The 71,862-nt window shown below is 36.3% G+C and overlaps 6 protein-coding genes across 7 annotated transcripts in view; 2 read left to right on the top strand and 4 right to left on the bottom strand.

Annotated features, from left to right (window-relative positions):
* LOC117932076 (chromo domain-containing protein LHP1) overlaps positions 1 to 2,139 on the bottom strand; it is an 8,374-nt gene extending 6,235 nt beyond the window's left edge. Inside the window, exons 1-2 of the mRNA XM_034853112.1 lie at positions 2,088 to 2,139; positions 1,787 to 2,003 (exon numbers count right to left, since the gene is read on the bottom strand). Coding sequence (XP_034709003.1) covers positions 1,787 to 2,003; positions 2,088 to 2,139 — 269 coding nt within the window. The remainder of the gene's footprint in view (positions 1 to 1,786; positions 2,004 to 2,087) is intronic.
* A 16,038-nt stretch (positions 2,140 to 18,177) lies between these two features.
* On the bottom strand, positions 18,178 to 23,973 carry LOC117932639 (RNA polymerase sigma factor sigB). Its single transcript, XM_034853918.1, has 7 exons — positions 23,663 to 23,973; positions 21,995 to 22,185; positions 20,748 to 21,356; positions 19,484 to 19,714; positions 19,190 to 19,330; positions 18,874 to 19,074; positions 18,178 to 18,727 (listed from the first exon to the last, which is right to left on the bottom strand). The coding sequence occupies exons 1-7, from the start codon at positions 23,733 to 23,735 to the stop codon at positions 18,446 to 18,448; spliced, it is 1,728 nt and encodes a 575-aa protein (XP_034709809.1). The 5' UTR covers positions 23,736 to 23,973; the 3' UTR covers positions 18,178 to 18,445.
* A 3,103-nt stretch (positions 23,974 to 27,076) lies between these two features.
* On the top strand, positions 27,077 to 30,219 carry LOC117932303 (upstream activation factor subunit spp27-like). Its single transcript, XM_034853488.1, has 2 exons — positions 27,077 to 27,396; positions 29,636 to 30,219. Exons 1-2 carry the CDS (start codon positions 27,136 to 27,138, stop codon positions 29,759 to 29,761), a joined length of 387 nt encoding a protein of 128 aa, XP_034709379.1. The 5' UTR covers positions 27,077 to 27,135; the 3' UTR covers positions 29,762 to 30,219.
* A 679-nt stretch (positions 30,220 to 30,898) lies between these two features.
* On the bottom strand, positions 30,899 to 37,077 carry LOC117932302. Of its 2 annotated transcripts, XM_034853486.1 has the most exons (7): positions 36,910 to 37,076; positions 36,652 to 36,824; positions 36,113 to 36,165; positions 34,087 to 34,201; positions 33,770 to 33,892; positions 31,480 to 31,651; positions 30,899 to 31,384 (listed from the first exon to the last, which is right to left on the bottom strand). In XM_034853486.1, exons 1-7 carry the CDS (start codon positions 37,018 to 37,020, stop codon positions 31,199 to 31,201), a joined length of 933 nt encoding a protein of 310 aa, XP_034709377.1. In that variant the 5' UTR covers positions 37,021 to 37,076; the 3' UTR covers positions 30,899 to 31,198. The 2 variants fall into 2 exon arrangements, with proteins under 2 accessions (XP_034709377.1, XP_034709378.1); XM_034853487.1 differs by lacking the exons at positions 34,087 to 34,201; positions 36,113 to 36,165 and having other exon boundaries at positions 36,910 to 37,077.
* An 8,412-nt stretch (positions 37,078 to 45,489) lies between these two features.
* LOC117931560 lies at positions 45,490 to 47,077 on the top strand. The gene is made up of 5 exons (XM_034852535.1): positions 45,490 to 45,620; positions 46,214 to 46,413; positions 46,490 to 46,533; positions 46,622 to 46,754; positions 46,843 to 47,077. The coding sequence occupies exons 2-5, from the start codon at positions 46,261 to 46,263 to the stop codon at positions 46,936 to 46,938; spliced, it is 426 nt and encodes a 141-aa protein (XP_034708426.1). The 5' UTR covers positions 45,490 to 45,620; positions 46,214 to 46,260; the 3' UTR covers positions 46,939 to 47,077.
* A 13,698-nt stretch (positions 47,078 to 60,775) lies between these two features.
* LOC117932075 lies at positions 60,776 to 62,254 on the bottom strand. Its single transcript, XM_034853111.1, has 2 exons — positions 61,088 to 62,254; positions 60,776 to 61,033 (listed from the first exon to the last, which is right to left on the bottom strand). Exons 1-2 carry the CDS (start codon positions 62,252 to 62,254, stop codon positions 60,776 to 60,778), a joined length of 1,425 nt encoding a protein of 474 aa, XP_034709002.1.
* Between the last annotated feature and the right edge of the window lie 9,608 nt (positions 62,255 to 71,862).

Below are 71,862 nucleotides of genomic sequence, written 5' to 3'. Positions count from 1 at the left end.
AAAAAAAAAAGGAAAAAAAAAATTAACAGACTTGACCATTTAATCAGTCCAAACTTGAACCTCTAGTTGATTTTTAAAATAGTATTCACACTTCACACTCAACAGAGTTGGAAAAATTCATAATAGTAATCAAGCTTCATATTCTCTACAATCAGACAAATGGAAAAGGCAAGTAATCCTCTCATAGATCCACACTAATCCCCATTTCATTTTCAAAAGAGTATTAGAGCTTCATATTCCATATAGTCACACAGATTCAAATGGCAATCAATTTTTTCTGCAACCAAACACCACAGGGAGAAAAAAAAAAAAAAAAAAGAGGAAGACTATAAACCAATTCAATCAATCCATAAACTAACCCTATTGCTCTTAGATAGCATTCAAGCTTCATGCTCAAAACAATTACACAAAAAAAAAAAAAGACAAAAAAAAAAAAAAACAAAGGAACAAACTTGACCATTTAATCAGTACAAACTAGAACCTCCAGTTGATTTTTAAAATGGAATTCAAGCTTCACACACTCAACAGAGTTGAAAAAATCCATAATAGCAATCAAGCTTCATATTCTCTACAATCAGACAAATGGGAAAGGCAAGCAATCCTCTCAAAGATCCACACTAACCCCCATTTCATTTTCAAAGGGGTATTCAAGCTTCGAATTCTATATAGTCACACAGATTCAAAAGGCAAGCAATTTTCTAGGCAAGCAATTTTCTCTGCAACCAAACAAATGATCCAAAGCTCAGAAAAACAAAACAAAAAAAAACTAAAATAACATGCAAGCCCCATCTTCAAAAGTATCAACAACTTCTGCATAGACTGCAGATTCTAAAATAGCATTCAAATTTCACGGTTAAAGAAAAAAAAAGGAGGGGAGAGAGAGAACCAAGCATGAACAACATACTAGAAATCAAATCAATCTACCCACACTCTAACCCCCATCTGGTTTTTGAAGTGGTACACAAGCTTTATCTCAGCAACCAAACAAACCCACCAGAACACAGAAAAGAAAGCATGAAAAGCATGTACCCATCTTCAAAGAGTGTTCAATTTTATACTCCTTTGCAGTCACAAAAATCCAAAATGCAAGCAATTTTCTCAGCAACCAAACAAACCCTCCAAAACCCAGAAAATAAGAAAATAAAAAAGCAAGCAACACATTCATAAGCATCAACAACATAAGAACCGGAATGCAAACTCTGAAATTCGGTTCAAGCTTCATCCTTTAGACAGTCAGCAAAATAAAACCCAAGCCAGGAAACACACTACAAATCAATTGAATCTATTTGTAGTCTAACCCTACATTTTTATTTTTAAAACAGCATTAAACCATTATACACCTGTACAGTGACTGCAAAGCTCAAGCAAATTTTTTAAGCGACCAAACAACCAAACACCCCCCAGGGGAAAAAATATCCCAGAAAAGAAACAAAAAGTAATGGCAAAGTACCTATTTTCAAAAGCATCAATGAAATCAGAAAAGGACAGCAGATTGTACAACAGTATTCAAGCTTCATACCCTTTACAATTAAAAAAAAAAAATACAAAACAAAACAAAACAAAACCAAGGCAAAAAAAACACACACACATACACACACACACGAAATCAATTGAATCAACCCACACTCCGACCCTCCAATTTATGTTTAAACTAGTAACCAAGCTTCATACTCCTCCACAGTGACACAAAAGCAAAATGCAAGCAATTTTCTCAGCAGCCAAACAAACCCTGAAAACTAGGAAAAGAAAAAAAAACCAAAAGGATGAAAATAAATAAAGCAAGTACCTATCTTCAAAAGCATCAATGACATCCGAACAGGCCTGAAGATTCTCCAAGGGCTCCCAAGTGTTGGCGTTCTCAGGCCAACCCCGCCATTTGATGAGGTACTGAAGCTGACCCTTGCGAACCCTCCTCCTCCTAATGGCCTCGATTTCGTAGAACCCATCGTCCAGCTTCGGCCGCTCAGACTGCTCCCCCCCTTCCCCTTCCCCTTCCCCTTCCCCTTCCCCTCCCCCTCCCCCTCCCCCTCCCCTCCTCCACTTCTTCTTCTTCCTCCTCCTCCTCCTCCTCCACCTCCTCATCTTGCTGAGCCTCCTGATACGGCGTCGTTTCGTCTTCTTCGTGCTGGGCTCCGCCATCGTCATTGTGCTCTGGGTGTGGGTGAGGGTGAAGGTTGGGGCCATGAAACGGCGTCGTTTGGGCTTCGGTTTTCCTCTTGGTCTTCATTGTTGTGTGTAGCGTGGGCTTGGGATTGAAGAAATGGCGTTGAAAAGGGCGGTATAAATGTGGGTCTTACACCTACTCGCTTGCCCTCTTGCCCAGAGGGTTTCAGAGGGGCCACCCTATGCCATTCAGCCTGTCTTCATCAGATTTTGTCCCTTCTGTTTTACTTCTTCACTCAGTTTTCTATTTTTTTCTTTTTCTCTTTCCTGAATTTTTAAATTTAAAGTTTTTATTTCATTTTATCCCAAATTTTCAAACCAATAAAACTGTTTTTTACACAAAATGAGAAGTGATAATAATTTTATACAACGTTTTTTATTTTTTTTAAATTGAAAAAATCTAATCAAAAATAATTATTTTAGATATTAAAAACACTAAAAATATTTCCCAGCTAAAAGCACTTTTTACTTTTTAAACATTTAAAAAATAGAAACTTTTATCAAATATTAAAAATACTAAAAATATTACTGAAAATCATTGTACTTTTTAAACATTTAAAAAATAGAAACTTTTATCAAATATTAAAAATACTAAAAATATTACTGAAAATCATTGTTAAATAAATTATTAATATCATTAAAAAAATATTTTAACAATAATTTTATAAAATAAACCTTTATAACATTTAAAAAAAATTAAAAACACTTTTTAAAATCATCACAAAACAATATCATTTTTTTAATATTATTTTCTCCCATCATCAATTATTAATAAAATATTATTAAATTTGAATAGAATATTATTATTAAAATATTATTAAATGTGAAATAATAACCATAATTTTAATTAAATTAAATTAAATATTTTTTTATATAATTGTTACCGGGACAGCAATTAGGTGCCTCTACAGTTTTATTTTTCAATTTTTGTTTTAAAATTTTAATTATATTAAAAATAAAATTATTTATAAATAAATATGAGATAAAAAAAAGTATAAGATTTCTTCATACCTTGGCTGCCTGTTTTATTTTTTTTATTTTTTTATTTTTATTTAAAATTTTAATTATATTAAAAATAAAATTATTTATGAATAATTTTTTTCTTTTTTTGAGAAGTGATTTTTTAACTTATATTTGTTGGAAAAGGGGAAGAATGAAAAAAATGAATTAAATGATTTTTAATTTAACTATATATAACAAGGGGATTGGATGGATATCTAAAAAAAAACTCGTTTCATTATCATTTTTAATTAAACTTTTTTTTTTTACATTAACCTAAGGATTATAATGAAAGAGCTCACTTTCATCCTATCCAATCTTAATTATTTAGATTAATTATTTTTTTTCATTCCAAAGAACCTTAAATGTGGTAGGGAAGGTTTATTTTATTTATATTTCTAAAAAAAATTATATTAAAATTAATTATATTAAAAATAAGTATATTTTAAAAAATACACAAATATTATAAATTTTATGTTTATATTTATGAGATTCTTTTTATACATGCAAAAAAGTGAAAAAAAATAAATAAATGAAATTATTTTTTATTTTATTCTATAAAAAGTAAAATTTTCAAATCCAAACTTGATATTGGGTTTTAAGAAAAAAATTTCTTGAACTTGCCTATAACCCGTTTATACTTTTCCCAAATCCATCGAGGTGGGTTTGTAAAAAAACTATTTTATTATTATTTCTAGATACCATAAAAACATTTATTTATTTTTTTTATCTTGGGATGTTAAGAAAAAAAAAATCAACCCAAAGAAAATAGTAAATGTAAGGAAAATATCATAAAAGAATTTTTTTTTTTCTCTTAAAAAAATTATTAATGGAAAATATCATAGTGACCACCAAAATATGGAATGGTTGGTTGCACAAAAGTTTCAGAAGTAACTAGACTCCACTAACTGCACTAAGTGACTTCCTACTAACTAGCCAACAACATACCACCTTCTACAAAAGAAAAAAAACAAATGCCTAACGACTATGACAAATAGCAGAAGAATTTTGACTCATTCAGCAATGTTTGGGTAGAAATAATAATATTTTATGTTTGTAAACGGGAGATTAATAAATTATTTTTATACACCTACTCATTGTATTAATTTTCATCTTATATATAAAATTAAATAATTTAAAAATATAAAAAGTTTCTAATTAAGTGGACGTTTAATAAACTAACTTAATAACTTAAAAGTGACTTAATAACTTAATTTAAGTCGTTAATTAAATTATATTTAGTAAAATAACTTTTTTTTTTTTTTTTTTATAGACAAAGAGAACCATTAGATTAAAAAAAATGCCAGAAAACAGGGAGCGCTCCCTAAGTACACAGGTTGTATACAAAGAAGGCCTAAAACAAGGCAACAAGAGAAAAATAAAGTCTAATAAGGATTAGCTAAATAACAACCCTATCACCCAACAAAATCCGAAAAGAGAGATAGTCCAAGTCCAATTCCACAAATTGTTGAGACCATTCAAGTAGGGACCGAAGAAAAAGTTTCCTCAATCTCGTATTTGTCATCTCTTCCTCTAGGAAGGTTTTTCGATTTCGCTCTTCCCAAATACACCAAAACAGACAAATAGGCGCCATTTTCCAAACTACACTCCTTTTCTTCCCCATGCCTTTCATTTTCCACTCAAGAAGCAAATTTCTCACCGAATCCGGAAGCACCCACACCACCCCAAACGAAGAAAACAATAAGTTCCAAAGACCCCTTGTCTTACCACAATGAATTAGGATGTGGTTTGCCGTTTCCTCATTTTCTTTGCACAGGTTGCATCTATTAGCCATAGACCAACCCCTCCTCATTAGCATATCTATAATGGAAATTTTACCCCAAACTGCTTCCCAAGCAAAAAAACGAGTTCTTAAAGGGGCATACGAACCCCAAACCTCCTTTTTTGGAAATAAAGGGCTATTGTCTTCCTTCAAAGACCTATAATAAGAATTTACTTTAAACGTTCCTTTTCTCTCAATTTTCCAAACCAGAAAATCCTCCCCTTCTTGCACCCTTACTGCAGAAATGTAGCCCAAAAAGCGGTTCACCTCCTCTAACTCCCAATCTTGAAAGGGTCTTCTAAAGTGCACCTCCCAACCCCCACCTCCACCTTCTTGTCTTCCCCACAGATCAACCACTATTGCAGAATTATTAGCTACAATTCTAAACAGCAAAGGGAAGAGATCCTTTAGCTTAGAATCTCCTATCCACATGTCCCACCAAAATCTGGTTCGTCTCCCATTTCCAATATGAATCCTAGTTCTGAGAAAGAATTCCTCCCAACCCTTCCTAATGTCTTTCCAAAGGCCCGTCCCATAAGACTCTCTCACCTCTCTAGTGGTCCACCCACCTTGTACCTCCCCAAATTTACCAACAATGACTCTTCTCCAAAAACTCTCCCTTTCTATAGGAAATCTCCATAGCCATTTTCCGAGCAAAGCATGATTGAAATCCTTCAAGTACCTTAACCCCAACCCTCCATGCCTCTTATCTTTACAAATAACCTCCCATCTCACCAAATGGATCTTCCTTCTTTCCTCCATATCTCCCCACAAGAACTCCCTTTAAATTTTTTCCAATCTGAGTCTCACTTTCCTTGGGATAACAAAAAGAGACATGAAGTAGATAGGGAGATTTGAGAGTGTGCTCTTTATGAGGGTAAGACGACCTCCCTTAGAGAGATATTGTTTTTTCCACATAGCCAACTTTCTCTTGAATCTTTCTTCTACCCCATCCCAAACTCTACACGACTTGTGGGATGCTCTAAGAGGTAGGCCTAGATAATTCGTAGGGAGATTCCCCACTTTACACCCGAAAACTACAGCAGCTCTATCCACCTCTTCCACTCCCCCAATTGGAATAATTTCGCTTTTCTGCAAATTAATTTTTAGACCTGAAACTACTTCAAAGCAGATAACAACCCACTTCCAAAAAATCAGCTGATCCCTATCATCCTCACAAAAAAGGAGAGTATCATCAGCAAACAATAGGTGGGAGACTGACACCCCTTCTCCCCGTCTTCCCGATGCCTTGAAGCCCCTAATAAAACCATTCTCTTCAACTCTTGAAATTAAACTACTGAGCGCTTCCATGATTAGCACAAACAAGTAAGGTGAGAGTGGATCACCTTGCCTTAGGCCCCTAAACGTTGAGAAGAAATCTGTGGGAGTACCATTCACTAACACTGCCATTCTCACAGTCGATATGCAACAAAAAATCCATTTACTCCATTTTGGACCAAAACCCATCTTCTCCAAGACTGACATGAGGAACCTCTAGTTTACGTGGTCATAAGCCTTCTCAATGTCCAATTTGCACACTAAGCCTGTCCCAACACTTCTCTTCCTTGAGTCTATCACCTCATTAGCCACCAAAATAGCGTCCAAAATCTACCTCCCTTCTACAAAAGCATTCTGACTATTCGAAACCAATTTTCCCATTACTCCTTTCAATCTATTTGCTAGAACTTTAGCAATAATTTTATAAAGACTCCCCACTAGACTGATTGGTTTATAATCCTACACATCACTAGCCCCCTCTTTCTTCGGGATCAGCACTAAGAAGGTTGCATTATGGCTTCGAAAGATCACATTCTGCGAGTGGAGCTCCTCAAAGACCTGCATCACTTCCCCCCCAACAACAGGCCAGCAGGTCTTCCAAAATAACTTAATGATATGACTTAAAGTGAAAAACAACTTTTAGTAATTGATAAAAATAATTAATTTATTTTTAAGTCTACGTCTTCATTTTATCATTTTATCTTCATTTATCCTAATTATCTCCACGACATCCATTATTACTTGACCTCTTTTATCTTAATTGTACTTTATGAGGATAAATATGTCCATTTAAATATTTAGAATAAATTTTAGGTTAATTTTATTAAACAATTTTAATATTTAAAGAAAAATTAAATAATAAATTTAAATCAACAATTTAAGTATAATTTAACTTAAAATCAACTTAAGTAATTAAGTAATAAATATTAAGTTTTATCAAACACCCCCTAATTCTAATTATATTTAATTCTTTTCTTGTATTCCTCATGATAAACCAAACATGAAAATTTTATTTTTCTATTTTTATTAATACTTTTTTTCACTTTTCAAAATACTTTATTAAAATTAAATAAAAATAATAGAAAATGTTAAAAGATTTCCCTCCATACTTTCCTTAGATCATTTCTTTACCTTCTTCTTTTTTATATATTTTTTTTCTCTTTATTTATATTTTATTTATTTTTACCTTTTTCTTGTCTTGGTATTACAATTAAAATATAAATTTTCTACTGATGCATTTGCTTGATGGATATCTTTCAAGTAATTATTTTATATTTAATATAATATTGTGATATGCATAATTTGAAATTTTTTAATTTTATTAGATATAGGTTCTCCTTAAACTTAAAATAAAAATAAAATAAAATAACTGAGAAATGGAAAATAAAATGAGTGGAACTATTTTTATTAAGGAATGACTACCTTATTTCCAAGTATAAAATAATAATTTTGGAAGTTTTATTTTCCTTAAATATCAAATCTAAATAAAATTGAGAAAATATCTTATTTAATTATCTTATATATTTCATATTTCTATCCTTAGAATAAATAAATAAAAAGAGAGTGGACAACCCATTTCCACTCTCTTTCTTTATTTATAAATGTCATTTTTATAAACACTTGAAATATTTTAAGAGAAACTTTGATTTCTCAAAACTATTTTAAAAATTATTGCCAAAACCCTTGTTTATTTGGGAAGACAAAGATCAACACACAAAATGAAAACCAAACATAGAAAATTTTTATGTGTAAGTGTGGACCACGCATTTCGGCTGATGCGTTTCCCACTCGATGGGGAGCTCAATTATTATCAGAAAAATGATTTTATTAATTAAGAAAAAATGATTTGGAGTCGCCACTTATTTTGTTTTATTTTAAAAAGGTAAACAAAATAAGAAAGAAAACCCTAAGTGTGACTCCTTATTTCGGAAAAGGTGGTCTACGAAAAACCGAATCGGGTTCGGGAGTCAAGTTACTTATTAGGAAGGTACGGCAAAGACCGTAGCACCCCTCTAAGTCCCTAAAGTCAGGTCTCTACTAATAAAACGAAGCTAATGTGGCAATGATGAGGAAATCAATGAATACTCATAACGACCATACAAATATGGGAATCAAAACACTCAATAAAGAACAACTGAAGTGAGAACGGGGCATACCTTGGTGTCAAATGATCAATGCGCTATCAAGAAAGAGAGTTAGTACACAATTAAAGAATGATCTCAAGCATGTCATAGAGCAAAATGAATCAATCATGTGTAATAATCAAATCTATCAATCAATAAATCAATCAATCAGTCACATATGTGGGGCCCCCACCAAAGCCCGTTTATTTTTGCATGAATTAATCCCATAAATTCCATTATTCGGAATTATGGAAAATTCATTCATGCTTATTAAAATCAAGAGGAGCAGAAGATTGTTCAAAAACTGGAATGGAATTAAAACTATTTGAGAGAAAATTGGATTTTTGAAATTTATTTGAAAAATTAGAGTTTCGAAGATTACTTGAAAATTGGAGTCTCGGAGTTTATTTGAAGATCAGACTTTTAGAAATTAAATGTAAGAATGAGAATTTCAAAAATTAAATTTGAAAGAGATTGGAATTTTGAAAATGATTTGAGAGTTCGGGATTTTAAAAAATTAAACTATGAAAATTAAGACCTTGGAAATTAAATTTTGAAAGAAATCAGAATTGAAAGTTATTTGAGAAGCAAAAACTGTGGAAATTGAATTATAAAAATTGGAAATCTTGTAAATCATTCGAAGGCGGAGTTTTTAGAAATAAACGGATAAAATGATAATAATCATGATAATAATAATAATAAGTAACGGAATAAATGCTAGAATTGGCATATTGGAAATTGAAAATTAAGTTCAAAAATTGGAAAATTAGAATTTCAAAGAACTAAATATGGAAATCGGAATTTTGAAAAATTATTTAAAGACGGAATTTTTAAATAAATGAATAAGTGAATAAATAAATGAACGGGATAATATTAATGACAAAATAATAATGATTGGGTAAATAATTGCAGAAGTTAAGGTTTCGGAAATCGGAAATTGGACTTAGGGATTGGAAATTTGATGAATTACTTAGGGATGAAATTTTAAATAAACGAACAATCGAATAAATAAATGAATAAAATACAAAAATATTAACAATTGGATAAATAATCACGAAGATGGAAATTTTGGAAATTGGAGGTTGAATTTAGAGATTTGGAAATTTGAAGAATTATTTAGAGGGGTGTGGACCCCGTATTTCGGCTCATGCATTTTCCACTCGATGGCGAGCTTGATTTTACTTTGAAAATGATTTTATTGTTTAAAAAAATGACTTGGAGTCGCCACTTATTTTTGTTTTATTTTTAAAAAGGGTAAACAAAATAAGAAAGAAAACCCTAAGTGCGACTCCTTATTTTGGAAAAGGTGATCTACGAAAAATCGGGTCGGGTTCAAGGGTCAGGTTGCTTATCGGGAAGGTACGGTGAAGACCATATCACCCCTCTAAGTCCCTAAAGTCGGGTCTCTACTAATAAAATGAAGCTGACGTGGCAATTGATAAGTGAATCGATGAATATCCTGAATGATCATGCACACATATGAATTGAGACATGCATAGACAACGATTAGAGGGAAAATGGGTACATACCTGGGCAACGAGCCACCATGCGCTATCAATAGAGAGGGTTAGTACACCATGTAGAGCACAAAACATATCACATGCATCACTAAACAGGGATTAAAATTGTTCGAAGAAAAACTGGATTTTTGAAATTCATTTGAGAATCGGAATCTTAGAGATTATTTGAAAATTGGATTCTTAGGAGTTAAATGTAAGAATGAGAACTTTTAGAAATTAAATTTGAAAGAAAATTGGGATTTTGAATAATTATTTGAAAGTTCGGGATTTTAAAGAAAAATTAAGTTACGAAAATTGGGATTATGAGAGTTAAATTTTAAAAGGGATCAGAATCGTAAGTTATTTGAGAAGTAGAAATTATGAAAGTTGATGTATAAAAATTGGAAATCTTAGAAATCATTCGAAGGCAAAATTTATAAAAATAATGAATAAGATGATAGTGATAATGATAATAATAAGTAGCGGGATAAATACAAGAATTGGAGCATGGGAAACTGAGAATTGAGTTCGGAGATAGGACAATTGGAATTTCAAATAGCTAGATTTAGAAATCGGAATCTTGAAGAATTGGACTTTAATGATTGGGATTTTTAAGAGTTATAAGTGGCTAAGCATGGAATAATGCTACTAATTAATCAAAACGATATTAGAACGGATGAAAGTGAAGAGTGAGATTTGTGAGATTAAAAATTAAATTAGGAAGTCAGATTTTTGAAGAATTGGACTTTGAATAAATAATTAGATATGGAATAAGGATTCTAATTAGCAAAAATAAAATCTAGACGGATGATGGAATTTCTAGGATTGAAAAGTTAAATCAGGACATGGGATTTTTGAAAGATTAGAATTTAACGTTAATAAATGAGATTTTTAAAAAATGATAAATAGATACATGCGAAATAATAATAATAATAATTGACAAACATGATATTTAAAAGAACGAAATTGAATAGTGTAAATTTTGAGATTGAAAATTGAATTTGGGATGTTGGATTTTTGAAGAATTAAAATTGAACGCATGAGATTTTATTTTTAAAAAGAAATAAATAAGTAAATATAGAATAGTATTAATAATTAAATAAAGATGATATTTACACGAATCGGAAGTGGGCAGTGGAATTTTTAAGCAACGATTGGAATTTTCAAAAGAAATAAATAACTAAACATGGAATACTGATAATAATAACAAAATTAATAATAATAAAGAGTAAATAAATAGATATGAAAGGTAGAATTCTGAAAAACTTATTGGAAGAGGGAATTTTTGGACTTGAAAATTCTAAGGATAAAAGATTATAGAGTCAGATTACTTGGAAATTAGATTTCTGAAATCAATTTTTAGAGTATGTGGGCTTTGGGGATGGGCCAAGAAAGGAGGCCACGTGAAATAGAATCATGCTAGTGGGCTTGGGTACAACTAGTGCCGCATTTAGAGGCTCAACATGGCCCATGCTGAGGTAATGGACCCTGATCGATGCCAATGGTGACTCTGCTGGGGAACCTGGGTGAGGCAATGACTACTGAAATGGGCTATATGGCAGCATACTGGTGGGCTGGGTGGCTTGCTTGGCAAGGGCTACAAAGCCGACTGCTGCTGACCTCAAACACAAGCCTAAGAAGGGCGCCTCTAAAGGGATTGCTAAGGGGGATTGAACTTGGGGGCGCATATGCATAGGCTGCTGCTGCATGCCCCCACCGAAAGGCCTTTGCAGCTGGAGATGGGGAGGGCTGCACCTACAAACAGCGGCGCCGACGTAGATCTCAGTGATGAAGAGACGATCAACAGGAGAGGCGCGGGCTTCCGTGATTCATCCAACGCTTCAACGTGACAACGAATGAGATTCTATGATGAGGATTGAAGCGAAGGTGATGAAAATCCAACCAGCGAAGTGGATTGAGGAGGAGACAGATGACTGAAGCTCAAGTGATGCCGCACTACTCAGGTTCGGCGGTAGGCGCATGAAATGGGGAGGTGGTGGCCTGGTGTCGGGCTGCTACCGACATGAGGAAAATTTTCTGGTGAGGGTGTGGACGCCGCAAGGCTTGACTGAATGAACGGGACGGTGAGAGGATGACGGATGGGGAGTTATTAGGTTAGCTTAGTGATAGGTGCGTTGGGCACTTAGAAAGGTGGTGAACATGAGGGCATGAAGGGTGAGCACAGATGGTTAGATGATGAGTATGGGTATTATGAAGGTGGGCATGAGAGATGGGTACGTGTGCATGAGGATGGATGGGGAAGGTGAGTAATGAGGTGGTGAGGTGGTGAGGTGCAAGATGTGTATGATGGGTGAGGAAGGATTAGGTGGTCATGGTGACGGGTATGTAAGGATTGAGAATGGAATGAGGTGGAATGACCATGCACGCATGGTTTAGGTGCCTGCAGGTATGAAATGGATGGCCTTGTTGGGTGTCATGGAGGGTGGTGAAGTCCAGTAGGTAAGAACAGTGGAGAGATGGCATGGGGGAGGTGCAAACAATTGACAATGGATGCTGTGACATATGGTATATCAACTGTGGAGAATAAGGCATTGGGGTAAGCAAACTTATAGAGAGATAAGTGGATTCGTGGGTATGGTTAGGTTTAGAGAGAGGAAAGGGTTTAGTGGGATGGCTTAATGGGTATGTAGAGGTTGCTTCCCGGAATTACAACAGTTATGATCATCTTAACTAAGACCAGTTGTAAGTTCTCACTGGCTACAACAGCTTAGGTAGTGCTCCCCCTCTGCCCGCCGATTCCTCTCCGCTTTCACAGACCATGCAACCTGGATTTTCCCATTTGAACACGTGACATGCTACAGAAAAATGGAGAACGAGGTCTTGAACATAAGCATTTCATCAAAGTTGAAGATCGTGCAGCTCGGCAACAAATCTGGAAGTCACTTGAAGCTTGATATACTTGCCGCCACGTCACAGAACTGCACTTTCTTCTCATTTTCACAAACATTCTCATCATCTCCGTTTCAGCTGTCCCAAACTTCTCGGCTCATTACCTTTCAGGCATATTTCTGAATGATACACTATATTTCCTTCGAGAACACTCCTTTCCCATAGTTTTCCCTACCCTCTTTCCTTTGCAGGAGTTTGTAGCCTGACCCAAATCTCCTCTCTCACAGTCCTGAACACGGGCTCATATGAAAACCAATGACCATGCCAATCCAAACCCTTATTTTCGGTCCAAATACATTCAAGTGACCATCATCATCCAAATTAGGTGCAGCCAAAGTTTTCTTAAAGAATGATACACAGTCCAAAGCCATTCACAGTTAAGCACATGCGAGCATAAAAGCACAAAGGATGAAATGGCTAAAACAGAGCAAAGATAAGAGACTCAAGAAACTATCAGGCACAACCTCATTTCATGAGTGATGAACAAAATGGCAGCTGGTGGAATGAGCATTAAGCTTTTAGGTATTTAATCAAACATCAAACTCGAAGAAAGCAAAAGCATACCCCAGTCATTTGAGGGAGAAAACAGAGAAAATCAGAGAAAAGGCAAAGCGAAACACATATCTTAACAAACCCATTAAACCATGCCTAAGCACGATGATGTCAAACGAGGAAAATAAAGAAAATACGGAGTGAAAGTGCTCATAATCGCCATACCTGAATCCTCAAGCGAAGATCATACAACTTGCCTTCTACTCGCTCTTTTCCTCTCTGTTTTTTTCTCTTCAGAAAACCATCCGCCCTCCTCACAACGTTTTTTTCTTTCTTCAGAAAAACCTCTCCTTTTTTCCGGATGTCTCCTGTTTCTATCTTCCTTGGCAAGCCACTACTTGCCCTCCTGTCTCAATTCAGCCGCCTCATTCAGCTGAAATCCCGGGTAGTAAGAAAAGTAAACATAAAAAAAAAAAAAATCCTCGGGGGGGGGGGGGGGGGCCTACAAAGGGGAATTTTAAATAAGTGGATAAATGGATGAGTGAATAAGTAAATGAATGGAATAATAATGATGGTGAAATAATAAAGATCAGGTAAATAATTGCGAAAGATGGAATTTTTAGAGATTGGGGATTAAACTTAGAAATTGAAAATTTAAGAATTTATTTAGAGATGAGATCTTTGATACATGAATAACTGAATAAATAAATGGATGAGATAACATTAATGACGAGAATAGTCATTAAACAGCGGTATATGAACGGTGGAGTTTTTGAGATTGGAAATTAAATTTGGAAGTCGGGTTCTGAAGAATTAAACTTTAATGATTGGAATAAATAAATAAATATGGAATAATAATACTAATTAACGAAAATAATATTTAAACGAATAAAAAATGAGTAGTGGAATTTTTGAGATTGAAAATTAAATTAGGACGTTGGATTTTTGAAGAATTGGACTTTAAATAAATAAATAAATGTAGGATAATAATTCTAATTAAGGAAAATAACATTTAGACGAATAGTGGAATTTTTAGGATTGAAAATTAAATTAGGACATAGGATTTTTGAAGGATTAGACTTTAATGAATGAAATTTTTAGAAGAAGATAAATAAATACATACGAAACAATAATAATGATTAACAAACATAATATTTAAATGAGTGAAATTGGATAGTGGAAATTTTGAGATATGAAAATTAATTTAGGACATTGGATTTTTGAAGAATTGGGCTTTAAGGAATGGGATTTTTAAAAGAACTAAATAAATAAATAGGTAATAATGTTACTAATTAATCAAAATGATATTTGAACGACTGAAAATGAGCAGTGAGGCTTTCGGGATCAAAAATTAAATTTGAAAGTCGTATTTTTGAAAAATTACTTAAGGACCTAAGTTTTGAAAATAAGATTTAAAGTTTAGAATGTAGCAAATTCATCGAGACCAACACAAGTTAATTATAAAAAAAAAAATTCATATATGGTGATTAGACATAACTAAAGAAGGGAAGGTGAAATATAAATTATTTTGAGTTTCAAAAACGATATCCAATTCTAATAATTTGTCTTTCGGTTATGCTTAAGTTGAGTTAAAAAGGTAAGTAAAAATAAAATAAGATAAAAATAAAAATTAATAAATAAATTAATAAATTACAAAGATTAGAGGCTTAAAGATTCTTTTTTAGAATTGAAGCAGCCAAATGGGCTAACTCAACATGGACTTGGGCCATGAGGGTGGCTGGCATGGAGAGCATGAGGCCCTCCATCAACATGCGTGGGCCTGGGCTCCTACTCAAGCCCATATCAGTCACCATGGGCAAGCCCAAGGCACCTATCTCCATCACAGACTTGGGCTTGGGCTCCAACTCAAGCCCATATCCATTGCCATCATGGGCAAGCCCAAAACCCCCATTCCCATCACAGCCTACCCCCCCCCCCCGGGCAACATCTCCCAGAGAAAGTCGCTGCCGCCGACGAGACGAGAGGCGAGATGGCCATTGAGGTGGAGGGCCACGAGGCTCGTTAGGTCCCTAACACGAGCGCCGCCGATGGAGACGGCGGGGACAACAGGGCGGTGGAGGTGACAGACCTCTCATCATCTGAGAGGGCGACGTTAATGGCCGAGCTCCCAACGCGGCCGGGTGAGTCACAGGCGGTGCAAGTATCTGGGGTGCCAGTGGGTGCGAGATCCGGGGCTGCGTCGCACCTGACGCAGGGCCACCAGCACCGCAAACGGGTCCGGCGAGGCCAAGCTGGGCTTGAATGAGGAGTGCAATAGGGACTCCACGACCGATAGCAGCGACTTGGTGGGCAGAGTGACGATCGCGGGGGTCGTTTGGGAGGACATAGAGGGGTGGAGATGCAACCCTTGGAGCGTCGGCGGCGGAGGAGCTCGCTAGAGGCGCTAGGTGAACCTCCGCCCATTGAAGAAGGAAAGGGACGTGGGGGTTGCAGGGGGTGGCCATGCATGGGGTTTGAAAAGAATGAAGGCAAATGATAACCAACCAAATAAAGGGAATGAATGGATGCTTTAGAGCACCCTCTGAGCGTCCTAGAGGTCAGAACCATCCTGTGGTCCCCCATGCCTACTCCCTATCGACCGTTCATGCCAGGAAATCAAGTGCAAACTAAGCAAAAAAGAATAACGTAATGAAAATGGGAGACAAGAAGATAGCCAGACCTAGACTTTCTGGGTGAAGATGGTCTTTGCTCCCTCTCTCCTCACCTGCCCCTTCAAAGTGTGTCCTCCTCTCCCGTTCACCCTCCGTGCCCCTCGAAAACCCCCTCCCTGTCTCAGCTATACCCCTCTCCTGTTCCTCTCTCAACCAGCATGGCTTTCTCCAACCACCCTCATGGGCATCCATGCCCTTGGCCAGTTGTCCATGCAGCTCGTCTTATGCATGGGGAGGTCCCCCCCTCACTTCAAAAGGGGTCTATAGTAAGATATGTCATGACAACATTTTGGACTTTGTTTCGTATTGGTCTAAAAGGAATTCTTAGTGACTTAATAACTTAATTTAAGTGATTAAGTAAATTAATCATATTTGGTAAAATAACTTAATATTATAATTTAAAATTAAAAATAATTTTAGGTATTACATCAAAATAATTATTTTATTTTTAATGTCAAATTTTTGTTGTCTGATTTGCTAATTCTAATGATAATATATTTTATTTTATAGAGAAAAGTGAGATTTGATTCACTAATATGAAAATATATAGAAAAAGAATCTCAAAAATTTTAAATTAGTATTATCTTTATTCATTTAAAAATAATTTAAAATATATGCACTTTTTAATGAGTCATCCAATTATCCTAAAAAAATATCATTTTTATTTGTCATGTCATCCAAATCAATTAACAACTAAAGTTTTTATGTTTCCCTTCCTTTTAGACATTTTATTATTATTATTATTATTATTATTTTATTTTATTATTTACTCTTTTTTTTTTAGAAACATTATAAAGTATGAATTTGAAAAAAAATAGAGTTTATTTTAATATTAATAAGTTAAAAATAAATTCATATTCTTGATAATAAATAAACTAATAATAAATTTGTATTTATTATATAATATTAATAATTATTTAATATAATAGAGAATAAAATTTGTTGTAATTTTTTTTAAATATAAAAAGTTTTACAATATGGATATAATTTGATATATAGTATAAAAATAAATAAATAAATAAATAAATAAATATTTTATATTAAATAAATTAATCATATATTATTAAATTTATTATTTATTATTTAATAAACAACTTTATTACTTTTTGAATTGATAATTATGATTAAATAGGATTTATTTGACAACATTTTCTAAACTTTTAGGAAACTAAAATAATAATCCTACGAGGTATTTGTTTTTAGAAGAAAAAAATCCTACATATTATTATTATTATTATTATTAAAATATTTAAAAGAAGAGAAACATCTATAAGAAGTCTAGTTATTAACTAATTTGAATGACATGGTAAGAATAATTGGTTGAATAATTAAAAAGTGTATGTATTCAAATTATTTTTAAATATATGAAAATAATAATAATATAAAAAATTTTGGGTTTTTTTTCCGCTCATATTAGTGAATCAAATCTCACTTTCCTATTTTATAACTATGATTTATCCACTACTCATTTTTAATAATAAATATTTTATAGTTAACTTATATATCTACAATACTTTAAATATTTTAAATATTAATGTTTAACAAACGACTTTATTATTTAAAATTATTAAAAATAAATATTAGTTAAAATTTACAACAATAATATTAGTTAAGATTATTTGAAGAATGATTTTTTCATAACAATTTTGAAAATTTTCAATGTTTTTTTAGATTATTTAAAAAAATAATTGAAAATATAAAGAATATTTTTAAAATTTTTGTATTATACATAAATATAAAGAGTCTGTTTGGTAACTAATTTGGAAAATATTTCTGAAAAATATTTTTAGAAAATAATTTTTTAAAACTTGTTCTCTGATTTTTGTAGAACAAAAATCTATTTGAAAAATTAAAATATTTTTAACCTATTTTTAATATTTTTAAATATGTTTTAAAAATGATTTTTATATCTAATATTTTATTTTTAATCATTTTACATATTTGTATTATTATTTCTCAAAATAGTCTTAAAAAAACAACTAAAAAATATTCTTGTAAACACTATTTTTTGTTCTTAAAAATAAAAATGGAGTAACCAAAAAATATTTTTTAATTGTTAAATAAATTTTCTATGTTATTGGTTCTAGAAAGCAAAAAACTATTGTAAAAAACAATTCACAAACAGACCCAAAATCTCTTGGCAAAGAAAAAGTCAACTATTGTTCATATTTGAATTGCTAATAAGAATTTTGTTTTGGAAAATAATTTTTGAAAACTATTCTAAAAAACAGTTTAAAAATATTCCCAAACCCAAGCCCTGAGTCAACGAAGAGTCCTGTCCTTCCATTTCAAGTCTGCAAGCGCTTATTCTGTCTGTCAAGTAATCGAAAAATGCTTAACACAAAATTTTTTTTTGTTTCTATGCACAAACAACTTCTAATGTTACTCAAGAAGATACATTTCCATGCAGGAAAAAGGAAAATGAAGGAATAATTGTAAAAGGAGGGAAACACAGAGCTCTATCCAACTTTGAACTAAGTTGCAGAAATGAGTTATGGAGCTCTGGATTTCTGGGGCTGGAGAGGCTTATGAAACCAAGTACTGCTGCAGATGTTTGGTTCTCCTCTTGTTCTTGAGCTTTCTGAATGCACATGACTCAATTTGCCTGATTCTCTCCCTGCTCACACCCATCAGCTCCCCAATCTCCTGCAGTGTCTTCGTCCTTCCATCTTCCAGCCCGTACCTCCACCTGATGACCTGCTTCTCCCTTGGGTTCAGACTGTTCAACACCTTCTCCAGGTCCTCCCTCATGAATTGCTTGATTAGCAGCTCCTCAGCTGTCTCCGCATCGGGATCTGCAATCACTTCCTGGAAAAGGAATATACAAGAACCCATGAGTAAAATGAGGAAGGAAGATCAGAGGTATGATACAGGTGGCAAAAATATTCATGACTCAGGTAGGTAAGAGAATTGCCACCCGAAAAAGTGGATTTGGATGGAAAAACAGGATATACCGAAGGTTTAAGATTCTGGTTGATTCCTATCTTCTGGTCAAGAGATCTTGGAGCTTTAGGGGTTAGTAGCACAGCATTGAGCCGCTTCATTGAGAGCCCAGTTGCCTCTGCAACTTCTTCATTATTAGGATGCCTTCCATTTTCACTGTATAATTGTTTTCTCGCCTCCTTTACTCTGTAAGTCGCCTCAACCATGTGAAACTGTTCACCCCAAAATATTGCAAATTAGAAGGTAGTACAAGGATTTCTAAACCAGTCAACTTTATTGACAACAAATGCTGAAGATAATGCTTCTAATAATTCGTACAGAACTTACTGGCAATCGGATTGTCCTGGACTGATCAGAAAGAGATTTCCGAACTGCCTGTTTAATCCACCAGTGAGCATATGTTGAGAACTTGAATCCCTTTGAAGCATCAAACTTTTCTGCACCTCTTACAAGGCCTCGGCATCCTTCCTGTGAGTCAGTGAGCAAGATTCAGCCATTCCAGCATCACAGCCAAAGTAGCCAACAGAGTTCATTTAAGTTTCACTTTTATAATGGTATTTTCTTTTGCACAATGAAAAACTTGATTCATTTCTTCGTACACAAGTAAGACTTGCATGATACCTGAACAAGATCTTGTATATTCATCCCAGCTCCCTGATAATTTTTTGCAATTGAAATAACAAGCCGTATGTTGCTTTTAATCATTTTGTCTTTGCAACGGATCCCATAATTTGTGCGCCGCCTCAGGGTTTTCTGGTCCACTCCTGCTGCAGCTGCCCATTGTGCAAAGGTGGGCTTAACCCCAAATCGTTCTTCAAGGTCCTCTTGAAGCTTTTCTAGTTTCAGTAAGTCCTGAATTATATTTGTGACAGATGAGACATCAGAAATCAGATGAAATAAAGTGCAAAGAGAAGAATTCCCCATAAGAAATTCACTTCAAACATAAAATAATTTTAGCAAAAATCCCCAAGCAGTAAGTTCCCTGGATTATATTGCTAATTGCAAGGAATAACTGACAGGCCTAACACCACATCTCCCTTTTTACACCTAATAAAATCTAGCTTCTGATTTGGATATGGATGCAATGGTGTATATAACAAGAAAGAGTTCTCTCAAAACCCTATCTGTGCACCAGCCCACTAGAGCTCATGCATGAAGTACCACCAAAGGCTTCCCGAATATTCTGACAAAACCCCATATAATGGAGATTGCATTCAACAAATGGATATTTTTTTCTTTTTTTGAATGTCAGTGTACAAAATAAAAATCGGTCAAGTAGCACTACTTAAATTATTTGTCAAGAAATGTCCAGTAAATATCAGAAACATCCCACCAGAGTTTGCAGGTAGTATCCTTTACCACCCCTCCACACCAAAGCAGATGCACTGGATGAGGCATCATATCAACACTCTGATATCACCTATTTTTCAACTAGAGAAAGTGGGCCTTTAAGCCAATTGACTTGTCCAATTCCAAAGCTGGGGAGGTACATGATGACCTAAATCATAAGCTCAGGAGAGAATGGTGGTATTTTTAGAGACCCTAGGGAAGGCATTCGATGTTTACTCATAAATCTCAATATTAAATGGCAGATTCAGGAGGACAATGTATATTTCACACGTAGGAGGGTGAAACCAAAATCTTGCATCAGCATTTGTTTAATTGTCAGTCCCTTAAACAGTCTCTAATGATTCCCAAAAGGGAGATTTATGCCAACATAGAAAAGTGTAAGGTATTTATTCTAAAAGACTCTCTAGGGACTATTATCTGAATGGATATTGATCACTAAGAGGATAACCAATATAATCTAAAACAAAAGGTCAACTTATATTCTAAGGACCCTTTTGCCCTTAAAGCATCAGTATAATTATTATGTGAGTCGCACCTGAATTCCTTCTGACAACTCCAGTTCTTCAGTAGCAGTGAGAAGCCTGGAAGTGCTTGTAGTTCCTCTCAAGTAACGCAATGGGTCAGAGTAGTCTACTTCTTGCAAAGAAACACGCTTTCTGCGGCTGGTAGAACCAGACCTCACAGACACAACACCAGCAGAAGCCTTCTCTGCTGCTCTTGCTCTTCTTGCTTTCCTTTCTACTTGACGATTCGATCTCACAACTATGCTCTTGGAGAATTCTGCCTCAAGAAGTTCGAGCTCTTCAAGTGTCGGCTCCAAATCATCAGAATCTTCTGTCACATCCTGCAAGGAATTATCGTCTACCATGCCAATTTCAGCTCCTACAGAATCTCCTAGTATGCCAATTCGTTCTGTTTCTGTAAACTGAATTCTTCTGAACTGGGATGTATCATCTCCTGATAAGAAAGATGCAGGTTTAGTTTCTGACTTGGCGGAGTTGTTCTTGCCAACCAACTGAGCAGCATCCTTTGCAACCTTGACAGCTGCTTTTGCCAGAGCAACCGCTTCAGCGGCGGCAGCAGCTATTACTGCTTCTTCACTTGTGAGAAGTGTTTCCCTAGCCAATGTTGCTTCAAAATTAGCCTGCAGACAACTATCAATGAACTCATTTGCGAGCAAATAAAATAAATACGAGGACAATATTGAAATCAAGAGATGCAATTTTGAACCTAGGAACCACTCAGGAGAATGAACATAAAAATAGACATAGCCACCTAAGTTTTATCCCCAAATTGGTTTGAGGACCCGAACAAAATAGCAACATAGTTATTTATAAAATAATTTATATCTGTGACTTGGTTGCTAAACAAACCGCAAGCAAGTTGATAACCGCCTGTTACTCAAATCATGCAAGTTTGCATGTGTGAAGGTTATCAGCTATTTCATTTGTAAAATAACCATCTGCTCTACAAACTATGATTGACAACCTTTCCTCTTTTTTCATATGATTAGTAGTTGGTTGACCTTGAGTAAAGCTACAGTTGCATGATGACTAAAACCCATTATGTACTTAAAACCAAACCCAGTGTAGGTTAAATGAACATGCTGCCCGCCTTTTACATTTTGAGCAAAAACATAATGAATTTGTTCATTTACGTCTATCCCCATAAGGGTAAAAAAGTCAGAAAGTACATGATTTTCAAAATGAAATCAAGTACAATCCACTTTTGTTCAAAAAATCTCAAGCCTGTATATAATATCATAAATAGATGGATTCTGACCTCTGTGGGTGGACCCACTACCCCTATATACGTCCATGGTCTGTGGGCAGCAACTGAATTTGAATGAGATTCTAACGAAGGTAATCGTAGCTTCTCAATATCAAGCACAGCGGTTGTGGATGTTGATAGTGGCGGTGACGTAGTAGATAAAGCACATTGTACCCGAAAATAAATAGCCTCCCTATTTTTAGCTGCAGATTTCAACCAATTAATTACAATCACAACAAATTCAATACAAATAAGGTCAGTGTTTCTATAAGGCACTAAACATCAAAAACCAAAAAAGCTCCAACAGTTTTCACACAAGAGTTACAATTCCATATGCTAACATACTGACACATTTTTTAAGCTAACCTATTAGTTCAACTGACTCTTTTATACAGTTCAAACAAGGGTTATAATTAAGAACAAATATAAATAATGCATTTCAACAAACCGTTGTCAATCATCTTAAATGGAGATAATCTAACCCAAATGCTTCAACAATAAATGATAAAAATATACCAAAACAACTCCATTATTCATACACCATGTCAAAGAGGAGAACTAATTTGGTAATGTAAGAAGCTACAAAATCAAACACCAAGTTGTAATGTTCTTAGCTTATCAACCTTTTAAAGTAAACAATCTAGTATCTGCCACACCCTTGATTCAATTGTTGTCAAAGCTAAAATGAAATGAGTGTGGAGGAACCTAGGAAGCTCCAAAGCTAAGCTCCCACAAGCTAATTTACAAATTACTTTTCAGAGGGTTTTTGCACATATAAATGTTGAACCAAGAAGAAGAAATCATAGCTTTTAGCTTGACTTTATCCTCTCCAAAACCTTGGCTTTGCCCCTCTGCTTGGTTCCCAAGAAAACTCAGGAAAACTATACTAGGTCAGACACTGGATTTCACCGTATGTGCTGCTCTGTCTCATAAAAAATAAAAAAGCCCCAGCTATCGACTGAAATTGTTGCATTTGTTCCACACCCACAGTAGCTGAATATTCAAAACTCCAATTTCACTCATTTCCCCTCATTTTCTCCACAACCAAACAGCATAGTCTAACAAAGAAGCTGCGTTAATTCACTCTTGACACAATTAGGGTGAAATAAACCCAAATAGCCGTGTAGGGTCAAGATTCAAAACTTCAGTTTCTTTTATTTTCCCACATTTTATCAGAAACCAAACAGCATATTCCAACAGAAGAGCTGCATTTTTTCACTAAAAAAAAAAAAAGAATAACTAGACCGAGATTAACCCAGATACTCACATTACCCCGAGATTTAAAAAGTCCCAATTTTTTTGCATTTTCCCACATTTTCTCAGTATCCAAAGACAATATTCTAACATAGAATCAATGTTTCATCAACTATTGACAAAATTAGAAGGACAAAGAAACTGATGGGTGATTTTCCACATGAAAAATGCAAGCGAAACTGGCAAAAAAAATTCCAATTGTGACAGAAAAAGATAGCAAATTAGAATATCGAGATTATGTTAGCAAGAAAACAGCACATTCCAACACAAAACCAACATTTTATCCCATATAGACACAACTAAAGCAACAAAAAAAAAATGGGTTTTCCTCAAAACGAAGAAATGCAAGTAAAATTGGCAACAAAAACCAATCATTATTGAAAAAACATCAAATTACAATAAAGAAAATAGACAAACGAGACTTACAGAGGATGTGGAGTTTGGGATGGGTGGAGAAGGTGTCGGGTGGGCACTTGAACTGGGGCAGTAGACAAGACATAGATCATCAATGGATGTGTATGTACAGAAAGAGAAGAAAACGGATTGGGATTGAGACTGAGAGAAGGGTGTCAGAGTTTACTTTAGAAATGGGAAGAAGAAGAAGAAGAGGAGAAGGAGGAGGAGGAGGAGGAGGAGAGGAGGTGGGGGAAGAGGAAGGGGGAAGTGATAGAATAAACGGATAAGGGAATGGGAGAGTGAGTGCCTGAGGATGAGAGGGAGACAACCAGGCCGTCTTTTTCCGGAGTTCTACATTTCACTCTAATTTCTCCTTTTACCCTATTCCGATATTTTGATAGTGTTTATTTCACACCCTTCTACCGCTATTTATTTATTTACAAGTACAATAATTTTAAAAACCCATTATCCCAAAAATATTTTAATTTATATTAATTGAAATTCACGTGCAATTTGTCTTTAAATGTTTCAATATATCATATAAAAAAATTAATTTAATTTTTTTTATGGGTATTTAGTAAAACTTAATACTTATTACTTAATCATTTAAGATAACTTTAAGTTAAAATTATATTATTGAATTAAAACTTATTACTTAATTCTTTCTTTAAGTATTAAATTATTTGATAAAATTAATTTAAAATTTATTCTAAATAATCAAATTAATATATTTATCTTCATAAATTATAATTAAAACAAAAAAGGTCGTGAAATAACAAAAAAGATTTGAATATAATTAGGACAAATGAAGATAAAAATGTAAAATAAATATGTGAACTTAAAAATAAGTTAATTATTTTTAGTTATTACATAAAATTGATTTTAACTTTAATTCATACCATTAAGTTATTTGATCAAATATACTTAATTTAATTAATAACTTAAATTAAGTTATTAAAGTTATTGAGTTAGTTTACCGAACACTAAAAAAAAAGTGAATTTTTTTTTTGAAATATAAGAGTTTAGATGATTATTTTTATAGTAAACTTTTGAGCTTAATTTAAAAAATAAATATTATTTCAAAATTTAAAAGAAATTGTAGGTGACACTATTTTAAATTTAAAAGGAGTCAAATACAAAATGCCCTAAAAATGAAGGTGACAAAAGTATTTAACATTTATTATTATTATTATTATTTAAAATGTCATCATGTTTGCTTTGAATCAAAGTAATACCTTTATACATGACCATTTGGTCTTGCCAACAATAGAAAAGTGAAAGCAAGTGGACATTAATTTGTAAATGAAAACCAATTTGGATAGCTTGCTTCATTGCAACTCATATGATCAATAACCAACTTTACTCCAATAGAGTAAAAAAAAATAAAAATAAATAAATAAATAAAAGAAAGAAAGAAATAAAGAACCCAATTTATCTTAATAATTTTATTTTTATTTTTCTTTATAAGAGCATAGAATCTATGGGTGGTTTGTTTGGATTTTGAAAAGTTTGAAAGACAAGAAAAAAGAAAAAGAAAAATAGAAGGCTATGGTAAATAAAAAATTAAATTAAAATTAATAAAATTTTCTTATTCACTTTTCTATTTTTTTTTTAATTTTTAATTTTTTATATAAAAAAATGAAGTAAATATTTATAGTTTTCATGGTAAATCAAATAATACATTTTGAATTTCTTCATTCCTCTAAGTATTTTCTATAATCCAAATACAACCTTAAATTAGTCAAATATCTTAAATGATAAGAAATTGCATAAAAATAAAAAAAATAAAAAAATGACAATTTTGAAATAAATTATAAAAATACATGTATTAAATTAGATTTTTAAAGAAAATAAAATATATGTAGTGTATTAATATTAAAAAGAATAAAAGAATGGTAAGTATTTTAATTCCTAGTCATTTCTAAGTCTAAGAATGTCAATGTGCCATTAATGGGTAGGCCCAAACCCAAACCAATGGTCTGCTGTTGGATGGGTGATGGGTCTAGGCCCAAATTTTGTTTACTGCTTCTTTTGGAACCCCTCACAATAAAATATAGTGTTTCTAAATAATATTTTTTAAATTATTTTATATTATTTTCTAAGGAATCTTTTAAAAAGTATAGTAAATATAAAAATATTTTTAAAACATATTTAAAAATATTAAAAATAGATTAAAAATATTTTAGGTTTTTAAACAGACTTTTGTTTTACAAAAAGTTAAAAAACAGTTTTTAAAAGTTGTTTTTTTAAAACGATTTTTAAATAGGCCTACCTCCCTCAAAGCAAAGACAATCCTTTTTTTGATTATTAGATTAAATTTTATTTTCCATGTAGTTTAATGCTAAAAAAGAATCATTATTATTTTACAAAATTAGAAAAATAGCATATAAATATTTTTGGCAACAGATTTTAAGTGCTTATCACTATAATATTGTTTTTAACCATTTGAAAAATATCCATTTTTAAAAATTAAAATACTACATCAAACAGAATCACATTCTCCCTGCCCAATTTTTTTTTTTTTTTTAATGGTTTGTTTGGAATTGGATTTTTTTACCCTAAGATAATTTCTTTAATTGGATTAAAAATCAAATTATATGAATTTTATTAGCTTTCTTTCCTAATAGCTAAAAGCATTTTCTTTTGACCATAAAAAACATTCCATTACGATCTATTTGAATAACTTTCCAAAATAGTTCATTTTCTGTATTTATGTAATTATTTTTTAAAATAGTTTCTGAAAATAAGTAAAAATAAATGAAAATAATTAAAATATATTATCAAAAAACACTTTTATTTTTAAAAAAACTTCTCAAAAAACCTATTTTCTTGTTAGAAAATTATTAAACATGTTTTTGAGTTTGAAACATTTTCAAAAACAAAGTTCTATCTAAAAAAATTAAAATATTTAAACTTATTTTTAATTGTTAAAATATTAATTAAAATTAACTTTATGTATGGTTCTTTATTTTTAATTATTTTCTATATTTATATAATTATTTTTAAAACAATTTTTTTAAAATTAAAATAATATAAAAAATTTAAAAATATTTTTAAAAACCTTAATTTTTATTTTTATCAAAAAAGAAAATACGTGTTTTCCAACCTACAAAACCGTATTTTTCTTAAAAAAATAATTAATTTTAAAGTTGCTCTCAAATTGGGTTAATTTCATTGACAGGAGATTTTGACTAAATATTTTTAATTCTTATTGATTTGAAATTTCATTACATGTATTTTTCGACACATTTTCATCTATCCATCTTTTAACTTAAAACTAGGGACGAATTTTTAAATTCACGGGGTTAAATGTATTTAATTAAAATTTTAAGGGGGTGAGTGAAATTATCCCTTAAATTCCAGTGGAGCCTGACCCGCTCAGAAGGAATCCGACCCGTCACTCCACAAAACCCTTCATAATCCCAACGCGCCATTGGAGTACTCACTCCTCACTGTAATAAAATCACTACACATAAGAGAGAGAAGGGCGAAGGCAAGCAACAATGTCCGGAATTGCCATGGGGTTTTTCAAGAATTCTAGGGTTTTGTTGGCCGCAGCAAGATCCTCCTCCTCTCCCGCCGCCGCCACTAAAAAGACACCAGCACCGCCGCGCACCGCCGCTAAAGGCCCTCCCCGATCCGGCGGTATTACCAAACCCGTTCCTGTCTCCCCTGCCCTCCGCAAGTTCCTCGGCGTTCCCGAGGCTTCTCGCGCGGAGGCTGTCAAGAAGATCTGGGAGCACATCAAACTCAACAACCTCCAGGTACAAAATCGATGTTTTCATGTTGTGCTGGGAAAATGTATTAAACTGTTGGTGGTTTGCCCACTTTTGTGGGAATTTGGAAATTTCTGCGATTGTTGTGGGTTTTGATCTAAATCGTACTGTTACTGTTTTTGATTGGCAAATGCCAAATGATCGATTTTGTGAAAAGATGGCGCACATTGTGCGACAAAAGCACAAGAGAAAGCAAATACAATCTTTACATGACATTTCCGTGGGAAATAAAAAAATATAGTAACATTAGGGTTTTATTCAGAGTTTGGAACCCGGAGGCTGGTGGTAGCTGTATACTTTTTTTATGCCTTGGGCTGCTTTTTTGGCAGCCCTTTTTAATATATATATCTTCCTAAAAATCTATCAAAAAAAAAAAAAAAAATTTCAGTGTTTGGAACCCGGAATATGTGGTCTGATGAGTCTTTAGTTTACTCCTTTACGGGGATTTGGAGAATGGTATAGATGTTGTTTTTAACTTACAGGATGCTTAACCTGTTGGGTTAATGGTGGATTTTGTTAAATGGGCTTTAGCAAAAATGAGCTGCAACCCTAGTACACAGGAAGCATACACGGGTCAAGTCGAGAGAGCAGTGAAAATAGTGGCATTGTGGTTTCATTGGAAGTTTGGAACTCACAATTATGTGGTTTGATGAGTTTATGTTTTATGGGGATTTGGATGCAGTGTAAGTACTGTTCTTATACTACATCATACTCCACATTACTATTAATTTTTTTGATGGGCAAATGGTAGATTTTGTGAATAAATAGGAAGTATGCAATGAACAACATGGGGTGTGCCTCTATTTTACGAGCTTTTTCAATGAAATTCTTATTGGCAATAAAAATGAAAAAGTATATGGTGGTTTTGTGGGATTAAGTTGAGATATCAGGAAATATAGCAGCATTAAGGTTTTAGTCACAGTCAAGACCCTTAATATGTGGTTTGATGATTTAGTCACATTGTTGCTACACCTGATGCAGGACTGCACTAGTAGACAGAGTAATGGCCTTAGGATGATTTGTGATTTTACAGTTGTTGAGGATGGAACAAAAGTACTGAGACTTTGAAGAATTTGAGCTAGAACAGGCTCAGATTTAAAAGGCGATACCTACTGAAATTTGAGAAATGTACTGCTGAATTTCTCATCAACAACCATTTTAGTGTCTTGAGTTACTGGAAGGATGGCCTAAAAGTAGGAGGAAGATTTGGGCTATAAAAGGTTAGTTTTTGGTCCAAGAATAAGGGAAATGAAGGTTCTTTATGGTTTAGGCTCAAATTCAAATTCAACCATACTCAATTCAGTGCTATTGGGGTAGTAATGATATTTTTAGATTCTCCCAGGTATGATCCCTCAGAGCAGTGACACACGATACACACAGTGAATGAACATCAATTTTTAGGCCTTGCAACCGTTCTGTACGTGCCTTTCATGCACTTTTCAAGGTTGGTGCCTCTAATCTCCACCAAATCTCGAATTGCATCCTTACTTTTAAAGAGAAAGAAAACATTTTCTAAGACTGTTGACAAGATGGGCATCCTGTGAGTTGGAGCAAATTTCTTCTATTCTATTAGTGAGATTTTATGGTTGTTTGACAAATATGGCTATTCTTTCCAAAAGTTTACAATTTTTAAGCCATACTAAACAGTAAATTGGCTGGAAAAACCTCAAAAAATCTGCCCAGTTCCATGGAAACAATGAAACCAAAAATCCCTTTTTGACCTCCATCATGGTATATACATGACTAAAAAACGTCAAGTTTAAAGCATAACGGGCTAGAATATATAAGTTTGGAGCTATGTAGCTTTGCCTAATGAATGCACTGGAACTGTTTGAACTCAGTACTAACTATAAGATGATTAGAGTGCTTGTCTGCCTACTATCTGTTTCAAAGTCAATTTTAAGGTACATGTTTTGGGGTGTTGCTTCTTCATGTTACTTTGTTGATATTAACCATATCATCTTGTTCTCTCTTGAAGAATGTAGATTATTATATTGGAATTTTAGAATAATCTCTTGCTGTTCCTAAAATGGTGTTTGCTCTATGTTTTCCTACTTCTGGGTTTTCTGGAGAGCTTTCATTTAGTTGGCATTTTCTTTTTTCTTTTTTAATTTTCATTATGCTGATTGTTCACAAAAACTTAAATGATTGGAATGCCATATTAAAGAGAACCTTGCTGTACCATGATATACGGTGTGAAATATTTGGATGATGTTTTTTCCTGCAGAACCCCACAAATAAGCGGGAGATCCTCTGTGATGAGAAGCTGAAGTCCGTGTTTGAGGGAAAGGACAAAGTTGGGTTCTTAGAGATTGGGAAGTTGCTGTCCCACCACTTTATCAAGACTGTCTGACTGCTCATTGATAGATCAGCTTTGATTGTTTAGCTCTGGATTGGTGCTCTAACCCTCCTGTATTCAGCAAGCCCGTGTGACACTTGTCTTCGATCGTTTTGGATGTTGTGCTCAGTTTATTTTCCTTTTGAGACTAAACTCTCTAGGTTGGGTTTGCAAAAGTTTAGTCAGACATCTTGTAAAAAGTAGTTAAGGAAAGAATACTCTTTCTTGTGGTTTTCTGATCAGTCTTACCATCGCTTATCAGCTATGGTGAAAACTACATACTTAAATGTCTAGCTTTCTTCCTCAAGAACAATGAATGTTTGTGAACCCAGGGACCACATGAGATGGATTTATGCTGGATCATGTGCAAATAGATGCCACAATTCTCTCCTTCACCACATTCATTCAACTTTGGTTTGCTGTAAGTTGCCTGCAATGTATGTCAAAATGCTTTATGTGGTTTTCCTTTTTTCTTACTACATTTTGGGACAGAGTGCTTGTATGCAAGGTCATTGAGTCCATGTATGAAAGCATTTATCTTTTCTGGTAGGTGCCTTAAATCACTGAGTGAGTCATTTTTCCTGACAGGGGAAATGGGTTAGCAGTTGAGTAAGCTTTCATCTTATCTTATTTCCAGCCTACCTATACGTATGCTCTTTAGAGCAGCGATTAGGTTGCTCACTGTTGATTGAAGTTTCAAATGGAAACTGAGTAAGCTTTCCTAACAATTGAGTTAGGGATGTTTTACAACAATTGGATGAGATGGATGAATTTCATGTAGCAGAGTTCAGGATTGACAATCTTATTTTGAACCGCTCTTTTCTCAAAAGTGGTTTTAGGGTAAACATTAGGATTTCATTGTCTTCATCAAATGATCTCACTCTTTTCTATTATGGGATGTCCACCTATGTCACATAGTGTACAGCCTGACCATGGGGATTACCACCAAGTATGTGCTAATGCATCTGCCTTTTTGTTTTTGGCTTTTGCATTTCCTTCTGCTAAATTTATGGATTGGAAGCTAAAAAGCTGCCTTACTGGGTTTTATGCTATTTCTATCAATTTGGTGCTTAATATATGATATTAGAATTTGATTCATTATGAGGTGGCCTGAATTCTCAATGCTAAGTCTTCACGTAAGCCCTCTGCATCTGAAGGGAAGGGAATTAAATTCTGAATTTGTTGAAAATGAGAAGATTCCATGGAAGCATTGTGGTTACTCGACGCTTGGCTAACGACATTAGGGTTCGACAATGAACCCTTTCTGAGTGGTGGACTACCTTACAGCTTAAGATTTTAGGTCAAAAGGGGTTGTTTAATATGGTGTTAGAGGGAAATGTTTTCGCTTCCTTTTAGCCAAGGATGAGTCATATAGTGTGTACAATGTTTGGATGAAAGGAATTCCAATGAATGAGACTACTATTTATTGTTTGATGAGTACCTCAAATGCATTTAGCTGAGGAGGTGATGCACCCATTGCTCTGCAACAGCTGGGGAGCCATACCATGGTCTCGACACATCGTCTGAGCCTACCGGTGAGTGGTACACCCCATCCAATCTAACATTGAGTGCCCCCTCCAGATGGGCTGATGCTTCTGGCACAACGCCATCGCCCCACACATCCGCTTGCCCACAAACCTATCACAATCCAAGAACCAAAAAACAATTCTCAGAATGGAACCCTACATTTTCTTTCCTTCAATTATGGTAAGCCATTGCCTAGATTAGTTTACCTGCTTGTACCCTTGCCCGATGAATCGAGCACGAAAGGTGGGGGAATTGGGTGTTGAGTTGTTCATGTCCTTCACAACAGCAACCTCAGAGATTTTAAGATCATCCTCAATGGGAACTGCAGCATTAGCGTTTACATTTGAGTTGCCAAAGAGTTGAGCTCCTTGAATATACCTGCAGATTGGGAAGTACCTCTTCAGATTCCAGATTTAGCATACTCTGAAGCATTTGAATCTACATTCTACTAAGATAAAACCAAGGATTTATCTCACAATGGATCCAAACATCACATTTTGCAGATTTGCTCATGAGATTTAAAACATAATCTTACAATTTCAAATAAAGTAGTCTTGTTAACACTTGATGGCTACCAGTGTGAGCATCACAGGCACCGAAAAAGACAACTGAAAAGTGGTATTAGTAGACAGTTCTTTGTTGAAAAAACCAATTCCCTCCTTGTTTCCAACAAGTCCACCAGGGACAGTCTCAAAGAATAACGGAACTACCCTGCATTCTGCATTCTGTTTTTCTATGGTGCCTCTCTCTGTTTCCAACATGGCCAAGCATGTATGTTCTCTGAGGATTGATACCCTCACTCATTGGAATCTAAACTACGACTGGACACTCTCGGCTTGGGGTTAGACCCATTACCTTGTAGTTTCTCCCTTAGGCGAGAAGAAAAAAATAAGAAGAATTTAATAATTCTTGAGATCCTAGGAACATAAGCTGATAATTCTGAGACAAAAGTATAATTCACAGAGTCTAGGGTCATCAAAATTGCATTAACATCGACATTGTCCAATCAAACAATTTGATACTCACATCTTAATATCAGTAACTGTTTAAAAGCTAGTTCCATCTTTTTGGACATGCTAGGGCTCTTCTCAATAGCTCCATTTTTTACACTAGAAGATGTTCAACATCACCCAGTGTAACCGAGGCTCTCCTAGTGAAGATTCAGCTTTGTATTTACAGGGATCCTATCTGAATTTAACTATATCATACAGAAACACCCAAAAACCAGCGTCAACATTAAATTTTATTTTATTTTTTTCTATAAATAGTTAAGCTACATTTCTCATAATCTACGTACTTCTGTATAGAGCAAGTCAGAAATCTCTTTATATTTCTTGTTTAATATAGCTTCTCTGGTTCATCAGCATTATTTCATGTCTGGTACTCATCTTTTGGGATTGTAGACTTCAGTAATTTTGTATCATTGCTCAAATACTAGTATCATTCAATAACTGTCAATCTACCCACCACAATGTAAGATGAAATTTAAACCAGGCAGCATCTTGAAAATTTTTAGAATTCACAGCTACAAAATTACTGGAAGCTAAAGAGAAGTGTTGAACAGGTGACTTCAAACAGAACAGTCAAGAAAGGATGAAATCAACCCCCAAGCCATTTGCAGGCTCTGCCACTGAATTCAACTTGCATATTTATGTATAATAAAGTAGAAATTTTCCGATTATGCATCTTGAGAAAGTTCATCAATGCTAAATCACATGATCAAACTTAAAATGACAAGGTTGGAAATTAATTGTGAATTGTCAATTAGAAAAAAATGGTACAATATGCAAATTTCATCCCACAACCCATAAGCTTTAATTAAATTGTTTCCAAGGATATTTGGCCATTTGACTATCAAAAATGCCAGAATTCCCCATAAGTATGAGCCAATAATGTCATCATAGGAAATTTAACATCAATAGAAACAGATCTAAGTATAAGCTACCTCCTAGAATGTGATATGAAGATTCCCCGCTAATAGCTTCAAGCTGTCCCCTAGACTTTTCTTATATGGATATTCCATACCAATACAGCCTCAAGGATATGAATCTAGAAAGATAACATTAACTGCAAAGCAAGATACAATCAGAAGCATGAATCAAACTAAATTGTTTTGAACATGTGTGGCTTGGCTACTCAAGCTAATGTATATGAACATAATGTTAAGTCATGAACCAAAATAGCAACAATGTTGAAGGAAAATAGATGGCTCAATCCAATAGTGGCATGTCACATTGCTTCTCAAGAACTATCTGTGCTAATTCATATACACTGATGAAAAGCTTGCATATCATACATCAATAAACATCTTTCAGTAATCATAGATTAATAGCATGTGCCCAGCAAACAGGCAATAGTCTTAGAGTGCTGCAAGTGGTTTATAACTTCTAAGATATAGAGAACCAATGTTGAATAACATTAAGAAGATGGGTGGAAAGCTGATAAGATGAGCAATTTATGAAACAATAAAACAGGATGTCAATTTTTTGAGTTTACCTCCCAGCAATACATACATATTTCAGTTGTGGTGTGTAAACAGCTTTTGAGCAATTCTTTTCAACATAATCCAAGAGTCCCCTTGTTTGATCAATAACCCCAGGCATACCTTTTGGAGGTGGCCTGAAAGGAACATATTCAATAGTATTTTTCATGATGAAAGTCAAATTAAGCTCCAAATAGTAGAGAAACTAAAGTTTTTTGCAAATTCCATTAAAGAAAGATGTAGCCGCAAAGTATCTGTAAATCGATTAAAGAAATGAAGGGATCCAAGAGCCAAATGGCAAGAAAATCCACTAACAAACTTGAAAACATACAGGTGGGGGGTCCCAAGAGTCAACAACAAGGAAATCTGGGATACCCCAAATTCTTCCATGTAGACGCGTGCAAGCCATCCTCCAGCTGAGTGTCCAATTAATGACAAAGTCCCACCTATAATAGATTATGCTCCATCATTTTAGAAATTACGATATTTTAAGAATATAATGTTCAGCAGATAATGCTCCTGATGAGTGTATGTATTGCAATAATTTGAGAAACAGAGGAAGCTTCAAAGGGAAAGCAAGAGACCAACTTTGATTGTCCATTTGAACAAACCTTTTAAGGCCTTTTGCAGCATTTATCCCCTGGAAAAGCTATTTTTTGTTAAGAGCATGGTGGAAGAGACAGATAGAGAATACAGTGTTCTGATACATGATCATGAGTGTTGTACAAAAAAATTATTTCTGTAGAATATTTCCCAATCTATTTTTAGGAACTTTATTTTCAAAAAATTTTAAAGGTTGATATATTGTCTTATTGAAAAATTTTCAAGGAAATTTTCATTTTTGGAGATGGAACCTTTTCCCCAAATAAGCAGGTGATACTTGCTTTATAAAAGAATCACTTGAACTGTGATAATCCAAGCACACAGGTACAGTTAAAAGGTCAAACGATCAATCACCAAGAAAATTTCATAGTGAGCTCCAATGGCCAAGGGGAGCATTGGCCCTCTATCTAATGTCATGAGGCAGGACTGAACCCATTATCATCTCCTCCATTGCTTTCATTAGATGCCATCCAACTACAAAAACTGTTGGAAGCCATTCCTCTTTCCGAACATAGCCTGCGCTACTAAAGTGATTCCACTAAATTATCTAAGCCCAGCATTTCCCCATACACCATCAAATCAAAGCAGCATATATGTGGTAGAGACCATAGAATTCAGCCTTGCATTCTGAACGCTATGATGTGTGGGATACTTATTGACAATTTGGTGGGAGAAATTTGTATAATGGGATTTATGTCAAACCGAATACTTCACCACTTAGGTGACTCATAAAAGGACCAACTTTATCCCATCCCTAAAAGGAAGGTTGTATTGGATAGACAGGGGCATGAAAACTTGAATCACACTTCAGTTAACATGAAACCCACAGCTTGCAAAAGTATCCCGTGGAATTTAAAAGCTTATTGAGAAATTTTAACAAGGTCACTGTCCCAACTTAGAAATCTGGGTTTTGGGAATTGTTCAGAGCATTTTAAATGTTTGTGACTTATTCAAGAGAGAGAAGAAAACCCCATGGAAAGAAAAAACAAGGGAGCATCCATCTGAAAGTGTATGTTACCAATCCAGGATTGTTTGAAATGATTCAGGAGTATTCATGATATTAGAGAGAACTTAAGATGACTTATGCATTCATGAATTATATGTAAAACCTGTTGTTTGTTGCATTTGATAAAAGAAGTTGGGCACCGCTTGAGAAATTTGGAAATAAATTGGAGAATTATACCATAATTTGTATAACCATTGGCTTAGTTAACAAAGAACCTAACATATATGCATCATTTAGTTCCTTAAGAAAAACCAACAAAGCATCATAGACAGGGGGAGAACCATGATTTGAAATCATATGGCTGCTAATCTAGCACTCAATCTAGACATGACACTGGTTTACTTCAAGAACAGCAAGAACAATGGTAAGTATACCTTTTTTTTCATTACTTTCTTCACTATTTCCTCTCTATTTCCTACTGCATGCACTAAGTCACAAGAAATAATATGAGTTTGATACGCTAAGTTCACATATTTGCAGATTTTCAAAGAATAATTTAGGGTTTTTATGGATATTAGCTCAAATAGACCACAGTAGTTTCTAGTCTCGAAATACAAACAATATGTTAAAAAATATCACTTAGCTCTATCTATTTTCCTCTCAGGTTCTAAAATGTCTTTTGACTTCACCATCCAAACTGACAAGTCATCAAAAAAGAGAACTAGTTTAGCCATAAGCAAACTCATACCACCTCTAGAACCTTTCTATTTCTTTCAATTGGAATGAATTTACAGGCAAAGATAGAAACCTTGAGTCAGTTGCTTTGCCTCCTGGACTGCCTCATCAACCCTCTTCAAATACCTGCTCACATTGCATTACCTTAATCATATGATAATCAGGAAAACACCATCCACTCCAGATGGGGTGTTCCTAAATGGATACAATAACACTCTTCTAATTGTCTGTACAAAATCAGGAGTGCTAATACATCAAACTTTAATAATCCATTTAGAGAAAGTAACATTTGGATAAACCCTTTTGCTAAATCGATATGATTCATTCATCAATTGGGATAACCCATTTAGAGAAAGCAACATCAGAAAAACCAATCTGCAAAATCAAGACTAATTATGCATCAATTTAGATAACCCATTTAGAGATGGTAACATTTGGAGAAACCCATTTGCATGATGAAGAGAATTCATGGATCAGATGGGATAACCCATCTAGAGTAAGTAACAGATGGGGAAACCCATTTGCAAAATCAATAGTATTTAAGCATCAATTCAGATAATCCCTTTGGAGAAAGCATCACTAGTCTAACATAGCAGTGAAAATGAGGAGTACCAATCAAGAACAGGGCGAGGAGTGAGAGTGCCTCTCCAGTAATTGGGGTCCACCAAACCAGCAGCATTCCTCAGCCAATCAAGCCTTGAAACCTTAGCCACAACACTGGCCACACCATACTCCTTCAAGGTCAGCTCCAACTTGTGATAGTCACCTGAATTGTTCCCTAAGCCCTGAAACCATGTATGTGTTTATGTCAATTCAAAGCGTACATTCTTTAGAATTTGCAATGAGTTCATGAAAAAAGAGTGAGTTAACTGGAAGAATAACAGCTGGGCGGTAGGTGGTGGTGGGGGGTTTGGATGAGCAGCAGAAAGTGGGGAATCTGAAATTGAAGCTGTGGTCAACTGATGCCAATGCCACTGCCATTCCACAATTTCCCCACACTCTTTATTGGTAAGCTGCTGCTCCTGCTTTCATATTTTTCATCCTATCCTTATCCTATTATTCCAACATGTTTGGTTTAGTTTGGTTTGCCATTATACAGAACGAAGGTTCCTAACTACACTTTTTTTTTTTTCCCTTTTTCATTCAAAAATTTTAAATAAATATTTAATTAAAAAGGATGACATAATATTCATATTTTTAATGTATTTAGAATTGCACATATAATCTTATTTTAATGAGACAATTTTTTCATCCTTGGGGAGGAAAGCCGATTTTAGATGAATAATAAAATCACTTGGAATGCATAAATTTTGTTTCATCTTGATAATAGTATAAATAAATGTGAACTAAAAGTTTAAACAATTATTTATTTACAAAGTATTGCAAATCAATTATGAGATATATTTATTGACACAAAGATTGTGACAAAGTCACATATATTAGTTGTAAATCAACACGTGTTATTGTCCGAAGGACAAATTAATAAATGTTATAATAAATAAATCTAAGACATATTTGAAGTGTGATAGATTTGTTTGCTTAAAGGACCATGATTCCCTAAAAGGCGTTGAAATATTGAAAATGGCAATAATATTGGTGCTCTTGAAGAGATAATAATTAGTTCATCTAAAGAGTTCTAATTACAAGGATAATAAAATAATTGATCAATCCAAAATTGATTAAATTAATAGCCATTAGAGAGAAGTACAAATAAATAATTCTCGAAAAAATAGTAAATTATACAACATCCCTCCAAGAAGAGACAAATGGTTCTTAAAAAGGCAAATAGTCTCTAAAGAGGTATAGGTATGCATATAGAAGAAAATAGGATCAAAATAATATCTTCTTTCCAAAGTTGCCTAACATTATTAACAATGATGAGGATCCTAATTGAAAAAAAAAAGGTAAAAAATTATTAGTCAAAGTGGAAAGAAGTAATCCAATTAGGCCTAAATTCGTTGATAAAAAGAGAAATATTAGGGTTTCAAGTCCAACGCCCAGGACCTAAAAATGAGAAAACTTGAAATTTAAAACAATAAAATTAATATTTGTATTAAAGTACTATAAAAAAATAGAGATAATGAGATATTAAACATTACTTATAGTATGGAGTTTCCAAAATAAACTATGTATTAGCTTTCTGTAATAACTCAATTATATAATAGTCCCATTAGGATTTAATAAATGTTTCCTAAATGTAACTACAACTTATTTTTGTGGATCTATAAATATTAATATATGTATGTGTAAATCTTTGAAGGATTTTGAATGTCTAAAGTAAATAATTTAAAATCTCAAATGTATGAAATTTTGAAAGAATATGAAATACTTGAAGCAAATTATTTAAAATCTCATAGTATGTACACAATTAAGATATAATAGTCCTTGTATTAATGAAAGCAATTTGGACACATGTTGTATAACTATCTCAACAAATATTTACTAAGAGAAGGATATATAAATAATCTTATTTGTCAATGCAACTAGATTTGTAATTGTTGTAGTGTACGTGGATAATTTGAACCTTGTTAGAACTTCTAAAGATCTCATGAGGACAATTGGCTATTTGAAAAAGAAATACGTAATAAAGGATTTAGGAAAGACAATTTTGTTTCAACTTATAGATAGAACATTTTCCAATTGGAGTATTAACCCATTAGTCAATATATATAGAGAAAGTACTGGAGCACTTTTATATGGACAAAACAAATTCATTAATCTTTTCAATGATTATTTAATTACTTGAAGTGAAAAAGAACCTATTTCATTATAAAGATGATAACGAAGAACTACATGATCCATAAATATCTTATGTTAGTGCTATTGGTGTACTCATTTACTTGCAAATTGTATATGATGAAATATAATATTTTCTGTTAACTTGCTTATAAGATATAGTTCCACTCCAACTCGAAGATATTGAAATAGAGTCAAGCATGTAGTACAATATCTTTGTAGAATAATTGACATGAATTTACTTTATTAAAAAGATAAGAATATTAGTTACTTAGATATGTGGATGTTAGCTATCTTTCAAACCCCTACAAAGATTGACTTCAAATGAGATATAAATTTACCTATAGTGGTACAACAATATCATGGAGAGTAGTGAAACAATTGATGCTAATTACCATCTCTTCAAATCATTCAAAGATACTCACAATTCATGAAGTAAGTCATTAATGTGTATGACTAGGGTTGATTATCCAATATATTCGAGAATTATGCGGACTATTCTCCATCAATATTTTCTTTTGTATCTTTTTATATATCTTTTAGGTAGCATATATAAAAAGGGAGAGAAAGAGAGAAAGGATGATGTTTTTTTCTTATTGAACACTTGTAAATTCCCGTAGTAAGAAATACAGAGAGCTTTTTGCTCTGTCTTTCCTTCTCATCTTGTTTTCACTTTTCTTTCTAGCCAAACAACCTCTGAGGATAATTTCTCAGGGGATGAGTGGCTAGGTTTTACGTTTCTTGGAGTGATGGAAGTGAGGTGAAGGACCTGAATGCAAAGGTGGGAGTTGTCCTTGCTTTAAATGAAAGTAGTTGTTAACCATTAATGATCTTTATTTCAAAGTTTAGCTTTAAATCCCTTAAAAGCACCTTGAATGGCCAATGCTTGGTAAGCTTTTTGGATTCTATGGATTCTTATTGCTAGATCCATGGATGTCTATTAGTTATCATTTATGAGCCATTGGAAGGTAGTTCAAGGTGAGAGTCTTTAGTGTTTGAAGCCATTAATGGGAAGCAACTATTATTTTCCATGAACCCTTTGGATCAAATCTTAATTGCTAAATACAAAACCGGTTCGGTAGATAACCATCCTTTATGTTATTGTCCCCAACGCGAGGAGAAGATCCGGAATCTTCCCCTTTGCTTAAGGAACCCGATCCTAGTGACCTAAATGTCATGGACTTAGTCGTTCACTAAGCTCGTGCGGCACTTAGACAAGCCAAGACGCTTGATCTTGCTAAGTCAGCCTTACTCCCCAATGTTTAGCTCACTCGGCTAAGACACTCACGACTTAAAAGCTTAAGAAGCTTGGTAGGCAACTCTTGAAAGAATGGAAGCTTTCACTAACTCAAGGAAACCTTTACAAGTGTTTGGATGCTCACTTGCTTGGTTAGGAAGTGATTTGGGTGGTGCCTTGGCCAAATGAGGCCCTCACCTACTTATAGGCACCAAGGGAACTCTCTAGAACCTTGGAGGGTTCCTTACAAATCAAGAATATTCTAGAACTACCTACACTAATCTATGTACATCCTTATGTACAAGAAATCTCTAGAATTCTCTAGAAAGCCCTGGACTTCTCTCATGCCTTCCACCATAGTGTAGAGATGTGTGGACATCTCTAGGCATTTCTAGAACCTTCCACACTCTTCCCACCAATGGCTTAGTGTAGATGGCTCCAGGAGTCTCTAGAAGCTTCCCTCCTCCTATATAAGCCCATGGGGAGGGTCATTTGAAGCATCCTGTGACATAAAGCTCCAAGAGACCTTTTCTTTGTAGTTAACTTCACTTATTGTTTTAGTTTAACTTAAAAATCAATCTTTGCAACTACAATTCCATTTTCTTTAAAAGCTAATTTTCATAAGGAAAAACACCATTTTATTTCCTTCACTAAAGTAAAGTCAATTGTATGATGAAAACCCATCCCTGTGGATGATCCTAGAGCCACTATACTATGTTAGCTATGCTACCCTAGTGTGAGGTGATTTAGGTTTTATAAATTTTGTTGATAACACCCGTCTAAGCCAGAATCAAATGGCACGAATGCAATGGGGACGAATTAGGTATAATAATAGTTTGTGACCTTTATATAATACATTTTGTATATGTAATGTGCATTTACCAAAAAAAAAATGTTAATGATGTAGGTGAAATTATTTGTTGATGACCAAGGAGAATTTGAAAGTGCACTTACAAAGAAAGCAATAAATCAATCTCTTCCAGGTACTCAATACATTTACGTCTATTAAAAATAAGAAATTATCATCATTTTTTGTTAAATATATCATTGTGATTAATAAGTATGCATTTTCTTTATTATAGCTCAATGGTGGAGCAACTATGGCGACGAAGGTCCACATCTACAAAAGATTCTCATTCTTCTGCAGTTGATGTTACGGATCAGCCCTGTCAAAATTTTAAGCCAAACTTGTTCTTCATCAGGTTGTGAAAGAAATTGGAGCACATGGTCATTGATTCACACAAAGTTGCACAACCATTTGGCAATGAAAAAGTTGGATAAGTTAGTTTATGTGCACTATAATATGCGACTTTGAGTTAAGAATTTGATGCAAGAGCGAAACAATGAAGATTTATACAATCCAATCGATCTGAATCATATCTTTAATGATGATGATATATTAGATGAGTGGATACAAGAAGGAGAGGAGCCTATTTTATCATCTGATAATTTGGATTGGTTGGATAAAGGTCTTCCCCCTAATGAAGAAGGTAGAGAAACAATTCATGAAGATGATGGTGCCACAAATCGTAGAGTTAGTAGGCGTACAAGTAATGCTACATAAGAAAGAGATATTGATTCCTGTCATAAAGGTAAGGCTCTTAGAACAATTTCTTCAAGTTCTAGTAGTGATGATGGTGACAATGGGGGCAATATGTAGGGTAGTGGCACTAGCGGGCGCAGTAGAGGAGTTGGTGGCACTGGTGAGGGTACTGGAGGAGATAGTAGCACTGGTGGTGGTTATGTTAGTCAAGTAGATCTTGGCATGTCATGGGCACAAGGAGATGAATATTACTATGCCACACAAGATACAAATCATAGATATCGACCAGGGATATGGGAACAACGAAAGCATTTGGAAAGACTAACTATATTTCCCTCTGATGATGATTATTCTAGTGGGCATGATCATCATAGATCAAATTATCACCATATTGATGAGCACTTACAGAATTTGGGTATAGGATCAAGGTCGTATTTTAGAGGAGTAGATGATAGATCATATCACAACTTTAGAGACCGTGATAGCTCTTCCAGTACTTTTAGTAGAAATGATTTTGATTGATTTCCAATGATGCATCTAGAGGGATATTCAAATACTGGAACACGAGCTAGTGATTCCTATGGATATGATCAATCTTCTAGTATCAGTAGCATTGCTTATCGAGGTTTTGGATACTATCAATATGGTGTTGATCCCGAACAACCTTTGAAACCATATTTTCCTGATTATGGATCATCAAGCCAATCATCTCAGCTAACATATTCGAGTTATGAACAACTCTTTCAACCATATCCTCACTACGGGAATTACCATCCCAATTTGTATACTTGTCGTAGGACTGATGATGATCATTTTGAACCCCCTCATCATTTAACATGGAATTGATTATTGTATTGTATGTTTGTTAGTAAAAATGTTATTATATTTGAAATAAAATAATTTTCCTTTATTAGCATTATCATAAATAACTTTGAGCGGATACTTTTATAACTATTTAAATAATGTTAAATGTGAGACAATTTTATTTTATTAGTTTTTTGAGCCTATTTAATTGTACATATTTTTCTGATGATTTACATAACATTTTTATAATTTTTTGAATTTTCTAATTAGCTTATTTTACGTATCGTTCAATACCAAGTCGATACACCAAGATCGATACACCTCGAGACCCTTCGAGTCAGTGACTGATACTGCGACTTTGAACCATGATAGAACTCATTCTTTCTCTTTTGACAAACGTCTAGATTTTGGCAAAGGTTTTGATTCAAATTCTTTATTTTACAAATAAATATACTAAAAAAAAATATATCATTACATTAGCAGGTATCTTTTTATAGAAAGTCAAGAGGAGATTTCTAATAGTAATTCAAATAATCATCTATAAAAAAAATTTGATGATTATCCAAGAGTTCTCATATTTTAACAAACTTCTTAATACACTCAAATGATCATAAGAATGTCTCATTAAATAATTTGATCATTAAGACTATTTCATTAAAAACCTTACTAGTAAAATCTTGTGGGATAAAATGTAAATGAAGAAAAAAAAAAGCATGGTATATTCATATCAACAGTTTCCCTCTTATGTGAACATGATTATGTTTTCTTCAACCCTTTAATATGTAAATATTTCAATTTTCATATTATAATATTATATCTTAACCTTTTTAATGTAGAATATGGTAATGATTTTGTAAATAGATTTACTAAATTATCACATTATCAAATATGTTAAATATCAATTTCACTATTCTCTTGGAGTTTACGAGTAGTATAGAAGAACTTGAAGGAGATATGTTTAGTTTTATCACCTTCTATAAATCCTCTTTTAAGTCATGCAATGCAAGCAACATTATCTTCAAATGACTTGTTTGAATTATCTTTGATGGAGAATAGTCCGCATAATTCTCGAATATATTGGATAATCAACCCTAGTCATACACATTAATGACTTACTTCATGAATTGTGAGTATCTTTGAATGATTTCAAGAGGTGGTAATTAGCATCAGTTGTTTAACTAGTCTCCATGATATTGTTGTACCACTTCATTTGAACATTTCATTAACACATTCACTATGTATCGAAGTTTTGATCTATAAAATTTGTTATCTTTAATTTTCAAAGACTTTCTTCATTTGGCTCTCTTGTTCATTTTTAGACATTTTACGCTTTTTCTTGATGTTTTTAGGGTTTAGTTGCAAGTATAAATTGAGACTTGCATTAGAGATTTTTATGAGGGAGAATGAAAAACACATAATCTTACTTTTGATTATTGCAACACATCCCTATTGATTTCATGAATTCAATGCATTATGTGGGAATGACAATGAGTACCTAAACACCACTTTTATCTAGAAGAAGTGGATCTCCAATGGGAGAGTCTTAGTGGAGTGCATCTAAAGTGTTGAGAAAAGTTGTCCTTACTCTAAGATTCATCTTTCTCACAAATTTAATACGAAAAATAACTCTCTTTAAAATTTATTAGGGTTATGTATGTCCGATTCTTATTGGATTTAATGAATACTTCCTCGTAAGAGTTGATTCACTAAGATTCAATTTGATCCCTTATTGTGACATCTCTAGGGTTAGTGTTTGAGATGAGTATATGGCTTAATAGGTTGAAAACTGAATGCAAAAGAGTGTGATTGTGATAGGAGCATATTGGATCCTACTTTCCTTGAGATTTGAACTTAGGAGTGAACTTGTTTCTGGATAATTTTATCATTGTTTGATCACTTCATATTCATAGTATGTTTTTCTACATTTTGAAACTTAAAAAGCTCATCTTTCTAATTCAATTATATTAGGTTAAAAATAACATAGGATTTAGGCTGGAAATCTTAGATCTTCACACCATTAGGTATCACAATACCTGTCCCTATGGGATCGATCAAGCCACTATACCAATAGTTACTTGTTCTTTTTAGTTGTTTTTTGTTGGGAGAACAAGGGTCTTTAACCTTGGCTTACTGAAACCAATTTTAGAATAGAGTACTAAAGTTAGAATCAAACCAAAGAAGGTATAATAGTACTTTATAGAAGTACTAGTGCTTCTTGTCATCCCTTAATCACTAGTTAGCTAAGTTTATCCTATCATTACATATCCTAAAGCCAAATCTACGAGAGAAGTGAGAACCTAAACATTGTGACATACTTCAATTTGATGCATGAAATGGTAATTAAGGATATGAACTAAGAATATATTTTAGATACAATTATGCGTTATAGGACTTAACTTGATCACGAATAACCCAAGGTCCTAAAAAGAAAATAAATTTAAAAATCCATATTCAATTTCCAAAGGACTTGATCATAGAAGCTATGATTTATCAATGCCAATTATAAATCTAAGTAAATTTTGTATTTTCATATTAATGATATTATTAAAGGATCATAGAAAGTTTCTAATTTGTATGGTTTAAATTATTTATTAAAGAATGGAAGTATTGAAATTGGTTTTATGAAAAGGAATTATCATTTATAGAAGATTGTAAATTATTTTGCAACACAAATGCTAGACCAATTTTGGAAGGCGATGATATTTATTTTATTGTACTTACCCAATGAATATTTTAATGAAAATAATGCACTACATCCTTAAGATAGAGCAAAATGAAAATTGTAGAATATTTTATTACAGTTGCCCAATGGCCATTTTAATAAATTACTATGACACATTCTTAATATAGAGCAAAATAAAAATTATAGAATATATTATATTTTTTAAAAACTAATAGAACAAAATATTTGATCATTGTTTCAAAAGAAAAATAAAAGGTAATTTAAAAAATTGATGATCCAAACAAGGTATACATTTTTAATATGCTTTCTATTTGATGTTTGACTCGATGGCAAGGTGGTAATATAATATGAAGGTGGTTGAGCTTACTGATAATCTTGCATAACTGTATATAATCATCACTACTCCTCTTTCACGTTCATAATCGTCTTGCTTTCGAACAAATAACAAACTCTCGCTTTTTCTCACGTTCCCTAGAAAATTCAACCTGCTAGCTTTCACCAGTCCGAGACAATCTTATAATTTGAAGATCGTTGATTTCATATTCAACAATCTCCTGGTTTCTTTGGTCATCAATCCGGTAAAATTCTCCTAACCCTTTTCTTTCTTTTTTTCTTTCTTTCTGTAAGGATCTATTTCTTCAAATTCATTTTATTTGTTTCCTATATAAGAATCATAACTGTTTCTCTATCACTTTCTCTCGCTTTCGCTCACTTTCTCCAGAAAATTAAATTCAAGTTTGCTAGTTTTCAAGAATCTGATAACTTGGGTGTCGTTGATTCCACATTCATAACTGTTTCGCTCTCAGTTTCTTGGTTAAGAATCTGAAACTCAATTTCACTTGGAAGTTATTAATTTCCTTCTTTTTTTCTAATCAGATTCCCTTTCCACGTGGAAGTTGTTGCTTTCTAATTAAAAACAGGAAAAAACAGGAGCGATTAGGTGTATTTTACCATATAAGTAGTTATTGTTACTCATAGTTCAGAGTCTTCGGACTCATAAACTGTTTTTGTAAAACAAAATAACTTCCCCTCCCTCCCTCCTCTCTCATTTTGGTTTCTTTCATTTTCTTGGGAAAATTTAAGCTGTTGAGTGCTTTCATACGCCTTGAAGCCTTCTTCATAAATATCTGGTATTATTCTTTCTTTTCCTAATTTGCAAATGATACTGCAGGATCCATCAAGAAGAGTAGGTGATAATCTCTGATATTCCAAGTTCCAATGGCGGAAATGACTAACAGTGACCCTCTTCCACCAGCAACTTCACATACGCTTCAGGCTCTTGAAGCCTTTCTGGATACCCCACCACTTCCTTGTGTGTTCCGCTGTATCTTTTGCCATAATTTCATTGCTCAGGGCCATAACTATATTCAGGTACTTTTTCTTTTCTATTAATTAAGATTCACTTGCAAGATTTCATGCTTAATTAATTTCTTTGCTATTCTTGTAGGATCTTTATCCATTTTCCACGGCTCAGCTCCTCTTTGATAACGTGTAAGGTTCCAATGCTATCAGAACGCGTTTTGATAGTCTTTTTAACTGTTCTTGATTTTTGATCTATTCTGATGTTCCAAGTGTGCAGTACTGGTGTGAATCTTAGGGAACGAGACTATCCAACTCTTGATGCATATGTAGGTGAAGCTCCTGCAGGGAGTCATGTGGATGAGGTTGCCATCTACTGTATTTCATGTGGAAAATGGCTTGGGTGGAGAATAGTAAGGATTTATATATTTAACAAATTAATTAATTTTCTCCTTGATTTATTTGATATTAAGATTGATAATCATGGCACATATGTTACAGATTCGGCTGCATGCTTACCACCCTGTAATCCGTGAAGGCCAATTTGTACTCGCATGTGGTGGTGGTCTAGGCATAGAGGTTGTATTTCAGATGTAAAGTTTTCTATACATTTCTATTCAGTGTAAATGTTTTGATGTCGATGACTGTGAATGTAATAGCAATTGTTACTACTACTTGCTGAAATATATAGTGTTGCCTCCTTTATATTAATCCCCTTGACAAGTGTGAGTAACAATTACGATTCATCAAAATTTGATAATATAATCCTAACTAGCTAGTTAAATCAATGTCATAAGGAATGTGTTTTACCTAAACAAATGTTATCTATCCAAAGACATTTGTTAGAATTTATTCCAATTAACTATATATTTCTATTATCTCTTTCTTGCGAATATGTGATTCTAATAATTTATTCCCTATGGAATGTAACACAAAATATTCTTGGAGTGTATTTTAGATGATATTTTTTCAAAAGTTGAGTCTTGTAAATTCATCTTATTTGATAACATATAAATTATCAATTACTTATGAATTGAAATCATATAAAAACCACTTTGGATATATAATGTTGGCAAATATGTCGTAAAGAATGTATCTTGATATGATTTGGGTCCCACTAAAATTTTGATATTTAGCCCTAAAGGTAGCACTTTTTATATGAATATTATTTTTTTAATATACTAGAGAAAGAGAAAAAAAAAAAAAAAATTCAAGAATGGAAATTAACATTTGAAAAAGAAAAGGTTAAATTATTATCATTATTTGAGAAATTTATCATATGATCTATTACATCATTTAAATGACCACAAAATATTCTTTGAGTGTATTTTAGATGATATTTTTTCAAAAGTTGAGTCTTGTAAATTCATCTTATTTGATGACATATATAAATTATCAATTACTTATGAATTGAAATCATATAAAAACCACTTTGGACTATATAAGTTATGATGGTTTATATATGTATATTGCAAATTGAATATGTTTAGGTACAAAAAGTACTATTGTTATGTATGTTCTAGTAAAAAAGAAAAAAAAAACCTACTTTGTGATGTATAACAAAAGGGGCTACTCACTCCAAAATAAAATTATTCGTCCAACTTTTTATTTTTCTTTTTTGTTAATTAAAAACCACTTGATTTATTAAGATGACAAGAAGTTTTTTAAAAATTTATAATTTATGGATAAACTAAATCTTTATATTAAGCTAACTTAACTAATCTTCAGGGTTTTTTTTTTTTCCTTTTTTTAATTATAAACATAAAAAAGTTTGATAGCTTATTAATATATTAAAAAAAGTAGAACTCATATGTGTTGTCTGTGCTCACGAACCTGAATGCAAAATTATTCACCCATAAGATTGGAACTCATATATATGAAATAAAATTAATTAATTTGTGAGTTATAAAGCAACATATATGATATATCCTAATTTTTCTCCACCCAACAAAAGTTTGGCATTTCCGCTTGAGTTTTTAGATTACTACCAATAATTATACCCAAAGTAAGGTCATATTACCACTACATATGTAGAAAATCAAAATTCATACAGGTCCACTTTCTTCTTAATATGAATGCCACATAGTCTTGAATTTTTGGCACAAAGCCAATAGCTCAGTAGCAAGTAATTTTAGACTTTTAAAATTTAAATGTTCAAAACGTGAGTGTCATAACCAATTTCTATCATCAATTATAGAGCTAAAGAAAGGTAATTATCCACAATTAATATTTAATGAAAATAAATGATTTTATGTCATATTTACCTTTTTCACTAGTCCTTTTTTTATTTTTATTTTTTTTTATTTTTTATCATCATTGATGGTATAGACACCCTTATAGATCTGCATATCATATTTGTTTTCTGAAAGTTTCCCCATACTTGATAGATTTTGATGAAGACATGGAACATATAACAAATTAAAGATAAGTTTTTAGGATTTATCTTTCAATTTAATGGAAATCTTACATTTACTCCTAACTGGTACTACTGATTCATTCCCAAATTTTACCTTTAAATTAAAAGTCTTCTCTAACTTAGAAAACATCTCTTTCCTACCAAACATATGATTACTATAGCCTATATAAAAAAACCATATACTTTTTTTTTCATCCCTTCCAGCACTATAAGTTGATAACAAGGTCTCTAAATTTTCATTTTTATCTTCTATAGCATTAACCTAGAAATTCCTTTCATCATATCTCCAAGCCCTACATTCTTACTTGTAATGACCATATTTTTTTCAATTATAATATTAAAAATGAGATTTATTATTTCTTTAAGTTGAAGTATTACCTCTTCCTTCTTTTTAGCATGAGCTAGAATTTTCTTATCCTCTATTCTATAAATTTTAACCTTTTTTACTTGATTTAGAATTATTTGGAGACTTATTTTTTCTCTTCTATGACTTACTTGGCTTTCTATTGCTTCTTTTGCCTCAATCTAAGACCTTTCATCTAAGTGTTGTTCATGGGCTTGTAAGGAATCCATCAATTCACCCAACGTCATAGTACAAAGATCTTTCAATAATTGTTGTTACCTTGTACTCAAATTACATGGTTAAGATTTGACGAATTTTCTCCACAACTTGGAGATCTGAAACATTTTCACCATTAGATTTCATTTGATTAAGAAGAGTTAATGTTTGTAAAAAATAGTCAATGACTCTTTTTTGTTTTCAAAATCTAAAAAAAGCTTAATTGTCTTCTCAAAATCTATGATTGAGCCTTCTGCTCCTTCTCTACCCCTTTGTCGGTATTCAAAAGAATGTCGCATGCACCTTTCTTCTGTGATTGCAATTGTACTCTTCTTAAAAATAGTTGTTTCTATCGACTAATAGATGCAAAGGCGCGATTCTTTAAATTTTTCTTTTTGGAATTTTCCAAATTGTACTTTGTACTTGTGTGAGTTGTGCTTGATTTGTTGGTACAACAAATCATTGATTTACTACTCCCTAAACATCTTGATACTCAAATTCAAAATTATTTTTTCCATCAAAATTTGGAAACTGGAATTGGATTATATTATTATAATTAATTGCTTGCATCTTTAATCACCAAGTGCTTATACCAAATGTGAGCAACCAAAAATAATCTTTCCAGCACAAGAACAATTTCTCCACACAAAAGGAATGAAAAAACTAAATAAATAAAGGAGATGATAAATAATTATGTAAAAATTATCACACCATGTTTTCTATTGTTTTTTAATATATTTATAAACAATTATAAAAACCTAATATATTTAAAACTAAACTCCTAATAGAATTAGGATTTCAACATAAGAAGAACCAAATTCAAATATTAATAATTCTGGTATTGTGGACCCCGCATTTCGTGCTCATGCGTTTCCCACTCGATGGCGAGCTCGATTTTCATTTGAAAAATTGATTTTTGTTTATTGTTTGAAAAATGACTTGGAGTCGCCACTTATTTTTGTTTTATTTTTAAAGGGTAAACAAAATAAGAAAGAAAAACCCTAAGTGTGACTCCTTATTTTGGGAAAAGGCGGTCTGTGAAAAACCGGATCGGGTTCGGGGGTCAGGTTACTTATCGGGAAGGTACGGTAAAGACCGTAGCACCCCTCTAAGTCCCTAAAGTCGGGTCTCTACTAATGAGATAAAGCAAACATGGTATCTAATAAGGAAATCAATGAATACCCGAATTGATCATGCACATATGGGAATCAGTACATGTATATAGAGTGACCAGAGTGAGAATAGGTGCGTACCTGACCAACGAGCCACCATGCGCTATCAAGAGAGGAGGTTAGTGCATAATAACAATCACGAGATATGTCACAGAGCATAATAAAATCAATCATGTATCATAACCAAATCAATCAATCGATCAATCACATATGTGGGGCCCCCACCAAAGCCCGTTTATTTTTGCATGAATTAATTTCATAAATTCCATTATTCGGAATTACGGAATTAATGTTCATGTTTGTTTTAAAATCATGAAAAATTTGAAAGTGGCTCGCCGAAAAGAAGATGGCGACCAAATTTTATTAAAAATATGATTTTGGTACCTAACACCCTAAGGATGAGAATTTGAAAAAAACTAAAATTATTTAAAGGATTTGGAAATTGGGAAAATTATTTAAGAAAATGAGAATTTAAGAAAAAGTTATTTTGAGAACCATGAATGTGAGAAATCAATTAAGAAAACAAAACAAAGATGAAGAATTTGGAAATTTGACATTATTAAGAAGAAATCAATTGGAGGAATTATTAATAAAAATGATATTAAGGAAGATTATATTGAAAATCACGGGAAGAAAAAGTGGGCGAGAGCATGTGGCCTCAGGTTCACTGCCACTGTACTCACCATAATCACCAAGCTTAGTCAATACCTCCAAGTGCTCGGTAAGAAACAGGTCCAAAACACTTTCATGATTATCTGATTCTTACTCCTCATCAAGTTGTGCCGAAACACCTTTATGCAGTAGTCCAGACAGTGAATTCTGGCTGCAAGAGTGTCAGCAGCGAACGGGACTTCTGGTGTTGGAATCATTCAACGAATCCATTTGTGCCATCTCTTGACTTGGTCAACCTTTCATGGTTTCTCCACATAAGCAGTCAAATCCACCTTTAGCTTGGGTTCACGGATAGTGAGATAGGCGTTATTTTCCTTGGTACTCTCTTTTTCATTTGCCAGAAATCCAACTGAAGGATCTGCTTATTTTCACCCTTTCTGCTGCCCGAGTAGCGTTTGAATCCATCCCACCATACTTCCTATATTCCACTAGCATATCCAGAAATGGAAAAGTGCAGCACGGATCATAATTCAGCGGACGGGGCATCCAAGGCACTGTTGGTGGGGATAGAAGGATCTCTTGACAGCCACTGGTTTGCAGTTTTTTTTTTAAGAACATATTCATGCACTCCGAACGTGGTCTGCGTTCAAGGGTATCCTGCATAGCTTTCATCTTGGCCTCCTTCTCTGCCCTCTTAGAACCCCGTCCTTCCCTCAGTTTTGCTTTTCTTTTCTGCATAAATCGATCATAGAATTTTCCTCTAGAATCATCTGAAAAACCAAGATCAGAGAGATTCTGCCTGAGAGTATCTCCCGTTTTCATTACTGGACTAACATCGAATTTTACCAAATTACTGGAACTCCCCACAGGTGTCATCGTGTTCTGGACTTCTTTTAGACTGCCTTACCCTCTGAACTTGTTCTATAGGTACAGTTGAGAACGAAGTGAAGCTCTCTTGATTATTTGAACCCCTCCAAAAAAAAAAACTGAGCATGGAAGTATGCCTCCACCCTTGTTCTAGAGCGCTAGCCACCAGCTGTCATCTGACCTCCACAAGCTTGAATTGCATCCACCAGAATGCTTACCTTTATTCTTTGTCTCTGTCAGCTTGCAAGGTATCAACTCTTAGCAACACATGCACCCCGTGCACTGGCATCAATACCAAGCAAATTCCCACTTCCAAACAAACTATTAATTCCGCCATTCTCAAGGAGCTATTCTGAGTGATTTTAGAATACACCAAAGGGTTCTTCATAGTTCTCTATGCTCAAGTCAACATCAGCCATACTGAAGTCTTCATATAGAAGCTCATCGTCACCACAAATCCTGGAACAACATATTTTGGTAGTTGATACCGCGCTTGAATCTAGCATGGCGTCAATCAACAGACTGGATAGGACGCTTTGTCTTGAGGGTGGCTGCAGCTTTGTTTTCTCAGGGCGAGGTATTGGTTGGGTGTTCCTAGATGGAGGCTTCTTTGTTGGAAACCAGTAGCGCGCTGCCATCTATCAGCGCCGGGATTATTCTGCCGCCCTTACTAAGATACTTTCTTCTAGTTGAGTGGAGACTGCCAGGTATGGAGGGTGCCCAGGCTGGGAACCAGTCAAAACTAACCACATATACACCAAGGTGGCCAAGCACTGTGAACGCCAAGCACGTGGGAGATGGAACTAAAGGGTAAAGGATGAATGATGGGCGGTAAAGGTGATAGGTGGGATAGTGGTAGAATGTAGGGATGTAACGGGTATGAGAGGTATGGCAAAATATATGTAGGAGTTGGTGATATGCATGGGTATGGAATGGTAGTGGACATGAGGATAGGAATCATGAAAGTGAGAGGAAGATGTCGGCATGAAACGGGTAATGGAAAAGGGTTCAATGGGTTTAGAAAGAAGTGGTGGCATGCATGGGCATGGAAATGGGTATATGCATGGGTAAGGGCATAATGGAAATATGGATGTGGAATGGGTTGTAGCAGATGGGTGTAATGAATGGAGGAAATGGGCTTCATGGGTGGAATAGGTAGTGGGAAGGGTGGAATAATGGATATTTGAAGAATGGGAATGAGGGTATTATGGAGGATGGCCCTATATGCATGCATGATTGGGACGGATAGAGGGTCAAATCAGAATTTAAAGTCCAAACCCATCTTACTCCTTGAATAATTGGGCTAAAAGCTCAACCAAAAAACGTAGCAGATATCACTGCACCAGATCCAAGAGTCCATGGTGGAACAGTATCATGATTAAACAACCACCTTTCAGAAAGCATAATCTCAAACCCAGGGAATTTGCATGACTATACCACGCCTTCTTGCTAGTCATGACTGCAAAACAAGGTGAGAATCCAAATACATAGTAGCCAGTAAAGAGCTACAAGGAAGGAGCTATCTCTTTGCAGGACCTTGGTGCTAGACTCTCCAGCATAGTGATACACCTGTGCGTGCAGTGGTTTTCCCTTGGAAATTCAGCTTCGCAATCACCAGTGGGGGAATCAATCTCGTGAAGTAATGAAGCAACCTCAGCTTTGGTCAACAATGAAGAGGAAATGGTCATCTCTTACAAAAATGCCATACCTCCAGGATGAATCAGTGAGAGTGCGGGAACTTAGGCCCATCAATCCTCTTACCATAGTCTGTCAAGTTCAGCTTAGACTCTGTTTCTCCTAGTGACAGAAGGTGAGCATTTACCCTCTCATTCCACCCAGAAGAATGACTTTTCCACCAGATATACATAGAAAACTTCCCATCCGAACATCAGAGTCACCAATCCTTGAAGGAATGAATTTCTAATTTGAAGAAATGAAAGCACCAACCTCCTACATTGAGCGAGATTTCTGACCTTCTTACCAGAGCTACTGACCATTCATTTATTCAGTATCATCTTGACTTTGGGAGCGCGCATCTTTGTAGGACTTCACAGCTGGGTTTGGATCCACTCTCATGACACATTCAATTAAGAACAGAGGAAAACGTGAAAGGAGCATTTACAAAAACAGAGTATAAAGACAGAAAATCAATGAGTGAAGCCCTATTTCATTTTTCTATCCATGGGCTTGCAAGAGGGTTGACTGTTGAGAGACTACGGGTTCATATAAAAACAGGGGGATTAAATTCTGAGATATCTCACAATGAAGCTAAAAACAAATTCAATTTACTCTTCAGCAAAGCTAAGAAGAAGAGAAAAATAAAACAATGGCAACACACTCACAATCATACCAGAGATTAGTGAAAACTAAACATTCAATCTGATGCTCATACCCAAGACAAACAATCATCCAGAAACAAGGTGGAGAAGAGTATGAAAAGGGTTCGAACCTGAAAAGCTCCCTGCTAGAACCTTACTACCTCTCTAGAAAAATCTCACCTCAAACGTCTCTCTGCCTAGAAAATATCTCCAGCCATACTCTCCTCTGTTTCATCCCTTTTCTGCCGCTAATAGAATCTCTCTCTCAAAAACCCCTCACCTCTTCCAACGGCAGCCCCCTCAAAAGCACTCGCACCTCCCCGGCCGCCTAAGCCCTAGCTCCCTAGCTCACCCAATCCTCTCAAACGATCTCTGCACCTCTACCCCCCATTTGCCATCCCAACCAACATGTCCAGAAAAGCACCTCTACCCCTGCAGCTGCCAGACGCTCCTCCATAACGGCATGAGGATTTTCGAATATCCTCTTGACAGGTGTCCTCTTTTCATTGCTTCTACCAGCTCCCTCTCAATGGCAAGGTGGGTTACCTGGTGACCAGTCTTCAAGCTCCACGTGGCTCCCTGAAATCTGGACATTTGGCAAAACAGGTTGTATGAAATGCACCCCAACATGGGGGTCTACAAATATGCCCCCCTTCGGTAGAGTTCACGAGTGTAAGGAATATGAACACTGAAGTGAATAGTAAGTGTGAATAGTGAGTGGAGTGAAGTGAACTCTACCGAAGAACCAAAGAGACCCCCATAGGGACACTAGTAAAATACAAACTCATTCAGGCTAAGAGGGGAACACAAAGGCTCTAATCCTAAAAGGAAAGGATGTCCTAAAATGCCTCTGAAGCCACATCCAAGGAACCAGGCTCCCCCTAAGACGTCTCCAGAAGTGACTCAAAAATCGATGTCAAAGATGAGTAACGGTCGAACCACCCTAGAGTACAAGAAAGAATGTGCCCAAAGGAAACTACCCTATGTGAACTACATGAGAATGCCAAGCGTAGGATGCCTAACAACATGACTAAAATACGTGTCGTGATCTCAAAAGACTGTGTCATGTCTAGTGGAAGGGGAATCCTAAAAGAGCAATGACAATCAAGCAATAAGCTCCAGGTAACTGAGTGAGGAGAATAACTCTGAACAACCAAAATGGAGGAATAATGGTGACTCTGAATGCAAAGAAGACTCAACTATGTAGGCGTGACTCGGAGGTGAACAAGACTCAACTCAATCTGACAAAAACAATGACCGATCGATATAGGTGTGGTCCCGAAAAAAACTCAAACTAACATAGAAAATGACCGATCGATATAGGTGCGGCCCCGACTCAAACTCAAAATGATAAGATGATGACCGATCGATATAGGTGCGGTCCTAGAAACTGAACTGATAGGAAGATGACCGATTGATATAGGTGCGGTCCCGACTCAAACTGACACGATAATGACCGATTGATATAGGTGCGGTCCCAAAAACTGAACTGTCATGACAAGGAGATGGCCGATCGATATAGGTGCGGCCCCGACTCAAACTGACACGATGATGACCGATCGATATAGGTGCGGTCCCAGAAACTGAACTGTCATGATAAGGAGATGGCCGATCGATATAGGTGCGGCCCCGACTCAAACTGACACGATGATGACCGATCGATATAGGTGCGGTCCCAGAAACTGAACTGTCATGACAAGGAGATGGCCGATCGATATAGGTGCGGCCCCGACTCAAACTGACAAGATGATGACCGATCGATATAGGTGCGGTCCAGAAACACAAACTGTCATGACAAGGAGATGGCCGATCGATATAGGTGCGGCCCCGACTCTGAACTGATAAGATGATGACCGATTGATATAGGTGCGGTCCCGACTTGAAAACTGACATGACTGGGAAATGGCCGATCGATATAGGTGCGGCCCCGACTCAAACTCAAACTGATAGGATGATGACCGATCGATATAGGTGCGGTCCCGACTCGAAAACTGACATGACGGAGAGATGGCCGATCGATATAGGTGCGGCCCCGACTCAAACTCAAACTGATAGGATGATGACCGATCAATATAGGTGCGGTCCCGACTCGAAAACTGACATGACAGGGAGATGGCCGATCGATATAGGTGCGGTCCCAGAAACTGAACTGATAGGAAGATGGCCGATCGATATAGGTGCGGCCCCGACTCAAACTGACAAGATGATGACCGATCGATATAGGTGCGGTCTAGAAACACAAACTGTCATGACAAGGAGATGGCCGATCGATATAGGTGCGACCCCGACTCTGAACTGATAAGATGATGACCGATTGATATAGGTGCGGTCCCGACTCGAAAACTAACATGACTGGGAGATGGCCGATCGATATAGGTGCGACCCCGACTCAAACTCAAACTGATAGGATGATGACCGATCGATATAGGTGCGGTCCCGACTCGAAAACTGACATGACAGGGAGATGGCCGATCGATATAGGTACAACCCCGACTCAAACTGACAAAATGATGACCGATTGATATAGGTGCGGTCCCGACTCGAACTCAAAACTAACAAGGCAAGGATCTGATCAAGTGGCTCAAAGCCAGAGGATAACTCAGATAATGATGCAAGCAAACTCGGCCGGATGGGATATGCCCCAGTATGACAACTCATGAGGATCGACAACTAGGTCGAAAGATAATGAAGCCTGTGAAAGGTCCGATGATCCTAGGGAAGGAGGGTATGCCCCAGTATGCAACTCCTAGGGTCGACAACTAAATCAAAAGTGAATGAAACCTGTGGAAGGTCCAATGCTCACGGAGAAGGGGGTATGCCCCAGTATGCAATGATGAACAGACAGAGGTGCAAAGTACCTCAAAACTAACTGTACTCTAAAATATGCTCATCCATCAGGTAATGAAAACGCCCAACCTCAAATAGGTAATGCCAAACAGGACCATGTATCGTGATGCCATGCTGACTAAATAGGAATGACTGACGAATAAAAACAATGATGACTAGTGCTCAAAATGTGAAAAACAAGCAGATCAACACTCAATATGCCAACTGTCAAAATGAAAGCATCATCACTAATAAATCGGCAATCTGTCAAGCCCTGCCATCATGGAAGATGTTGAACCTAAAGTCCAAAAGATATATGAAAGCACAACCAAGGTGATCGAGGACTAATCTGCATCTCCTCCTAATCAAGAAAGGGGTGAGGTCATGTGTCACGGTGGGATGCGTAGGATAAAAAAAGGTGATGATCAGGCTCTGGTATGATAGAAGGCGTGAAAGTATCAAGGGTGAAATGTCTGAATGCGAAATGAAAGGTATAAATCCGAGATCGTCCAAGTATGCCGAGAAGACTAAACCCGAGGTATCAATAGCTCCATAATCCATCAAAAGCAATAATCACAAACGGAAAGTCAAATCTCGATGTCAAAACCTCTAACAAGGTGGCTATGCCCCAGTATGAAATGAGGACAACATGAAATAATCCGATGATCTCTATATCACCCGTCGGATGCTCCAACGTCAAGAATCAATCTGATCTCCCTCCAAAAGATGGACATGCCCCAGTGTAAAGGATCCGATAGGGTGACTATGCTCCAATGGAAAAAATGCTCTCCATCCCGGCTATGCCCCAGTGTAAAGTAGTGTATCCGAGTCAACAAATCAATCAACCTCTACTCCTGGTGCCAACACGGAAACATCTCAACGTAATCTATACGAATCAGAATCCCCGGGCTCCATGAATGTGAATGTGGTGGCTATGCCCCAGTATAAACTAACTGAAGTGACTATGCTCCAATGAACAATCAAAGTCCATCACCAATGAGAGGGCTATGCCTCAAAATAAATCGTGATCTCAAAAATCAACCATCAATGAGTAGAGTGATTGTATCTCCAATAAAAGCGCTCTCTGAAATGGCCATGCCCTAGTGTAGGGTCATCCCACAACTCCTGATCCATCATAATCTAGGTGAAGAAGTGAACTGACTGTGCCTTAATGCAAGGCATCATCCCGAAAGAAAACGTCATCGATGAGCGGGATATGCCCCAGTGTAGATAACGGCACCTCTGAAAATCCATCACTGATAAGAGGGGTATACACCAGTGTAAATCATCATCTCAACTCCTCATCCATCATGCTCCAAGAAATAATCTCCGACCAATGTCGAGAATTGCCCATATGTGAGCTGTCAAACACAATGTGAAGTAATGGCCTCAGGGTGGTCTTCAGACACGGGACGTAACGTAGGCCAAGGTAATAGGGTGAAATAAATGAAAGGAAACTAGGCTCAAAGATCCCAATGATATAATCCCCATACCCCTCATGCATGACATGCAATGCGTAGAAAACGTCATGAGTCCCGGACCTAGGGGTTTCCACACGAAAAGTGATGATAAATGAATGGTCACATCGAATGAACAAGTATGATGTGTGGATGCTGAACCCAAGTCAAACATCAAGCAGGATGAGAAAAGAAAGAAATCAGATGAGGTAGAGTGGAATGGAGGAATAAAATAAAGATAGAAGAAGACGAAAAGATAGAAAAGTGAGTGATGGTCAACTCGCATCAAAGCATGGAGAATAGTCACATCTGAAATAGATGGAATGATGGATAGAGCAAGGATCCAGAGATACTAAAGAAAAGGTCGCTCGTCTCTCTCACAAAAATCGAACGGATGACTCATACTCTCACCAAAAATATACATCAAGATGAATCCCAGAAAGGAGCTCTCATACAAACTCTCTCTAACACATAAACCCAATGAAGCAACCTGGCACGTCCATACACATGCCCAATGAAGAATGATAAAATGAGCAATGCGCTATCTTTTTTTTTTTTTTTTTTTTTCGCGCATACCCTGATCAATAGTGAATGATATCCCATGAAAATACATGCCCAAATGGTCAAACCCTCTCCACATATACTGATGTAACATGAATCCTCACTAACAAGACAACCTCTCAAAAATAAGATCTCTGGACCACTACCCATAAGGTGAATGGGGGAAAGAACGTGACAATCCTCCATGCAATGACGTGTGAGAAACCACCACTCAAGGTGAAATACGGATGATGTCGAGTAAACAATGATGAAAGAAAAGACAGAGAACGAATATCACAAGAGGTGATATGTGATATCGGAAAATAGTGATGAAATGATGTCCAAGTAGAGAATATCACAATGAAGAGTGAAGAATGAGGCTCGAATGTGTATGTGAGGTCTGGAACTCATGACGTATCTAAACATAGCATGCAAGCACTACAGGGTCCCCAACCCGGTGTACTAGGTAAATGAGGTGATGAAAGAAAAGGCTATGATGCTCGTGCGAGGCTCAAAGGGCTAGCAACGGGTAACTCTATATGCGAAGGTGATCAAGTAAATCGGCTCATGAAATGATGGCCACCCATCCTTTGACCATAACCTCAAACATTGTGCTTTCAAGATCTCACATGGTCAAAACTGAAGACTGACATCCATCCAACAAAGTCATGGCGACTCATCTGAAATTGCGCGAAAGCTCCCACTGATGCTCTATGATAACCATCAATGTCCTCTGAAAATCAACTCACTCCATCATCATAAGTCACTCATCATCGTCTCATAAAATCACCATCTCTAATCATCCCGACTCTCTGAAGTCATGTGCGATGGCTCAAATCTGGATGCTCCATGATAACCCCTCTATCTCAACAATATCGTCAAACAATCAAGCCACTCTCTCATCATGATCCACCTATCATCGTGTGAAGCTCACTTCGGGTCTAACCGTCTCGTACTCTACCTAGTCAGATAAAGGAAATGATGGAAAGGAAAGGCAATGGTACTGTAATGTACTAAGGCGAATAAGAATGGTAAAGGCGTACAGCAGTACCAAAGGGTGGTGTCATGTCAAGCTCAAAATGGGTAAGTCATCAAGTCCATAGAGTCAAGGTGTGGATATGGGTATGGAACCGCTCTAATCAGAAGGTGAAATGGGTCACAGTCTCAAACTCCCTAGGTCGATCTCCTGATCCTAAGTCAAATAGGCTCAATATCCTCCATGATAGGTCAGGCCAAAGTGATCGTGATGTAAGTGAAAGATGTATCATATCGAAAGCATAACACGCATCAACGCAAGATATGTAAAACACACTCACGAGAAAAATGCCACAAAACTCAGATAAAATATCATATCACTAAATGAACCAACGAGTGCATCATGTGTGAAATGATAAAGGACTACAAACAACTGGACTCTCAACATGAAACTAAAAACAAATGATCCTAAACCGAAAACAAGACTTAACAAAACAAAAACAACTCTAACGAACTGAAAACTGGACTCAGCAAAACGGAAACAACTCTGATGACGACCATAATCAGGATGAAAAGGTGCTCTGGAGTGAACTGCTGCAAAGTGATGTATCCATGTCGACTAAATCAAGTCCTCAACCTGGAAGATCCCGAAATACCATATGCCAAATAGTACCATCAACATCCACATCAATCTACTGAAGACTAGGAGGAAGAGGGACTGCATGTGTAGTATGCGTAGGCAGAGGATTGGTGGTCACACTTGGCCTAGCCAAGTCAACCACCCCTGAATCGATCAAATCCTGTATCGCATGATGGAGTGCTGAACAACGCTCAGTATCGTGCCCCGGAATCTGATGATACAAGCAGTGCTCATGTGAACGGAAATGAGGAGGAATACGATGGGGCAAAGGCCTCGGCGCCAAAGGAACAATCACTCCAGCGTCCCTGAGCTTCTCAAAAGCTCTAGTCAAAGTCATGCCCAAAGGAGTGAACTGTCTCGTAGCCCTCTGTGCATATGGTCTAGGTGGCGGGTGAGTAGCGGCTCTCGGATGTGGTGGTCGCAGCTGCATGCTAGTCTGAGCAATGTAAGGCTCCTGAGCATAATCCAGCTGATACTGATACTGTGGAAGAGAGAAAGGAGCTCTGACTGTAGGAGGCCTATAAAGTGAGTGATGCGTAGGCCTCCGATGCTGATAACTAATAGCGCCAACCTCTCCAGATCTACTAAATGACCCAATCAGCTTCTTCCCTTTACTGTCAGGGGAAGGAGTAGTATCTGTCCATAATCCTCGAGCAATGGCCTCCTCAACACTGAAAGCTGCCTGAACCAAACTCCTGAGATCCTGAAACGGGATGCCCACAAGACGTCTCGCGAATCTCGGCTGTAGGTTCCGAAGAACCATGTCAATCTGATCCTGCTCCTTAGGCCGATCTACCATACCAGCCACCTTTGCCCTCCAACGAGTGACAAAGGAAGAAATAGACTCCTCTGGCCTCTGTCTAGTGGCCTCCAACTCTCGTCTGGATACATCAATATCGGCACTGAAAGCGAACTGAGTCAGGAACTCATGAGCCACGTCCTCCCAGGTGTGAAGTCTCGAAGGCTCAACTGAAGCAAACCACCTCTGAGCTGCCCCACTAAGTGACATAGGGAAGAGGGCCACCAACTGTGCATCATCTATCCCATGTGCTCTCATGACCGTGTTGTATAGCCTCAAGTGGATCTTGGGACAACCAATCCCACTATAGCGCTCAATGTCTGGCATGCGAAACTTGGCGGGCAAGCTAGCCGCCGGTATGCCATCTCTATCATCCCAAGTCAAACCCCCGTCCTGCAATCTGATCTGTCTCATCTTGGACTCAAGCCTGTCAACCCTGGCCTCCTGCTCGGCTAATCGAGTATCCTCAATAGTAGGAACCATGGGAGGCGACACTATGACAGTAGGTGGCAGAATAGTCTCACAATGATCTGCCAGATGGAATGGAGTACTAAGTGAAACCCCAGGTAGACGAGTCTGTGCTGTCTGAGATGCATGAGGAATCGTCTCGTCAGTGACCATGCCAGCCGGCTGAGGATCCTGGCGAGAACTCTCTAACTGATCCAAGCGTCTACCGACTCCGGCCATGAACTCCTGGATGGAAGCAAGTGTGGAAGCTAGCTCGTCCGACATCTCTACTAAACTGTCTGAACTCGGATATGAATCTGCTCTGATCAATCGACCTCCTACTCTCCTCCAAGAATGTGACTCCAGACTCAATCGACTCTTAAATTGACTCCCTACAATGCAAACAAAACGGATGAAGGACACGAGAAAAACTCTAAAAGACGACGATACAACATGCAAACACATGGTCCTGAGATGGCAATCCGAAATCTAGATGTATGACGAGAATTCTAGAGTCACAAAGGTGTCCACTGCGAGATGGCTACAAATGTGACCAGAGAATCTCCATCAATAATCCGAGATAAAAGAGGTGTGAAAAACACGCTATCACGAGATCGATACTCCATCTATAACCACATATCCTTGAATCATCCTTCAACTCGAGCTCCATAAGAGAAAAAAAGATAAGGTGATCAAGGCGAATCTCTCGAAAAAGTGTGGATGTGAAAATGTGCCTTTCACCTTTCCGTAATGAAAATATGAGCATCGAGTCGAAAATTGAATCAAGGATCAAACAAAGAATGAGGTATCGGGCTTGTGATAGGTGTATAGTGCAAAAAGGTGATCAATAAACATATCTCAAAGCATCGAGTGAGCGTCAACAAAGTGAATGGATGTACCGAACCAGGAAAGAAATACAAAAGCTCTAGGGAGAAAGCATGACAAACTCATCGAGTAAAAAAACACAGTCCAAGGTGACATGATAAGGGTGATCCAACCGATACTCAAACTTAAACCGATCTCCGAGCACTCAACTGGAGACTAAAAAGAGGGAGTGTTGAATCCGAACTATGACTACAGAGGCTTTGAAGGCCCTCAAATGCACCCACGTGTAGGGAAGGAATCCTAATAAAGGATCTAAGCTCATCCTACCAGGTCAAGGTGGCTCTACATGGATATGGGTGGACTTTAAAAATCCCTAGCAGAAGCGATCATACCCTCCAGCGGTACGCAACCCTCTGCACGCCTCTGAAGAGACGGGGCGCTTCCATGCAAGGTGGTCATCACCTCCACACATGCACTACCTCGCGTCCCAAGGGGTTCCTATGGTGAAACCTCTCAAACTCTCAACACTTAACGGTCGACTAAAGTGCACAGTGAATGGTGTGGGTGCATCAGAAAACCCTAAGAAGCTAAAACAAGAGAGAAAACACACTGGTCGCACCACTATCCATGAAACCTAGCTCGGGGCTATACAAGTCTTCAATGATCGGACTCCAATCAGCATCGATATGTCGGTCTCCTCCAGAACGCTCCCAAACATCGGTATAGCCCGTCGCTAGACCCTACTCCTGGTCACTAGCTCGGTCAGAGTACAAGCACACACAAGGCCTCACACTTGCAAAAGTGAGAACCGAAATGAAGGAAATGACCGAAACTAGAGGGTCGGAGATAAGGGGATAGATGTGCTACCCACACGGACAAGCAACACGCAATCACACAAAGGAAGGGTAGTCATGCACCATACAGTCAAGCAGAGTACAGGTATATCACTCAAGTCCACACAAACTATGACGATCAAGGCAAATAGTGATGCAGACATCACGCTCAAAAGACAATCAAGGCAATATATAAGCCAGAAAATCAACACATCAAGTCAAATGATATACACCAGTGAATCCATGCATGTGAGGTGAACAGAACAATCATGAAAAAATCAGAATGACTATGCTAAGCAAGGCAAGATGATCAATCAATATAATCAGCATGTCAATGTACTCAACAAACATGACAATGAAGCACAGAAAAATCAAAATCCTCAATCAAGATAATCAATCTCATAATCAACATGTCAAATATCTCATACAAATATATCAATGAAGCATGAAGAAACTGGCTATATCATAATCCCCAACCAAAATAATCAACCAATATGATCAACACGTCAATGTCCCAAGTGAAAACTCGAGAACTCCCAATGTGCAATCAAGAGATGAGTACCCATTGATCGACTCATCAAACGCCACGTTTGCTTCACCTTAAGTTCAAGCTTGACCCTCTAAAAGTCCCCAGCGGAGTCTCCATTTTGTGGACCCCACATTTCGTGCTCATGCATTTCCCACTCGATGGCGAGCTCGATTTTCATTTAAAAAATTGATTTTTGTTTATTGTTTGAAAAATGACTTGGAGTCGCCACTTATTTTTGTTTTATTTTTAAAGGGTAAACAAAATAAGAAAGAAAAACCCTAAGTGTGACTCCTTATTTTGGGAAAAGGCGGTCTGTGAAAAACCAGATCGGGTTCGGGGGTCAGGTTACTTATCGGGAAGGTACGGTAAAGACCGTAGCACCCCTCTAAGTCCCTAAAGTCGGGTCTCTACTAATGAGATAAAGCAAACATGGTATCTAATAAGGAAATCAATGAATACCCGAATTGATCATGCACATATGGGAATCAGTACATGTATATAGAGTGACCAGAGTGAGAATAGGTGCGTACCTGACCAACGAGCCACCATGCGCTATCAAGAGAGGAGGTTAGTGCATGGTGGCTCGTTGGTCAGGTACGCACCTATTCTCACTCTGGTCACTCTATATACATGTACTGATTCCCATATGTGCATGATCAATTCGGGTATTCATTGATTTCCTTATTAGATACCATGTTTGCTTTATCTCATTAGTAGAGACCCGACTTTAGGGACTTAGAGGGGTGCTACGGTCTTTACCGTACCTTCCCGATAAGTAACCTGACCCCCGAACCCGATCTGGTTTTTCACAGACCGCCTTTTCCCAAAATAAGGAGTCACACTTAGGGTTTTTCTTTCTTATTTTGTTTACCCTTTAAAAATAAAACAAAAATAAGTGGCGACTCCAAGTCATTTTTCAAACAATAAACAAAAATCAATTTTTCAAATGAAAATCGAGCTCGCCATCGAGTGGGAAACGCATGAGCACGAAATGCGGGGTCCACAGGTATACTATAGAAACAAAGTCTAGGTTTAATTAGGATTCCTATGGGTATATATAAAGCACACATTATATAACCAATTCATTGACGTAATTTAATAAATAAATAAAAAAAAAACACACACAAAATGCCAAGCTTTTTAGAGAGTTAAAGAAGAACAACCAAGCTTGGAGATAAAAGAAAACCTAGCACATGTGAGATTCTCTTTTGACTAAATGGATAGGACCCGTTCTTTATAACAGTTATTGATAGGAGGTCCCGGTCAAAGTTATAAAGAAAAAGATCTTTAAAATAATATTTTGCTTGAGGTGAGAATGAACCTTGTGATTTTATTATCTGCCCTCCCCTTGTCCTCCATGGCTAAATTGATTAAATACATAAAGGACTCAACTACTCCACTAAACAAAAGGAGTCAACGGCTAGTGGACAATAAAATAGCCAACAATGGTGGAATTATTCTTTCCACTTATTGATCGATTCCTATGAAAACAAAATAACATAATAACAACTTATTGACCATATGTTGCAAACAAAATAACATCATAATCTGCCAGCCCATGGTCCCATGCTCAACCCTGTACCTTGGATTCTTGATAGGCACTCGAGTTGATCTTCTTAACTTATCATTGCCCCCTTCTTTCAGTCAAACCTTGTCCTTAAGGTTCAAGTTAATATACTTGTTGCACAGCTCCCAGGTATTTTCCCACGTAGCATCTTCTTTTGGAAGCTTTTTCCACTAGATAAGGCTTTCTTCAATAAAACTTGACCCTTTCTTAACCCACCTAGTATCTAAAATAGCTTCAGGTTCCATAATAATCTCACCATCATCAGTTAGGGGCGGCAACTCAGTGCTTGTGGCCTTAGTCTCCCCTACCTGCCTTTTAAGCAGTGAAACATGAAAAACAGGGTGAATTTGGGAACCTTCAGGCAACTTGAGTTTGTAAGCTACCTTTTCAACCTTTTCTTCAATTTGGTATGGACCATAAAAGCGACTAGCCAACTTTTGGTATGCCCTCCTATAGACAGTTTGCTGGCAATAAGGATGGAGTTTAAGGAAGACCAAATCCCCCACTTGGAATTCCATGTCCTTTTTTTTTTAATCTGCCACTTGTTTCATTCGATTAAATGCTGCATGTAAATCGATCTTGAGCTGCTGTAAAATGGCATTTCAAGATACCAATGTCTGGTCCACCTCATTCACAGAAGATGCTCCAACTTGATAGTTCGGAATACTTGGTGGTGGTTTCCCATAGAGAGCTTGAAAATGGGTCACACCAATAGAGGAGTGGTATGTAGTGTTGTACCAAAATTCAGCCCATGGAAGAAAAGAACTCCATTTTCGAGGTTGTTGAGAAACAAAACAATGAAGATATTGCTCGACGCACCTATTAACTACCTCAAATTGACCGTCGGTTTGGGGATGATAGGCAGAACTCATGTGCAGCTCTTGTATATCATCTTCAAAAATTCGATGACTTTCTTTCATTGCTTGTTTCATTTGTCTTCTTTCAAAATCAGCCAAAGCAACTTCCTTAATTTCATCATTAGAATCACTCTCATCAATTTCATAGAGATTTTCTTTATTTAAGGAACTCAAAAGTCATTCATTTTTTTTCTTTAACTATGCTTTTTCTTTTGAAGTATCATACATATGTTGTCTAACATTATGTGACACTTCTACTGGTACACGCGGAGATGCTTCCACTTGTCTAGATATATATGCGATGTGATAAAACAAAGGCTATGAATTAATTAAGGAAAATACCCAAAAGGGGGGGTGAATTGGGTTTTTCAAAATCTTTTTCCACACAATAATATATGCACAAAACAAATAAAGGAAAGAGATAAGGTTAGAGAATTCAAACTCGGGTTTATAGTGGTTCGGCCCTTCCTTGCCTACGTCCACTCTCCTCAACCTCCTAACCGAGTGAGGGTTCCACTAACTTGATGCTTCAATCAAGCTTTTAATCGTCTTACACTTGGATTCCGGCTCCAATGGGCTCTTACACAATCACTTCAAGATTTGAACCACTTGAAGGCTTTCACACTTAGTTTATACAAGGATGAAACTCTCAACCTAGCTTAAGGATGGCTCAAGTTACAAGAGAAAGCTAGGATGAATTGTAAGAGTGCACTAAGAATATGCAATTGATGGTTTGATGCACTTAGAAAGAAATGGAGAGCTTTTTGATCAAGAACAGGTAGGTAGGCTTTGAATGCAATAGTTCTCTTAGTCATAAATGAAGAGGAGCTCTCAATTTATAGGTTTCTAAGCTCGGGAGACAAAAACAGCAGAAAAGTAGCCTCGACCGGACGAGCAAAGGGTCGACCGGATCACTAGCCGTTGGTGCAATTAATGCATGGCAGGTTACCGTTGCCTCGACCGGACATCGACCGGACCTCGACCGGACCTCGACCGGACGAGGGTGAGGCTCGACCGGGAAGAACAAGCTACTGGGAGAGAGAGAAAATTTTTCTGCTCCCTCGACCGGACCTCGACCGGACAAGGGTAACCGGTCGACCGGTTCCCTAACCGGTTGAGCCGGTTGGCCATAGCCTCGACCGGTTGAGCCTTTTGGCCCCGAAAACCTATCCTTTTTTATTTCTTTCTTTTCCAATACTTAGGCAAGGTCTTTAGGTGAGTTAATATGCCAATTTTGAATCAGTTTGCCTAAGGTATATTTAATAAAACTCGGGTTTTAAAGAAAAACAAGTTTTAGAGAATAAACCGAGTTTCCTAAGATGCATGAAAAGGTATGAACATCCTAAGTGCACTCATGCTATCATCTTACATTCATTTCCTATGATTACAAGTCTTCCAAATGATCTCGATCCCGTATTCGTTTGGTCCTTGATGAATTTTTGAGATTAAGCCTGAGATTCTTAACAGTTTAAAACAATTAGTCACTTAACCATGGTTTGTTATCATCAAAACCTGATTAGGAGAACCCTTGGGCTAACAATCTCCCCCTTTTTGATGATGACAAACCTTGGTTATCTAGGAGACAAAGAAATCTCCCCCTCAAACCAATCATGGAATAATCAACACAAAATTTAGGAAATTTAAAGCGAGAAGACAATGTGAATCAATAAGAGTGTCATATCATATATAAGCAAAAGCAAGAGTACATGAAAACAGTATGATATGCATGGAAATGAAAAAGTCTCCTAATGTCCCTATCCTAACATATCTCCCCTTTGGCAACATAAAAAAGAAACGAAGGGGGATCCCAAACAGAATCAAGGCTGAGGAGGTGGTGGAGGAAACACAGAGCGGAGGTAAGCCATCATCTCCTCGTGCTGACTCTCCTGGCGGCTCTCAAGACGCTCAATCCTCTGTACAAGATGCTCAAACTGAGAAGTAAAGCCGGCCTGATACTGATCGATGCGATCCTCCATGGAATAAAAGCGAGTATCATGAACCACTGCTAACTCCTCCATACGAGACCCGAGAGAGCTGATCTGTGCCGACAAATCCATCCAAGGTGGATGATCAGGAGTCGGAGGAGCCTGAGATGGTAGCTCGGTAAATGATGGCTGAGATGAGTGGCCTGCGGCGAAGGATGGCTCAGTCATCATAGGCTCGGAGAAGATAGCCTCAACATGAATGCCCTCTGACTGATGTGGAGGCGGAATGTCAAGCTCGGGTCCTGTCTGCTCAAAGCCCCTCTGAGGGTCCAACCCATCATCCATCTCTCTGATCTCATCCTCCTCCTCTACTCCGGGATGTTCTCGGGCCTGTCGCTCGGCTTTCCTAACCCATGACCCATCGGGGGCCTTCTCAAGCTTCATGCGTCCCAAGGAATGCTCGTCATAAGTGTCATATATGCTGGGTACCTCAAACTCTGTCTCTCTACTCAAGTCTACCCCAGCATCCTTGAAGACACGAGTGAGGAACCGGCCGTAAGGAAGCACACGTGTGGTACTCTCACAGCAGGCCATCATATGCCTCATCATCACATATCCTACGTGTATCCGCCTCCCGGTAAGAAGTGAGTCAACAAGAAAGACCTCATAGTAGGATACCTCATCCCGATGTCCTCCACGTGGCAATAAGATGGAGCATATCATATGGTGAAGGACTTGGCTAGGCACGGTCAGACTGTGTGCTGAAGGTTTGCCCGTCCCATGGGCAACTGCAAGTCCGCACAGTCTCTGAATGGCCTCGCTAGGCTCGAACCCTGGGATAGTAGGCCATGTCTTGGCCTCATATACTGGGAGACCAACAGGAGGAATGTCAAGGATGCGGCAGATGCTATCCGGGCTCAGCTCAATCTCAACTCCTCGGACAATGGTCCTAATCGGTCCTCCGAGACCATAGGTCATCCTGGAGTAGAATGCACGCACTAAGGTCGGATAAATAGGCTCGGAAATCATCACAACTGGCAGCCATCCCATCCTGACGAAAAGTCCCTCAAACCCGAGGCTCTGAAGTTGGGAGAAATTGATGTTTCTCCCTGGAACCACATTTCTTTTGGCGAAATGCGCCTTGTACCTTTGATAATCCTCAACTGAGCCGAAGAGGGCGGTGTCATATCTCGCCTTTCGGCGAGCCTCGGTCTTCTCAGGCTGCTGAGAGGGCTCAGCAGGGCGCTTGCCTTGAGCTCTGGAAGTCCCCGTCTCCTTTCGAGGAGCCATCCGAAACCAAAAATGGAGATAATCACGGAGAGATGAAGCGATCAAGAGAAAAGCCCAACCTGAATAACCCCTAGGCACGTGGGAAAGGAGCAAAACCAGAAGATGGCGCGCAAACAGAGAGGAACCCATCCAGATCCGAAGTCCAAAGCCGTCAGAGATGAAACCCTAGCCTCAAAATCTCGTCAAAAATCACTCCAAGCCCTGAAATCGGTCCAAGAAATAGTCCAAACAGGTCTCTGAAGGCGGGAAGATGAAGAGGCTTCAAGGAATTCCAGAGAACAGTGAAAAAACTGACGCGCGGGGGCCTTTTAAATTCCCAGCCCCGACGAACCGGTCGACCGGTTCCCCACCGGTCGACCGTTTGGTCAACGGTCAACGTTCACATTTTCCAATTTTTCTTGCATCTTCTTATCTCGTGATCCTCCCCTGCCTTTTCAGTTGAAATCCCCAGTTTTTGATGTCCAATGCCACGGGAATTTGTATTTTTGGTCAAAAATTGACCTATGTTCTAAGGGATTGCTATATGATGCGTATGAGATGAAATTTATGCAATCATAATGCATGTCCAACAAGAATTCATTATACAAACATCAGATCAAAGAGAAATAACCCTAGTTGTCTTCTAATATCGGAAAATTGTTCTTCACTTAGAGGTTTTGTAAAAATATCGGCAAGTTGATCTTTTGTGCTTACAAATTCAAGTGTAATGTCACCCTTTTGTGCATGATCTCTAAGAAAATGATGTCTAATTTCTATATGCTTGGTCCTAGAGTGTTGCATGGGATTTTTTGAAATATTTATGGCACTAGTGTTATCACATTTGATAGGAACATGCTCAAAAGACAAGTTAAAGTCACTAAGTGTTTGTTTCATCCAAAGGATTTGTGCACAACACAAACCGGCTGCTATGTACTCGGCTTCAGCCGTTGACAAAGCTACCGAATTTTGCTTCTTACTATGCCATGAGACAAGTGAGTGTCCTAAGAAATGACAAGTGCCACTAGTGCTCTTTCTTTCAACTCTACAACCGGCAAAATCGGCATCCGAGAAACCAATCAATTCAAAATTATCACCCTTAGGATACCACAAACCAATATTCATTGTCCCTTTCAAATATCTAAGAATTCTTTTAACGGCACTTAAGTGAGATTCTTTAGGACAAGATTGAAATCTAGCACACAAGCATACACTATACATGATATCGGGTCTACTAGCGGTCAATAAAGCAAAGATCCTATCATGCCTCTATACATAGTTGAGTCAATAGATTTACCTTTTTCATCCATGTCAAGCTTGATGGATGAGCTCATTGGAGTTTCATCACCTTGGCTTCTTCCATGTTGAACCTCTTGAGAAGATCCTTTATATACTTGCTTGATTGATGAAGGTTCCTTCCTTTTGTTGCTTGATTTGAAGTCCAAGGAAGAAATTGAGTTCTCCCATCATGCTCATTTCAAATTCACTATGCATACACTTAGAGAAATCTTCACAAAGAGAGTCATTAGTAGCTCCAAAAATAATATCATCAACATATATTTGAACTAGGAGCATATCCTTTTCTTTGGTTTTTATGAAAAGAGTTGTATCAATTTTTCCCATTTTAAAACCCTTTTTCAAAAGAAATTTACTAAGCGTTTCATACCAAGCTCTAGGTGCTTGTTTCAAACCATAAAGTGCCTTTTGAGTTTAAAAACATGGTTTGGAAAGTTAAAGCTTTGAAAACCGGGTGGTTGCTCAACATATACTTCCTCATTTATGAAACCATTTAGAAAAGCACTTTTCACATCCATTTGATATAGAATAAAGTTTTTGAAACATGCAAAAGCAAGCAACATTCTAATTGCTTCCATTCTAGCTACGGGGGCAAAGGTCTCTTCATAGTCTATTCCTTCTTCTTGATTATACCCTTGGGCTACCAATCTTGCCTTATTTCTTACTATGATGCCATTTCATCCATTTTGTTTCTAAAGACCCATTTGGTTCCAATGACACTTTGATTTGAAGGTCTTGGTACTATTCCCATACTTCACTTCTTCAAATTGATTTAATTCTTCTTGCATAGCAATC

Source organism: Vitis riparia, chromosome 15, assembly GCF_004353265.1.
Source record: "Vitis riparia cultivar Riparia Gloire de Montpellier isolate 1030 chromosome 15, EGFV_Vit.rip_1.0, whole genome shotgun sequence".
Lineage (NCBI taxonomy): Eukaryota > Viridiplantae > Streptophyta > Magnoliopsida > Vitales > Vitaceae > Vitis > Vitis riparia.
The sequence above is the reverse complement of the archived record's forward strand: the minus strand, read 5'-3'. Positions and strand labels throughout refer to the sequence as shown.

What these genes read in the sequence shown, in the direction of transcription:
- LOC117932639 (XM_034853918.1), bottom strand. Translation starts at nt 23,735, where the DNA reads ATGTCTTGTCTACTGCCCCAGTTCAAGTGCCCACCCGACACCTTCTCC. An exon ending in AGTTGTCAGAAGGAATTCAG is followed by an intron (nt 19,715 to 20,747) that starts GTGCGACTCACA and finishes AATATAATTCAG; the next exon opens with GACTTACTGAAACTAGAAAA. An exon ending in CCAGGACAATCCGATTGCCA is followed by an intron (nt 19,075 to 19,189) that starts GTAAGTTCTGTA and finishes TGGGGTGAACAG; the next exon opens with TTTCACATGGTTGAGGCGAC.
- LOC117932303 (XM_034853488.1), top strand. Translation starts at nt 27,136, where the DNA reads ATGTCCGGAATTGCCATGGGGTTTTTCAAGAATTCTAGGGTTTTGTTG. An exon ending in TCAAACTCAACAACCTCCAG is followed by an intron (nt 27,397 to 29,635) that starts GTACAAAATCGA and finishes TTTTTCCTGCAG; the next exon opens with AACCCCACAAATAAGCGGGA.
- LOC117932302 (XM_034853486.1), bottom strand. Translation starts at nt 37,020, where the DNA reads ATGGCAGTGGCATTGGCATCAGTTGACCACAGCTTCAATTTCAGATTC. An exon ending in GGCAAAGCAACTGACTCAAG is followed by an intron (nt 34,202 to 36,112) that starts GTTTCTATCTTT and finishes AATCTATTATAG; the next exon opens with GTGGGACTTTGTCATTAATT. An exon ending in ACTCTTGGGACCCCCCACCT is followed by an intron (nt 33,893 to 34,086) that starts GTATGTTTTCAA and finishes TGTTCCTTTCAG; the next exon opens with GCCACCTCCAAAAGGTATGC.
- LOC117931560 (XM_034852535.1), top strand. Translation starts at nt 46,261, where the DNA reads ATGGCGGAAATGACTAACAGTGACCCTCTTCCACCAGCAACTTCACAT. An exon ending in AGGGCCATAACTATATTCAG is followed by an intron (nt 46,414 to 46,489) that starts GTACTTTTTCTT and finishes CTATTCTTGTAG; the next exon opens with GATCTTTATCCATTTTCCAC. An exon ending in AATGGCTTGGGTGGAGAATA is followed by an intron (nt 46,755 to 46,842) that starts GTAAGGATTTAT and finishes CATATGTTACAG; the next exon opens with ATTCGGCTGCATGCTTACCA.
- LOC117932075 (XM_034853111.1), bottom strand. Translation starts at nt 62,254, where the DNA reads ATGTCGGACGAGCTAGCTTCCACACTTGCTTCCATCCAGGAGTTCATG. An exon ending in CTAGACCATATGCACAGAGG is followed by an intron (nt 61,034 to 61,087) that starts GCTACGAGACAG and finishes GCTTTTGAGAAG; the next exon opens with CTCAGGGACGCTGGAGTGAT.